Below are 72,089 nucleotides of genomic sequence, written 5' to 3' on the forward strand. Positions count from 1 at the left end.
GCATCTAATATGCAAGCCACACCGGGGTGGGTGCAAGTGCATTAGACAAGAATCAACACTCAGTGCAAACTTGTCACTGCTTTTGAGTAGTGTCCATATTTCTTATATTATTAACTTATATATGCTATTTATTTGGCTTTTTAGACAAATGAATTCATGCGCTAAGTGAGATGTTGATGCATCTAATATGCAAGTCCCACCGGGGTGGGGTGGGTGCAAGTGCATTAGACAAGAATCAACACTCAGTGCAAGCTGCATGCACTAAGTGAGATGTTGATGCGTCTAATATGCAAGCCACACCGGGGTGGGTGCAAGTGCATTAGACAAGAATCAACACTCAGTGCAAACTTTTCACTGCTTTTGAGTAGTGTCCATATTTGTGACCATCCAGCACAACTGAGCCCTGAAGTCGCCAATCATCATTTTTTGAGATATTTAACCAAAATATTCTGCTTGAAATTAGCTTTAAAATTATGTATATCATGTCTATAGTACTTGACATTTAAGTAGTGAAAAATCAATAAAACAGTCAATAAATCCTTTGTTTCCTATTATTTATTGTTAAGTTCAATGGAGCATATCTCAATAGTGGCACTGGAGACATCTGGGGTCAGTTGTTGTGAATGGTCACATTTTTTAAACTTGTATATGCCATTTATTTGGCTGAATTAAGAGGTGTAGTTTCAATGATATGGTGGAAGGGTGAACGAATGGAGCAACATGGACAACCTGGCAGTAGATGACCTCACTGTCAACTGTGCTGTCTCATTTGATGGCACTTGGAAAAATAGAGGGCTGACCTCACATCACTGTATTGTGTCAGCAATAAGTGTTGATACAGGCAAGGTCCTAGATACAGAATACATCTGTAATCTAGAGGCAGGAAGTTGGCTGAATTGAGGTGCAGTTTCAATGATATGGTGGAAGGGTGAGCGAAGGGAGCAACATGGACAACCTGGCAGTAGATGACCTCACTGTCAACTGTGCTGTCTCATTTGATGGCACTTGGAAAAACAGAGGGCTGACCTCACATCACTGTATTGTGTCAGCAATAAGTGTTGATACAGGCAAGGTCCTAGATACAGAATACATCTGTCAGCTGAAGAGGTACAGTTGGTGGTGGAAGGGTGAGCGAAAGTAGCAACATAGACAACCAGGTAGTAGCCGACCTTGGTAAAATAGAGGTCTGACCTCGAGCCATACAATGTACAAATAATACTGAAATTGTTGACTTCTTTTCCCTCAACAGGAAGTTCCAGAATTTCTCGAGGGAAGATAACCCCCCAAATCAGGACAGGATTTTGCTGGTTCAATAGAATTTGTGATACAAGGTGTAATACCTTTGAAAATATACTGATCGGTCAAATGTTCTCTTTAATGTTTGTTGTTTTTAAGGTGCTAGCAGCTGACGACAGACGACACAATACCGCACACTTTTCAGAATGGATCTCTCTGCCAGATCCAGAGTTTCAGAGAAATGATCAGAAGGAACCCTTATTCCAAGCAAGGCCCTCTGGTCCGGTTTCAATTTATGCCGCGTAACTCAAACAGCCATACAGCAATGATTTTCTCATACCGTTTTCTGATTTGAGTATAAGATACTGGTTTGTTATCAAAAAACATAGGTATCATAGGAGTTTGGCAAGGTGGAAAGAAAAGAAGAACACCAGGGATATATGAATGATTTGATGGAATAAAGCCTCCTTGACAGAATATTGTGATGCTGGAGAGAAAGCTGGTGAATGGCTAAAAGTGCAGATTCATAGCTCACCAGGTAAGCCTAACACATGAACAAGTAACATGCTAAGCTAAGACTTTTTATTTAATCCAATGATGTATCAGTGTTCCCAGCCACTCAGGGTAATCAGGAAAATGAAAATTCAAGGAATTTGAGAAAACCAGCCTAAATCATGGAAAAATTTTAGTGTTCAAGAGCGCAATTATTTTTTTACCGATTCACTGGCATGGTTCCCGTCAACTCTAAATGCAGGCATGAGAATGGCTTTTTTTGAAAACTGCCTGAAAAAGCATGTGAATTCGGCCTTAAAGGTCCAAAACAGGCTGAACAAAAATGCATAAATTTGGACAACAAAACTGCCTGAATTCAGGCAATAGCCTGAAAATTCTCATGCCTGTAAATGGTGAAAGTCCAATTTTTAGCATCGATAGAGTACAAATATTTATGAAATTTTGGAATTTGTCAAGGAAAAATGTGACCCCTCGGCACAACTGAGCCCTGAAGTCGCCAATCATCATTTTTGAGATATTCAAGCAAAATATTCTGCTTGAAATTAGCTTTAAAATGATGTATATCATGTCTATAGTACTTGACATTTAAGTAGTGAAAAATCAATAAAACAGTCAATAAATCCTTTGTTTCCTATTGTTTATTATTAAGTTCGATGGAGCATATCTCAATAGTGGCACTGGCGACATCCGGGCTCAGTTGTGCCGAGGGGTCACAAATAATGATAAAACATGAATTTTTGAACAAAATAAAGCTTGATCGATGGAATAAGATGTTTGTACAGCTAAAAACATGTTTAACCCTGATACGAAAGTTTAATTTGATAAATTAGTAATTCTAACCTTATATAGAGAGGGTGAGATCGCCCTTCAAACCTTGCTAAAGCAAAATTCATACTCCTTTTTCAAGGTAAGCATACTGTTAAGTTCCAGCAGGTACAGGTCTTCAAATTGTGAGTGTAATAGAAAGAGATGCAACCAATACAGATAAGAAATCAAACAAGATCCTTGATAGGATGTAGCAGTGCTGCCATTCCTGCTGGTAATCTTTTAATTCTAGCTGCAATTTTATACAGTGTGTTTAACTACAGCAAGGTCGGTGACTTTGCTAGCCTTCTGAAAATGGGTTTCCCTTCATGCACCACATTCAACAAACACCAGTGAGACTATCTTTTCCCCATAGTACATGACACTTGGGCCGCTGAATAGTCACAAATCTGGCATGAAATCAAGTTAAAGGGGAAGTTAGTCTAGCTGGTGATGGCAGGTATGACTCGCCAGTTGTTTACATCACTTATTTTTTCATTTCAAAGACTGACAGATACTGGCTGGCAGGAGAGTGACAAACCCAAAGCCATTGAGCAGTACACCAAGTTCATGCATGGCATTGATTTGGCCGATCAAGCCATGTGGTATTCTCTGCTCAGCCACAGGTTGTGTACGTGGTGGAAGAAGATCCTGTTTGGATTGTTGGAGGTGACATTCCCCAATACACTTGTCATCCTATAGAGCCTGCAGCTGTGTTATTTCCTTGGGCTTGAGAAAGGGTTTATATTAAGGGATTTATAAGCACTTTCAATAACCGAACCAAAACTATTGGTATTGACTCTCGTCACGTATTATTATCACAGCAATGTAAACACGGTGTTGCCGGCCTAACATACATTATTATGACGCTAGCGCTAACATAGCTGAAATCGCATATCAACACATCTTCCCCCTTTTGACCGAAAAGATAAAGTTAGACGAAGAAAGTTCTAAGTTGTGTACATTCATCATACCGTTTGCCAGATATCGGTTTCTGAGGCTCCCATTTGGAATCTCAATGGCTCCAGAAGCATTCCATCGCAAGATCCACTGTCTGTTTGAAGACCTGGATGGAGTTGACACCATGATGGATGATCTCATCGTGTGGGGTGCTACAAGAGAGGAGCATGATGAACGTCTACGGAAAGTGTTGGAGAAATATTGAGAAAGGGGTTTATAAGGGATTTATAACCACTTTAAATAACCGAACCAAAACTATCGGTATTGACTCTCGTCACATATTTTTATCACAGCAATGTAAACATGGTGTTGCCGGCCTAACATACATTATGACGCTAGCGCTAACATAGCTGAAATCGCATATCAACACAGCAGCCACAGAAGAAGCATGACAGGTGAAACTTGATTATAGGGATAAAATTTCATATGGAAAAAGCTGCATCAAGTTGAACATGCTACAGCTGAACAAGTTTCCAAAATAGTGGGTGTAGCACATGATGTGTTTTCAAATCAGGATCATGTAAAAAGTTGTTCAAAATCTTCCGACTTGGATGTGTTGGTGCAACTTATGAAAGACAAAAGTTTCTTTAAGAAAAGAATGAATAAAGATATTGACAATTGCATCAACCAGTTGGAGCATTCCAAAAACCCAGGATGAGTTTGTCCTGACTTAACCAAAGTATATTACTTCAGTGACGGGGCTGCATCACAATACAAAAACTTCATGAATTTTAGCAATTTGTTTAATCATTAACTTCGGAGTACAAGGTGTTGTTTACATCCTGGATGGACAGGAACTTAGTACACAATGATGAGACATTTGTCAAGAGAACAAGAAGCAGACAGACAGCTCCTGGCTGGCAGGAGAGGGACAAGTTCAAAGCGATTGAGCATTACACTAAGTTCATGCATGGCATTGGCCAATCAAGCCATGTGGTACTCGCTGCTCAGACACAGGTCGTGCATGTGGTGGAAAAAGATCCTGTTCGGATTGTTGGAGGTGACTTTCACCAATACACTTGTTATCTTGAGGAGCTTACAGCCACAGAAGAAGCATGACAGGAATAAAGTTCGGATGCAGATTATCAATCAACTGTGTACCGGATATCGCCATGGGCAGGGTAGACCCATGATTGGCCCACAGCCAGAGCAGCGTTTGACATTCGCGGTTGGTGGCCACCAACTGGAGTTTGTAAACATGAGATTGGAGAGTGGCAACCTGTTGAAACTTGATGTTGTTTGTTCATCCACAGAGCAGGAAAAGAAGAGGTGTCTAACCACCAACCAATGTGGTGGTTAGACACCTCTTCTGACTGTAAGGTAGTACTCTGCCCAGTCCCTTGTGCATGGCGCTACCATAACATACCAGGAACCTCCTATAAAATAGATTGTTACATAGATTCTGCCACAAGCTCAAAACCATTACATGTCCCAAAGACAACAGACACAAACACCAAGTCTAAAGCCAAGCATACCAACCCAAAATTGTTCTTCTTGGAGACTCATCATGAAGAGAATTAAATGTGATCAGCTCTCACACAGTGCTCATGTTGTGAATGCCGCTGTTGGTGGAAGGAGGATAGAGCAAGTTCATAGTGACATTGCTAGTAGTAAATGTATGGATGCCGATTCAGTGATTATTCATGTTGGTACCAATAACTTGAAGTAGGACGACATCGGCACTATGAATAGCTATGAAATGCTAGAAGTCGGCCAACCTTGAGCAGAGCCTTGATATCTTCATGCACGATCTCTGGTCAGGTGTCAATTGTGACAATTAATGAAAAGAACACCCAAGTTACAACCTCGAAGATACCAAACAAGCAGATGGATGAAGAGTCAGAATGTCGCAGTAAGACACAAAGCTGTTCTACAAATATTATGCATTACTTGGCATTATGCTTACAAATTTAACAAAATAACCACCACCACAAAATCCAAGAACTTCTGCTAATTTTTTTTACTTATTTACTTTCATATATCATTTCGAATATAGAAAGTGAAGCAATGCACAGCAAAACAAATTTAAGAAAATGGATCTTGGTGTGTAGCAGTTTGGAGTGAAAAAGAAGGACGTAACAGATGAATTCATCAGAAAGTGGATATGCAAGAAATGTACAAAGAGAGGGTAAAGCCAGTAAACAGTCAAGATTGGTGGTCCTATATCACCTTGCTAATGTGAAAGTTTAAACGGACACTAAGTGTATCTAAGAAACACCCCAATACCAATTAATAGGTCATCTTCTGAAACTGATGTAGCTGCTTTAACAGAAAAACAGAACTTGCATGCACATTGAATAATGACTATAACACTTGGGCTGCTGAACAGTCACAAATCTGGCATGAAATCAAGGAAAAGGGAGAAGTTAGTCTGGTGATGACAGGTGTATTGGAAATGATGACAATGAGTATGTGGCTCAGTTTAGTTACAGGGGCAAGGTATATAGAATGTAATTGTGAAGCAGCTTACAGTGCAACAATTTAAGCTGATTCTTGTTCCTTACCGACTCTAGGTGTAAGATGTTCAGCTTGCAGTGAATATTGTAGGGCTCTCCGAGCAAAAGATTTACGACATAAAAGAAAGACTTCAAGTAGTGATGATATTTTGTCTTCATCAAAGCCAAATAGTGTAATGTTGCAGCCAGAACTCAACACTACACTAAAGTTAATGAAGGCAAAGAATAAGACTTGGAAGTACAGAATAGAAGACTTACAATTCAACAAGCACTCAACAACGAACGGTTCAAAGCATTTTTACTGAGTGAGGAAGAGGCTGGCAAAATCTATGACTTAGTCTTACATACAAGGTACTTCTCAAGTGAAGGACATGTTTCCAGATCCTTTCCAGTAGACTTTTTGGGAAGAGCAGGTCAAATTTAATGAACTCAAAAAATAAATCATCTTTGAGGTGGCATCCACTAAAAGTGAAATGGGCTCTTCTGCTGAAATCAAAGTCATCAAAAGCATACCAGGCATTGAAAGAATCTGGCTTTATTCATTTACCAAGTGAACAGACTCTATACGACTATAGTCACGGTATCGCGAGCGAGATGGGACTTACGGTATCCAGAATTTTGCATGAGGAACAAAACTATCAAAGTCAGTGAAGCAACCTTTTGCAGATGAAAACCATTTTATGTGAAACCTGCAACCGCCCGGGATTTGCAACAGTAAATTGTTGTCAGAAGTGCATTTCTGACAAAAAACCTTTTGTGCACTAATGAATTTCAGGCAACATGCAAAGACCAGCAAGCCAATATACCAGAATGTTTATGAAATGGTTAATGCTTGGTTAACCTTATGCCACAAACAAGATGATGATGATTTCATCATCTTCAATGAATGTTTACATCAAAGTTGTCCTTCAAACTGAGGATCATGGCAAACAAAGCAAATTTGCTATTCTTTTTGTATTTTTTTCTGATTTGTATTATCATTAAATACTTGTTTGTTGTGAATTATTGTACTAGTGGGTGCCATCACCCTCACGCCTAGCGTTTTTGATGGCATCCACATCTCCCAATTGTTCATACGTATTCTATTTTTATTATATCATGTGTTGAGAGATGAAAACAAATAAAATTTAATTGATTGATGTGTGATTTGATATTACTCCTTGCTACAATGATATGTTCACTTATTTTGTCCTAGATAATTTGGTTTTCAATAGTAGAGCTTAGTAATTCAAATGTCCACAATTTGCAATACCAAATTTATGCAAGAGACCAATGAGCTCAAATTCAAGTGACTCAGATGTACCGGATAATATATGTACACCCAAAGCCAAAGCCAAAAGACCAAGAATTAAATGGACAGGACAACCGAAGGAAATACACTAATCAACAACCATTTCAATGTATACATTTATGGGGTGACCTCAACAAGACTGGAAACAGGGGCCAAAATCCAGGTAAAATAAAGCAACATGTATTCAACAATGAGGACAAAAAAAGGTTGGCGGTTCAGTTCAGTTTGTTAACATTTACTACAGGTACAGCCAAATACAGAGAAACGGTTAATACAATAAGCCATAATATTAATTATGATTTTGTTCAAATTTTTATTTTTTTATTCTTTGTCAAAAATAATATATAATTATATCAGTAACAACTGTCAATGAGGTTTTCTGATCATTAAGCTAAAACTTTTTTCTGCCTCATTTTTTTTCTTCTAAATCGACCCTTTTGAATTTCTTAAATTTAGGGGTGGCTAAAGGGCATGGACTATGTTCCAGTGATTACAGTATTTATTTATATCTAATGCAACTTTTTGAAGTCTAAAGTCATTATACAGTAACACTTTGATGTGCAGGAATGGAGGAAATAAACAACTTTCTCAATAAACTGTGTACCCTGTACCAAGGAAGGATAAAAGAACAGCAGTGTTCAGAAAGGTATTTAATACATGACGTCTGGCCAGGGACAAATTCAGACAAAAAAAAAGTAAGACATGGTAAGTTTAATAGAATATATTATGTACATTTTGTACACTCAAAGAATGTCAAATACATCTATGAACATCCTCCACGTTATGTCCACTCGCAATAAGAGAAGACATCAAGAAGGAACTCTATGAAATGATAGAGCTGGGAGTCGTCAAACATGTTCAGGAGCCAATAGATCGGGTGTCAAGTTTGACATTCTGCCAGAAAACAAATGGAAGGTGGCATGTTGTAGACACAACACCAATATGCACCTGATGACTAGACGTATTTACCGCCAGTTCTCAGAATGAACTTGGTGATGAGCTTTATTGAAGCCATTCTAAACTGTGCAGTTATGTGTACACACAAGCATGCAACTAGACTATATTCTGTTCATATTACCGGATAACGTAATAAACAAAACACATTGTGAAATTAGCTAATTATTCAAACATCTTAATATGCCAAATTTAAAAGGTCCTTCTAGGGTTCTTCAAGGGAAATGATGATCCTTGAATTTTAATTATGCTTGTTGTATCTTAAAGCATTTTGAAAACAGTAATAATTCCCTTACATAATAGAGTTAACATAATGTGTCAAAAGCAATACAACATTGATGAAATGTAAGTATATACTAAGTCGTACCGCCACCTTGCTATCTTTGTCTCCTCCTGCAGCGAAGCGAAAGCAGGGTTATTGTTTCAAACCCAGGGGGCGGACAGCCCTGACGTCACCGCAAGGAGAATCGAGAAAATCAGATGGAAGGGGAGGGTTGGAGAAAGAGAGAGCTTGGGTCTATAAGCTTGATCCCGGGATCTTAATCAAGAAGACCATTTGTTTACCTTTTCCATAATTCTCATATTAAACTGAAATGGGTACATTGTATATCCTCTGAATTTCTTCTGATGGGCCGGTTGAGGATCAAGACGGCCATGCCATGGCCATGTCTAGTCTAGATGAGCTTCATATCGGGCAGACATGTGGACCACTATTTTGGGCCTCGTGTTTGAAAAGGTTTAATGTTTCAGATGACAACAACTCCATCATGTCCATTTACATGTACATGATATTTTCCAAACATCAGCATATACCAATCATGATGATTAACTTAGGCGCTTCAAACAATTTTTGAAGAACATGTCATGATGTGGTATTGTATTTTGCAGTTTGATTTTTACAGTCATTTCAGACAGTGACACAAACATGTATTATTTCATTTTCAGGAATGTGAAAGAAATCTGTTGATAACACTCAACTGCAGGTGCTGCTAATTACGCCCCATGAAGTTGTTGAGCATGTTCTCGTCAAACTGCCCCTAAAGGATGCCGTGGATATTGGCTTCATGAAGAATCTGCACAACAGCTGCGCAACAGGTCAGTAGATATGATGCAAAGTAAATATAAAATTGTATTTATTGTCATAACATTTTCAAAAAATAATATGGTAAAAGGATGATGAAGGCCGGTGAACATCGGGCTGCAAGCAGAATGGCATTTGTTTGCCACTTCACACAGCAAAATGCTTGCGATGGTACAATCAAACGAGAAGCAGCGAAGGCAAGTCTGCAAGCGACAACTTCAGGTCATATCCTCACACCAAGGCAGCTGTATCAGTGGGCAGTTTAGCACATTAAAAGTGTCCATTTTATTCTTTGCATGTATAGAAGATATCTCATTCTGGAGTTTGTAAACATGAGAATGAGAGTGGCAACCTGTTGAAACCTGATGTTGTTTTTCATAGAGACAACAAGGTGTTGTTTACATCCTGGATGGACAGGAACTTAGTACACAATGATGAGACATTTGTCAAGAGAACAAGAAGCAGACAGACAGATACTGGCTGGCAGGAGAGGGACAAGCCCAAAGCAATTGAGCGTTACACTAAGTTCATGCATGGCATTGGCCGATCAATCCATGTGGTACTCGCTGCTCAGCCACAGGTCGTGCATGTGGTGGAAAAAGATCCTATTCGGATTGTTGGAGGTGACTTTCACCAATACACTTAATTGTATCTTGAGGAGTTTACAGCCACAGATTATTAAATATTAAACTGAAATGGGTACATTGTATATCCTCTGAATTTCTTCTGATGGGCCGGTTGAGGATCAAGACGGCCATGCCATGGCCATGTCTAGTCTAGATGAGCTTCATATCGGGCAGACATGTGGACCACTATTTTGGGCCTCGTGTTTGAAAAGGTTTAATGTTTCAGATGACAACAACTCCATCATGTCCATTTACATGTACATGATATTTTCCAAACATCAGCATATACCAATCATGATGATTAACTAAGGCGCTTCAAACAATTTTTGAAGAACATGTCATGATGTGGTATTGTATTTTGCAGTTTGATTTTTACAGTACACGTCGGTCCATGCTTACATTGGTAATAAGCTAAGATTTTAACAATAGGTGTAAAAGGCACACTTTATATACTATAGTTCGTAAAAAATGAAAATGAAACAAAAAATCCCAATTTTACAGGATTGTCATTTCAGACAGTGACACAAACATGTATTATTTCATTTTCAGGAATGTGAAAGAAATCTGTTGATAACACTCAACTGGCAGGTGCTGCTAATTACGCCCCATGAAATTGTTGAGCATGTTCTCGTCAAACTGCCCCTAAAGGATGCCGTGGATATTGGCTTCATGAAGAATCTGCACAACAGCTGCACAACAGGTCAGTAGATATGATGCAAAGTAAATATAAAATTGTATTTATTGTCATAACATTTTCAAAAAATAATATGGTAAAAGGATGATGAAGGCCGGTGAACATCGGGCTGCAAGCAGAATGGCATTTGTTTGCCACTTCACACAGCAAAATGCTTGCGATGGTACAATCAATCGAGAAGCAGCGAAGGCAAGTCTGCAAGCGACAACTTCAGGTCATATCCTCACACCAAGGCAGCTGTATCAGTGGGCAGTTTCGCACATTAAAAGTGTCCATTTTATTCTTTGCATGTATAGAAGATATCTCATTCTGGAGTTTGTAAACATGAGAATGAGAGTGGCAACCTGTTGAAACCTGATGTTGTTTTTCATAGAGACAACAAGGTGTTGTTTACATCCTGGATGGACAGGAACTTAGTACACAATGATGAGACATTTGTCAAGAGAACAAGAAGCAGACAGACAGATACTGGCTGGCAGGAGAGGGACAAGCCCAAAGCAATTGAGCGTTACACTAAGTTCATGCATGGCATTGGCCGATCAATCCATGTGGTACTCGCTGCTCAGCCACAGGTCGTGCATGTGGTGGAAAAAGATCCTATTCGGATTGTTGGAGGTGACTTTCACCAATACACTTGTTATCTTGAGGAGTTTACAGCCACAGATTATTAAATATTAAACTGAAATGGGTACATTGTATATCCTCTGAATTTCTTCTGATGGGCGGTTGAGGATCAAGACGGCCATGCCATGGCCATGTCTAGTCTAGATGAGCTTCATATCGGGCAGACATGTGGACCACTATTTTGGGCCTCGTGTTTGAAAAGGTTTAATGTTTCAGATGACAACAACTCCGTCATGTCCATTTACATGTACATGATATTTTCCAAACATCAGCATATACCAATCATGATGATTAACTTAGGCGCTTCAAACAATTTTTGAAGAACATGTCATGATGTGGTATTGTATTTTGCAGTTTGATTTTTACAGTACACGTCGGTCCATGCTTACATTGGTAATAAGCTAAGATTTTAACAATAGGTGTAAGGCACACTTTATATACTATAGTTCGTAAAAAATGAAAATGAAACAAAAAATCCCAATTTTACAGGATTGTCATTTCAGACAGTGACACAAACATGTATTATTTCATTTTCAGGAATGTGAAAGAAATCTGTTAATAAAACTCAACTGGCAGGTGCTGCTAATTACGCCCCATGAAGTTGTTGAGCATGTTCTCGTCAAACTGCCCCTAAAGGATGCCGTGGATATTGGCTTCATGAAGAATCTGCACAACAGGTCAGTAGATATGATGCAAAGTAAATATAAAATTGTATTTATTGTCATAACATTTTCAAAAAATAATATGGTAAAAGGATGATGAAGGCCGGTGAACATGGTCTTGATGGTGAAGGTAGCCCTACTGGTATAGGGCCTTTTGACTGTGGTGATCCAAAATCATAAAACCTGGCTATCCAGAGAACTGCTAAACCCAGTGAGTGGTGCTCGGGTATAGTGTGTTTAAAAGGCCCTATATAGTATTTTTTTTATTGACAAAGTTATCCATACCCTACACTTGATATTTTGTCATTGAATGCAAAAGAATTGAACGGGCTGATAGACGTCTTAGAAATGTCCAATTATTTGGCCGACCGGGGTGCACCGCTCAGTCCGACCACCAGGATCTGTGGTCCGACACACCGCACCGCTAGTCCGACTACACAAATTCCCTATACTTAGAGGTGCATCAGTCCAAAAATGAAAAATACTGCGCTATAGTCCGAAGAAAAAAACATGCGCTAGTCCGAAAATGAAAACCACTGAAACAGTCCGACACGCCGCTAGTCCGAATCTGAAAACACTCTTTCAGTCCGACACGCCGCTAGTCCGAATCCGAAATACACTGCGCTAGTCGAAATCTGGAAAACACTTCTTCAGTCCGACACTGCGCTAGTCCAAAACTGAAAACCATAGTGCCAGTCCGAAACTAAAAATAACAGCTCTAGTCCCAATCTGTTTTTCAAATTCGGACTAGCGCAGTGTTTTTCAAATTCGGACTAGCGCAATGGTTTTCAGTTTCGGACTAGCGCAGTGTTTTTTAGATTCGGACTAGTGCAGTGTCGGATTCGGACTAGCGCAGTGTATTTCCATCTCGATTTGTAAGAGCTCTTGTAGCAAATTAACAGTTCATCGTGTTCATTGAATTTACAACCGTATGACAAAACAAAATGTGCAATTTAAAGAGAATTGGCCATTGCTCATTCTAGTGACATTAGTACATGTATTATGTACAATAGAAGCGTGCTTTTTCATTTAATGACATAAAATTTGAAAAATATTGTAAGGAACACTTGAGATTTTGACTTTAAAAACTACATTTTGGTCAAAAAATGTGCTTGCATGGGAAGTTTGCAACAGATTTACCATATTCGCCTTGCTATAACCATAATATAGTAAGCGGAGAATAGAGGAAATGGAGAGGCGGTTGGAGCAACAGAAGGACTTGAGGCGAAGGTACGAGGAACGGAGGAGAGACAGGGTACGGGAGGATCAGCAGAGGATAGCAGCAGAGTATAAGAGGCGGGAGGTAGAGCTAAAAGAGGAGGTATATTCCTCTTTACCAGTTGATGCAGATTACCCCATGGTCAAGCAGGCCATTTTGAATGCGTATGAATTTGTACCAGAAACCTTATTGGCACACACATGGAAGACTTGAGGTACAATCACACCAGACAGCAAAGGGAAGGGGATTGCATCATACCACTCATGAAGTATATGATGTTTAATTAGCGTTCTGTAGGTAAACCCAAATATGCGTATCAAGTGCTGCAACATCTAGCCCAAGTCTCCTGCTCTCTTAGTCCTAGCAGAGAAGATGAGTATAGCAACCTTGTGTTCAATACATACTGTCAGCGCTTACATGGACAGGTGAAGCAGGAGACAGTAGACAGAATAAGTAGATCCTGTCAACATATACCCAATGTACTCTCTCTGCAAATTGACAAGGAGAAAGTCTGGGTCAAATTGGATGGTTGAAGTTGACGAGAAGGAAGATGTAAAGACGCTGGTGAGGCATATGTCACAGGAACGTGTTTCATGGTTGATGGCAAGGACAATATCACAAGGCTCTATCATTGGACCCAGTGCTTTCTCAATCTACACATTACCACTTGGTGACATTATACATAGCTATGACCATGATTACCATTGCTATGCGGATGATACCCAGATGTACATTTCTGTAGACCCTGATGATCAATGTAGCATTGATGCTGCTATCAATCGCTTGCGATGTAAAATCGTGGATCTCACATAACTATTTGAAACTAAATAATGACAAAACAGAGCTCATGGTTTTTGGCTCAAAATAATATCAAACTGCAAAAGTACATGTGTCACACATCAGGATAGGAAATGCTAATGTCATCCCATCATCAGAGATTTGAAACCTGAGCGTCATATTTGACTCTTTGCTTTCTATGGGAAAACCATAAAACAACAGTGGGTAGAGCAGCATATGCATCCATTAGAAATATAGGTTGTATTCAGGGAGACGGCTGAAATGATGGTACATGCCTAATTTATAGGCGTTACTCTAAATTTGGACTTTTCATATTGATGAAGTAAGTCTTAAGGAGGACTTGCATTACAATGAGAAGAAGGACGTATAGATGGCTCAGAGGACTATGGTTCATTTGGAAGAACTAATAAAGTAGCCAATCAAGGGCTAGTCTTCATGGTTCGAGGCCTTTCAACCAAATGGAAGCAACCTTTGGCTTATCTTTTTGCACGGAATTGTACACCAGATTACTGCTTGTCCAAATTAATAAAATGATGTATTCAAAAATTGTACAGTATCGGATTGGCTGTCGAAGTTTGCATTGGTGATCAGGGAGTTGGTAAAAAGGGGGCATTCACTAAGATGCGCCTTCACGCTGTGACGGTTTTAAGTCATGCTTTTCACGCTTATAATATTTTTGTGTGTTACACATTAATTTACTTTAGATTTTTAGATTATTTTTCGAATTATTTTTCTTGCGTCATTTTGTAATTAAGTCTGAAAAAGGTATATGCTTTGTACCGAAAATTTGCTAAGTATACGGTTTCCCGTTTCTTTGACTTTGATTTTACTTCACAGGAGTGTATCTACATAGATCCAGTATAAGTATGTGTGTTTTGTCAACCATCTGTTTACAAACTGTAGACAAACCATATGCCGACATAGATAAGCACAAAGTTTACTTCATTTATGACCCACCCCACTTACTAATAAGCATAAGAAACACTCTTCAAAGCCACAACATCAACGTAAATGGGAAAACTGCGAGACCTCAAAGTACAATATTTTGATAATGGAGAGTCGCAGGGGAAATGTAGGTCTGAGGGCTTCACACAAATTAACAGAAAAGCACATTAAACTTCCACCTTTTTCAAAGACTAGCTTGAGTGGAATTGAACCTGCAACCATTTCCATTTCATCTCTGAAGAATTATACTTCACAATCGATTTTTCATATTTAATTACAGCGACTGACGGTTGTGTGCTAAACATGATAAAGACCAAACAGAAGAGAAACCCCAAATGATGGATAACGGTAAGAAAAGATAATGTTTTTAAACTATAATTTTATTTTTTGGTGTGCTAAATTATAGCTGTACCAAGGTGTATCGGCAAGCAAATTTCTTGAACCTAGTCTGAAAACATGCCAAATAATGACCTATCATGACGATGGTCTGTGGCCACTGACATCACTACAAATGTTTCTTGTAATGAGATGCCACGAGAAACTGCATTCACGGCCGACTTCTGTTTCAAGATGGACGAGCTATTTGACATTATTAAGAGTAGGCTTCTAACAAACGAAAGAAAAATGCACAAAGCCAATGAAGTTTGCAGTGAGTGCAGATGCAAGTCATATTGAGTTCTGGAGAGAAAAAATCAGTGTTAATTACCCACATTTGCCCTATAATAGTACAGGGTGCTATGTGGATATATTTGAGTTATCATTTTGTCTTGCTACGTTAGTGGAACCAATGATTTTTGGCATCCTTACACCTCAAACTAGAATTGGTTCCATTTTTTTCTATGCCCCTATGTTTCCCACAAGGGGTTGTGCCTTCACGCTGCGACGGTTTTAAGTCATGCTTTTTGAACGCTTATAATTTTTTTGTGCGTTACACATTCATTTACTTTAGATTTTTAGATTATTTTTTAGATTATTTTTCTTGTGTCATTTTGTAATTAAGTCTGAAGAAGGTACGCTTTGTACTGAAAATTTGCTATAGTATACTGTTTCCCATCTCCATTTATTTTATTTTGATTTTACTTTACAGGAGTGTATCTACATAGATCCAGTATAAGTATGTGTGTTTTGTCAACCATCTGTTTACAAACTGAAGATAAACCATATGCAGACAATATATGAGCACAAAGTTTACTTCATGTATGACCCACCCCACTTACTAATAAGCATAAGAAACACTCTTCAAAGCCACAACATCATCGTAAATGGGAAAACTGCGAAGTGACACCTCAAAGTACAATATTTTGATAATGGAGAGTCGCAGGGGAAATGTAGGTCTGAGGGCTTCACACAAATTAACAGAAAAGCACATTAAACTTCCACCTTTTTCAAAGACTAGCTTGAATGGAATTGAACCTGCAACCATTTCCATTTCATCTCTGAAGAATTATACTTCACAATCGATTTTTCATATTTAATTACAGCGACTGACGGTTGTGCTAAACATGATAAAGACCAAACAGAAGAGCAACCCCAAATGATGGATAACGGTAAGAAAAGATAATGTTTTTAAACTATAATTTTATTTTTTGGTGCGCTAAATTAGCTGTACCAAGGTGTATTGGCTGCCTCTCATGTCAAGCAAATTTCTTGAACCTAGTCTGAAAACATGCCAAATAATGACCTATCATGACTATGGTCTGTGGCCACCGGCATCACTACAAATATTTCTTGTAATGAGATGCCACGAGAAGCTGCATTCACGGCCGACTTCTGTTTCAAGATGGACAAGCTATTTGACATTATTAAGAGTAGGCTTCTAACAAACGAAAGAAAAATGCACAAAGCCAATGAAGTTTGCAGTGAGTGCAGATGCAAGTCATATTGAGTTCTGGAGAGAAAAAATCAGTGTTAATTACCCACATTTGCCCTATAATAGTACAGGGTGCTATGTGGATATATTTGAGTTATCATTTTGTCTTGCTACATTAGTGGAACCAATGAATTTTGGCATCCTTACACCTTAAACTAGAATTGGTTCCATTTTTTTTTCTATGCCCCTATGTTTCCCACAAGGGGTTGTAGGTCAGTTGATCAACTGCTGTATCCCTTGGCTTTGGTAGTCAGCCAGTCATGCTCTGTGTAGTCTGGGAGGGGAATATCAGGAAAGTCTTGTATAGCTATTCATGGCTTTTAGCAATGTGTCTAGTGACATTAGTGCCTCGTTTGTAACTTGTGGAGGAGTAAGATGGGGGTGCCTGATGAGGTCACCACTCATGTGCTCTTTGTAAGTATTCCACAAATAAGCAGGATTGTGTGGCGCACACTCTATCCCGAATTTTGCAAGGCATATCTTGCAGGATGCTTTCATTCAGACATTGTTTCAAATATGATCTTATTAGCAGTCATCAAAATAACATTCATGGCCAACTTCAGCCACCAGTCATACAACAAGAATTATACAATACACCTGTGCATGGAGATTTTGTAACTCAACAATTTCTACAACTAAACAAGCAGCAACAAAGTTTATTTATGTTATTCTTCTTTCCTTTTTTGTATAGCAATTTTGCATAAATAAGAACATCTTATCTAAAATGGGACAATGTTGGCAAATGTGTAGGCAACAGATCTGGAATGGCAATCCCCATTTTTGAGCCATGAATATTATACTGGGTGGTTCAGCAAATTTGTTTCCATGATACTCAGCGGCAAACATTGGAGAACACTACAAGGGATCAGATGAGCGTAATAAGAATGGGGTTTTCGACATCGACTTCTGCATGCACATACCATACATTTTAATTGGTTAATATTGTGTGTCGTATTCCATTCAGCCTTCGGCTTCATGGAAGCACCATTTTCCCGTATTTTGTGAACAAACAGTGCCTACCTGTTGATCAGTCCTCAGCTAATTGCCTATCCCAAGCAGCAGTTGATGAGAGGATTTAAGAAAGCTTTTGGATCTAGACCTAGTATGGGATCTACAAGTAAATAATAATGTTAGACCTGAACAGTATGATGACTTTCTCAAAAGATGCCTTCATTCAAGGAAAAGTTGAAACAGCTGTTGAAGACAGACGTTATGATGCAGCAGATGAAATGGAAAGACTGTAGTCCATCTTGCAATGGCCTTGAGCGCCCGGGATCTGCATGAACAAGTCAGCAAGGAATGTCCAGAGGGCACACCTATACCCAATATGCAATAGTTGCGTTTGCAATTCTGGCCGACACAGAACTCCAAAGCTACCCACAAGAATACATGCCACTTAAAAGTAAAGATGATGATAGCAGCATGGCAATTTCGTAAGACCCATATCGATGTGCACTATGCATCAGCTATGTTTAGATACGAGAAGGAGTTCTGTGTGCAGTTCTGTGACTACACAACCCTAATTTGTGAGGATAACAAACACACCATCAAAGTTGGTGGGCCAGGGTATCCGGGGTAACTAATAGTATCTACTCTGTGACTTGTAATTTACTATTGTATTGAATTTGCTGTCGTAGTGTGACATCAAAATCAATCGTTGCCAGGTTAACTGGTTCACGCTATATGGGTTCGGTATCACGATCAAAATGATCATAATGGGTTATGGATCAAAATTAGTCAATGGGTTGCTGACCAGAGGCGTGAACCAGGAACTAGGATGTGATGTATCCACTACGACGGCGAATTCTCATTAGTGATGCCAAGTCTGATTTTATGTAGGTCTATTTTACTAATTGTTTTGTATTTTTTATGTTAAATTTGCAGCTCATCAGCATCGTGAAGAATCAACCAAGACAGCAGACATGGATACTACACCACCAGCACACATACCAATAAGCAATCAAGAGGAATTGAAGGAGATGCCTGCCATCATTGATGCAGCTCTTAGTGACATCACAAATGACAAATTCATGGCATGGGGTTTTCAAAATATGGTGCATCAATTATCAGAATTGCCGATGACTTATCATTGTTAATATGGCTTGTTTGTGTGCAATCCTAGTGAATTATGGTTTCGATAAGCTGTCTCCCTGTCAATTTCACGACCCAGATGAGAAGTGATGCGAACTTTAATGAGGAGTGTTTGGATTTTGTTATGGGGAATATGGATTTTGAACTGGACTTGAGATGTGCCAGATTATTTATCCAGCGAATCATTACTTCATTTGATAAGGAATTCTTCAAATGACAAAACAACATGATGGATAAATATGCTACAGGCGACAATGAAACTGTAACTGATAATGACAAAGAAGTGTTGTATTACATTTGTGGCTTACATTGTTCATGGTATGCAAAAGCGATATATCAAGTCAAAGAGCAAACCATGTAACTGCAGCTGCCTATTGTTTTACATGACATTGTATAGGTTGTCAAATTGTGCATGGTTTGGCATACTGTCGATGAATTGCACCCTTGTGCAAACTTTCAGCATTTATAACCAATTTGGTGTTTGCTTTCTTTTCAGACTCAACATTGACAGAGTTAGGCTATTTATTAAAAAGCTTATGGATGTAGTTACGAAGCTGCAAAGAAAGAGAAAGCCACAGATCAGGATTAGATTCCTGATGTACTGCAGATGGGCAAATGGACTGAAGGTAATTCAGGCACCTCAATAGTTAATGAAAATTCTTTTCACCAGGTTTAAGCCAAATCTGTCATACTCACAGAATTAGAGAAGGAGAACCGGGACTCCCTATACCGCCACATACAATCGCGCCGTCAGCTATGGGGAGAACATTGGGGGTATTCGGTTCCTTGCCGACGGTGCGCGGAGACGAACGAAAACAATTCTGCGTCTCATCTGATGCGTCTTGGTACTCGCGTGCATGTCGCATTATGTGCGACTCTCAAATGCGCCCTTCATCCATGTCGCACTTGCATGACAACGAATGCCTCGAGTGCATTCCGAGGGAAACCGAATACCCCCAATTTGTGCTCCATGCCTGTATCAAGATGGCGGCCGAGTCCTGGTTCTCTGGTTTTAATTCTGTGGTCATACTTTAACATAGGACCCCGTATCAAACCTTTGATCAGTGGCGGTACCAGGAATTTTTTTTTGAGGGTGGCATTGGGAGAGGCAAAGAAAGTCATATAGTGATGCAACTTGGTGGAGGGTGGCAATTGGCGGTCTTGGTGGTATTCTAGGTCAGTTTTGGACAGGGGATGTACACTTTCTGATCTATTTGCCGCATTTTCTAGTGGAGAGTTTGACCAGACCTCATTGGTGAGTAGATGGATGATATACAATAGCGTTCATAATCTATATTCTGCCATTTCCTTATTCTGTACTGAATTGTATATTGTACACATTGCTATACCATGTACTGTATCCATTTCGAATTGGTCCAAATGGATACAGATGTACTCGCTGCAGTAAAACCTGCAAATAGTACACTTGATATATGCTTTAATGTTCCGATAGAAGAAATTGAGGCACATATGATTGTCAACTACATTCATGGCATCGCAACACCCTCCTCCTGATATGGAAGAATGGAGTGCATTCACCGAAAGAAAGAGGAACGAAGTGAAAATCAATAATGGAGAAAGTTGACGGCTTTTGATCATTTCCGTCCTCTACGCCAATAAAATCTGGCCTACTTTGAACATTATATTACAGAAAACTGAAGAATGAATTACATTTCAACGGTTTCATATCAACAATGAAACATTTGCTAAAAAGCATGGGATATAAGTATGGATCCAGACACAGTCGGGTTTCACAAGTGAAGGAAAGGCCATACATCATTGGGAAAAGACATGGCTATATTTGCAAAATGAAAAAAACTGAGACTTGCCAATCGCCCAAAAAGTGGTTTCTCGATGAAACCTGGATTAATGCACAATTACCTGTGCTATCAGGGAAAGGTACCATGAAGGTCTGCTTTGGCAGGGATGTAGTGGCACCCAACTTTCTAATTGAGGAGAACACTGTCTAAGTGTCAATATAATGCAGAGTCTTCCAAGCGATAGGATATGTAATCCAGTGGCAACCCAGCAACCAATTGTGTGGAGGGCAGTTTTAGGAGCCCACTGAATTGCTGAGAGCAGCAGCAGCATTGTGCTATAGCACAAATATATCAGGAGTATAGCAATTTTTGCAAGTTTTCAAATTTATACAGTTATAATTATACTTCAACATGTCTCTGATAAACCATAACAAGAGTATTGCAGAGTGAATGAAATTTTATTTTGAGTTCGATCCTTTTTTATAATTTTATTATTATATCTTTTTTTTTTAAAGTGAGGGCATATGCCACTTGCAACCCCGCTGCATGCCACAAAACAGTGGTGCACACATCACTATACTTGATAATGTCTGGTCTATGTATTGTTTCCAAACCAAGTGGTGGAGGAGGAAGTTGAAATCCTAGAAAAAGACATTGATGATAGATTGGCACAGCTCATGAAAATACCAGTATTCAACTACAGCACTTTGATTGAGATGAAGAGATTGATAGTAACAAGGTAAATTCACATTTATGCAATCTAGACCCTCGCTATATTAATTATTCTATAGTGTAAAGGGACGATTGTCACAGGGAACCACTTTGACAGTGGAATTTGTGACGATCATTTCTGATTTTATTGTGGCAGTGCCTTTGATAAAAGGAAATCTGTTCCATCATATGCAAGAAAATATATTTTATCCTCTTCCACTAAGGATGAGTATGATGCTTTGCGGTGGCTATTGCCAATATGGGATCAGCATTTTTACCTGGCAAAATTGCAATATGCCTAAAGTGTCTGCAGGCTGTCAAAGCCATGGCCAAGAAGAAAAAGGAGATGGTTGCTAGAAGTCAATGTGATCTCATCGTTACCGTCAACAGTGCAGATGAACAAGAGGCAAAAGGAGGAAATGTAAAGTTGAAATCAATGTCAACCTCAACTGCGCAGAAACAAACCAGGTAAAATTTATCACATGGTGTTGCATGTATCAAATTTCCCACAGCTGCCAGCTGTGTTTTATTTATGTATTAAGATTGGGTGAAATTAGGAAGTGTTTCAATCCAATGGTTCGAGGGATATTATAAATGGTAATAAAGAAGTATTAATGCTGGAATTATGTAAACCGGAGGCAAGATGATAGCTCCATCCCTTAATCCACCAACCAAATGTTTGTAAACAAATGCTGACCAAATATATCAAACGTTTCATTAGTTGTACATTGTAGGACTAAATATTGATAGATTGTCGGGCATATTATTACTAATACTAGATGAAAAGTCAAGGCCTAGTATTTGTACCCGACTCTGTAGTTAATTGCGTATGGCGTTCAGTGTTTAATTGTTGTTTATGATTTGGTCCGATACTAGTTGAATATTTTCAGTTAACACCCTATGTATGGAAAATTCAACTTGGTTTTTATGAATTAAGGCCAGAACTATCACCAATATTTTAACAATCAAATGACACAGACAACTAAACTATCAACAGGGCAAGTTTGAGTGTGGAAAGTTGTACTTTCCTCCTAGCCCTGTGCTTTGATTCAAAAGAAAAGTAACTGATCCCATTTATATAAGCTTCACTCACTCATATAATAAAATATTGCACTTAATAGAATCGTGTCACAAGGATTTGGCACACTGCTAAATCACATATCATGACATGTGTCACATGACAAAATTCTAGGTCTTCTTACTGTTACCATTTGGTAACAGATTGAAGTATATGTGACCAGCTCCAACAAAACCCGGAACAAGTCGCCAGACATGTTTTTGCCTTTAAATATGACATTACCATTAAAAACAATCAAATGTTGGAATTCTTAATTTCATGGTATTTGACCTTGGGACTGAGTGGACTTTCAAATCCTTGAAAGTACTTATTTAAAAGAGGTTTATTTAATCAATAATTGACAGTTGAACTATGATAATCCCTATTCAATCCTGTGTAAAGCAGGAAACTAATTAGCGCATTACTTAGATTAGCAGTTCAGCAAAAATATCAAGGTATCATTTTGAAGCTTATTGTCCCATGCTTACATTTTTATTTAAATCCAAGAAATGTTAAAAATGCGACTTGTTCCTGGTTTTGTCAGAACGGGTCACAAATGCTATTATAATAGCCGTCTTTTTCGACTGATGTACTTACTTAAACAAGTAAAGTAAGCTTACTTCAGCAAATACCTGAAAAAGCAATTTGCCAAATATACTCTGTGCCTAAAAATCTGGACACAGACAAGACCAGATCCTTAATTAAAAAGTGTATGAAGCAAAAATTTCCTTAAACATAAATCTACACTCTATACAAAGTTTAATTGGAAATTTGGAAGAGGAGGTGAGCTGAGCTGCACAATTGATCTCTAAAAAGTAAAGAATTCTGCACATAATATGACAGGCTTGCACTTGTCCAGAATTTTTTGGCGAGGAGTATATAATTAACAAGACATCATCTTCTTCCTATATATATGTGCTGTACATCGGTAATAACGTACAGGCTTAATGTGTACAATTGAGTTTACCTATACTCAATCCTGGAATCTAGGATTGATTCAAACATGCACAGGGATGACTCTTCCTGTACACATGACTAACTTAATCAAGCAAAATGAAGACAGTTAAGTGCCCTTATAGTTTTATTATAAGCTTGTAGTTCACCACCTGTACCGGTATATAAGCCATTCACAATAGCACTGCATCACATCACTGAGACAATAGGGCCTGCCTTCATAATGCTTGATCAAATTTAAATATTATAATTAAACAAAAGCAATAACTGCTTTGCTATCAAACCATGCCAAAGTGTATAACTTTGACAGTTTTTTGTTGTGCCACGTCTATTCTCTCCTTGCCTTTCACCTGGCTCTTGAGGGTGCTGTGCTGACGGACCTGGCTCGTTCTGTTCCCTGGGTGGCTGTTGCCTTTGTCTATTTTGCTGAGAAGAATCTGAAGAAATAAAAAGATGAAATTATAGAAACCTTTTATTTGTTTTTCTTAGGTGCTATTACAAAATTATAACAAACAGTCCATGACGAGAAATTCATAGCACAGTATTTTATACTTTGTGGGAGCTATTACTCTATATAAAATTCAGTTATGCTCTATGCTCCATGGCAAAGATGCATGTTATTAATTTGCTTTTGTGGCATTGAAGTATTTTGCAATAAATTGCATGGGAGAGGCAAACTTTTGTTTGACCACCCAGATTCCATACGGGGTCTAAACCAAAACTTGCATCCATGGCACTTTTGTTTCATAACCACTAAGTTATGTGAGATTGGTCTATAACCCCTCTGCAGTAATTGTATTTGTACTTGCTCAAATAGCATTTGATGCAAAAGTTGTTTCATAATCAAGTTTCAAATGAGTCAAAATTGAATGATTTAAAAAAAATCCATCTTACCAGTTTGATCCCATCCAAATGGGTTATCACTAAGTACTTGTATGTAGACATCACCAGGTATACCAGCAAGACCGCGAGAATCATCCAAATGCAATTCTTCAATGTCAGCACTGAAATCATATGAACAAGAATATAACATTATACAGACGAGTTAAACAATTGTAATTAGAACATATCGGTAAATTATAGGGCAACTTTCTATGCAAAATGTCTCCAAAGGTATGTGGTCTTGATTTTTTTGTTCATACTGTCTACAGGAAACATATCCCAAGCTTAATATTTTACCGGGTTAAGAGAAAAATATGAGCTTTGGTGGGGTAAAGTGGGGATGTGAATTGGGTTATTCTCACCTTTTCCTTTATGGTGGGTTGGAGGGAAGCATGGCCTAAATATTGAGACAAATAAAGCAGAGGTACAAGTAGACTATGCCATAGTCGAATTTTATTAAAAATATGTTATTATTAGTCATGATGAACCCATTTCGTTGAACTCAAAATTATACTGATGTTTATTAAAATTAAAAGTATTCAATAGTAAAATGGGGATGGTCATAAAGAGTTAAAAATATCAGACGATTAGTGACAATAAAAGTAATTGAATGCAACATTTCTTGCATAATTATAACGGCTCACTTTAATACTGAACAATTCTGATTTTGGAATCTACCAGTTTATTGATAGCGAACCCCGAAAATCCGACTATGGACTTTGAATTTTAAGCAGAACTTTACCCCCTGGACTTTGCTCTCTAAAAACACACCGTCAAGCATACTTGTTTATCAGTCCATTAACCACAAGTACTAAGCATGATCTAGCATGGTATAGTACAAGACGCGCTAGATGTTTGATGAGAGATTAACACAAAAGCGCCGCAAATACCACAGACAGTTGTTTACGGTGTAGTTAATGGTAATGGCGCGGGCCCAGACGATTTAAACCATATCGAGATATGGGCGACCAATCACAAGGCAGATCCATTTAAAGATGCATTACATCATGGCCAATTTAGTTAGGCCAGAAATTGGCTTAACTCTCCATAGAGTCCTGTGTTAAAAATCTTAACCGCAAGGCAAAGTCAGTAGTCCACTTGGGAAGCTAACAAACAGAGGGAGTAGGGTGACTGATCAGATGTGAAAATCTATCAATTGTGCACACATTAATTAAATCAGAGTTTTAAGCTTAAATACAATATCCAGAGTATGCACAATGGGCAAGTGGACTACGGGGTAGTCTAACGTACAAGAGGGATGGTATGAGTTCTATAAGGAGCTCCCAAGGCTTGAAGGATATTTCTGCCCCATGTGCATCATTTTTTTTCGGGAATGGGAAAATGCCAAAAACATTTGTATTGACATATTGAACTGAACCGCAAGACCTATGGAAATGTTAATGCAATTATTGGCTTGACTCATTTCCTACAAGGTCAATATATTAATATTAAGTAGTACACTGCTATTCTTTAGTTAATGGCTAAAACTATGGCTCCTCGCCGTAAAACGTAAATCAGCACTAATATTTTCTTTATGAGGTTAGTATTTTGATAGTCCTATTTTTAAAACTAACAATGTCTGCATCTTTTTTATATCTATGTTATTTCATGGAATGGTATAATTAAATAATCTTTTATGAATTATAAACTTATATCTTACCCAAGGGCAAAGGCCTGATCTATTTCATCTTCGGCTTGATACCATGGTTCCTTGTCTACTTGTCTGGTAGATCTACTTGCTTGTGGCAAAGGTCTGGGCTTTAAGGCACTTTTGCCTTTTGCTCCTTGCCCTGAGGAATTATGTCCACCTGCAGCCCTGAAAACACATAAGAAAAAAAAGGTTTACTATTTCAATTTCATTATACAATAAGATGACCCTAAAAAGCACAATGTAAGTATTATTCATCAACTGTAAATGAAATTTTGTCCACTCTGATGGAATCTGTTACACCCAGTAAGATTTCATTTAATAAGCAAATTTTACCTGTAGTCAACTGAATTTAATGACTTTTGAATAGAATGGCTTTTGCATTACCTACATACAATGTAAGAGTACACCAAAACTAACAGCCACTCCGAAATATAGCACCATACCACATGATATGCATGCTGTCATTTTTATTAGCAAATATATCAAGAGGGGGCAATAAATGCCAAAATTCCTGTTACCTTTAATGTGACATGACCCGTCTTTGGCCTCCATGGACCACATGGGTCACAAATGGGTGTGCTTTATTCATATAGCATGTAATTACTTGATTGGCTGGGCTGTGGTTGGTGGACAGTTCCCAACAACATTTGAATTCACCTATTCCCCATTCCAGAAAAATACAGAACTAATTTTTTTGGATTAAAAAAATATGATCCTGTTTTGCCAAATGAAACATAGCTAAATCCTAATCCTTTAGTTAGTCCTAACTGGCAATGAAAGTAATATTTGGTCAATTTTTTGGAAATAAGGGCCAAAAGCGTTTTTTGACCTTTTTCATATTCTGTGACAATCAAGCCCGAAGACTTGAAGTCTTGAACAAAGACTAATTTCAAGTTATGCATTCTAATTTTTGGAAAACACATTTTCCAATCTTTTTCATAACCAATAAGCATAAATAACATAATTATAATATTAAAAAAATGATGAGCTAACTCTTACCCTATACTCAAGATTTTGAATGCTTAGACTTGTGCCAAATCCTACAATTTTGTGACTACATTTGTAAGAAAACACACAAAATTGCATGTTTTGGGACCATTTTCCCTCAAATTGCAAAAATATTAAAATTTGACTTTTATTGCCAGTTAGGACTAACTAAAGGATTAGGATAATTTAGCTATGTTTCATTTGGCAAAACAGGATAATATTTTTTAATCCAAAAAAATTAGTTCTGTATTTTTCTGGAATGGGGAGTAGTTCACAAGCAATGGGATATTTTTTTTTTATTATAAAAGCATTTTGCTCATTGAGTTATTGCCATGCTAATATGCCATGACCACCATACTTGTCCTTTACAAATCACAAAGGTGTTGTTAATTGAATACCTGAGTAGAAGAAGGGCCCAACTCCAATGTTTTACAAAAATGAGTTAGACCCAGCATTTTATTGCCAGCAGACTGTTCTTCCTTGTGTATGAAAGATGAGCCAAAATCCACTCTCTAAATAGTCTTCCACATACACTTAATCATTGTTTTCATGGAAGAAAGGCCCAACTCCATGGAGTTGGGCCTTCTTCCACAAATATTGGGTTAAAGGGGAATTTTGTTCATCCATGAAATCTGCTTTTCACTACAATAAACTTTCTTGCTAACATATTACATGCTTCCACTTGTGCCATTAATGGATAATTATCAAGTTTCTGTAGCTATTTATAACACATCTGCTTACGTAACTGGCAATTGCAGTATATTAGTGAAAGAAGGGCCCAACTCCAGCTTGTATTAAGGCCTGTACCGTTGCCATGGAAACATCATATATAATTTCGAATGTATGTACTATTGTATGTTCATGTATTAAAGGTCCCCTGAAGTTGAAAACATTCTGTCTATAAAACATTTCCAAATATTAGGTTTTTTTTAATATCTCATAAACAGTTTTGATGGAGTTGGGCCCTTCTTCCACTCAGGTATTCAATTTAGAAATGAGAAATTTTGCCATACCTCTCAGGACCCTCTTGCACCCTGTGTCTTGTCGGTGTGACATCTGCTCTTCTCTGATCCCTTTCATCTTCCTCACTGTAGTATGAATCTGAACTGTAATCATCTTCTTCTCCTGACGACTCGGTGTACGAATCCACATTGTCTGTTGGAAGATTAATCACAAACAATATAACACTCACATAAGTATTGATATATCTAAGGAATGACAGGATTGGACTATGAAAAGGTATTAGGAATGACAGGATAAGACTATGAAAGTGTTGACAAGCAACATATGCATGGTGGCGCAGTGGTATGTGCCCTGTCTTGCAATCAGTGGATTGCAAGTTTGAGCTCCGGCCATGCCTTTGTGTTGTGCTCTTGGGCATGGCGCTTTACCTTACTTGCTCTTTCTACCCAGGGTGAAATGGGGAGTGTGTTTATTTGTTGTTAAGGAAATCAATTTCTACCTTCTCAGTATAAATTAATATTCAGCTTCACATATGTGACACGATCAAGGGAAATGAGTCGAATGTCGCTAATCTTGATTTTGAGATATTGGCAAAGAAAGTGTTAAAATTCTTTTGTTTTATATTGTTTTCAGCGATTGGTCAAATGACGTAACTTCGCACAGAAAAGTTTATCAGTTTCAGTTTCTGAAAGCTCTAAATGACCTCTTTACAAACATGTGTATATACTATGATTTGATGAATGGTATCATGGTATCTACCTGTATCTGATGCAGATGGCATTTCCTGCTCAATTTCATCAGCCTTTTGCTTGGCTACAGCCGCTAGAGCTCTTTCACCTTTATCCAAGGCAAGATAATGTATATCCTGGGATCAAACAAAATAACAAAAATGTCTGGTTACACATAGGACATGAAAGAGTTCTACTAATTTCACACTTAGTAGAATAAGCGTCACTAATTGTTACCATACAAAATAGGGGAGTATTTGGATAATAAATTTCAAAAGTTACAATCATCGTCAAAATGTGTTGGGACACTTATGGAAAACTTACACTATATTATGGCCTTATTTCAGTTATTTTTATGTGATAAAACTTTGGTGTCAAGCCTAAACCTTTTCCTAACACACCAATACCCCTTCCCCAACAATAAATGCTGTTTTGAACCATTCTGTATTTTATATTTTATTTGTTCAAATATGTACACAATCATGTAATGCAGTTAACTTACCATGAATAGATCCCTGGAATGAAGGTCCACAGCAAGCAGAAATGCTTTCTCAAATCTTTGGTACCTAAACAATAAAAAATTAGATCAACTTAACTATCACTTGTAATCTGCACTATTACTTGCAATTTGACCTTGGATGATCCCAAAATGACCTTGCCATTTTTTGTCTTGCTTTGGTGGTCATTCTCACCATATATCATGAGCCTGTGATAATCTATGGCAAATTGACCTTGGGTGACCCTGAATGACCCCAAAATGACCTTGAGTCTTTGCCTCACTCAGGTGGTCATTCCGACCCATTAATAAACACATAGATTGGAATTTTTCATGCCTTTGCCCTCTATGCGTACTTGAATTCAGCTGACGTTGGTACAGCGTTCAGACAGGGTGACATCGCTAACGCGCAAAGTTTCTTTTGTGTATGCTCGCCCTATTTGTGAGTACGCTCACACAAAACTGGCTTAGCGTCGACCCCACAGGCAACATGCCCACATTCCACAGTATGTTCCCACCAAATATCATAAGCCTGTGACAATCTATGGCGACTTGACCCTGGATGGCCCCAAAATGACCTCAAATTTATGCTTTTACTTAAAAGATAGTAAATATTTGTACTTAGACTCTTGGAAGTTTTACCATTTAAGCATATGGGCAGTTATAGTCTGTGTGAATAATATGGCACGGTCCACATGCATTGAGGTATGACATCATTCTCTAAAAATGGTTAATACTTATTTTATTATTTTAGAGATGCTTGGTAACCAAATCCCTTATGGATTTTCTGCATTTCCTCTTAGACTGAAACTTTGCAGTATTTTATCATTGTATAGTGCTGTATTCTCAGGGGTTCTCAGGAAGCACTTCATAAATGGGTAGAATAGAATAGAATAGAGCAGAGTAGAATAGAATAGAATGATCAAAACTACGTTTGCTACTACCTTCCTGTAGCATTATATGCATTTGCTTGTAAACATTCTGGCAACCTTATAATGATCTGAAACTAACGCATAATAAAAGCTCAGCCATAACCAGCGCTAACTGGTATAGATGCATACGTGGTAGGATAGACGCAACAATTTTTGGTCATCTTATTCGTGTGTATGAAGCACAGCAATTTTGAACTACACAATGGCTTCTATACTAATACTACAAGTTATGTGTAGTTTGCTCATGCTCTTGATACTGCAGTCCTCGCACCAACGTCCAACAGAACAGAACTCATGCTATCCAAAAGGAAGTATCGCTTGTAAAATGTGGAATTATACCAATATGGATTGTGGCACCAGAGAACTTATCTGTATTCCACCATTACGGCATGCTGCTTCAATAAAGTCACTTGATCTAGGTTATAATAAACTAACTGCTATTCCTGATGGTGCATTTCGAAGCCTTAAAGAGTTGCAACATTTAGTTCTTCAGAGTAATGAAATATCAACATTACCTGATGGGGCATTCATTGGACTGAATAAGCTATTAACTCTGCAACTATCTTATAACTCCATTTCTCATATCCAGGCTAATGTATTTAGCAGTCTTCACAGGTTACAATATACGGATCTTTCTCACAACCATATATCAGCTTTGCATGATGGTGCATTTACTGGACTTTATCATCTTTTAAGTTTGTACTTGGATGAAAACCCAATATCCTTCATAAGTGACAAAGCTTTCAGTACACTTGGTAAACTTACCAGCTTGTATTTAGCTGGAAACCATTTGGGTCCTTTAACTGGTTTTCCATTTCAAGATCTCATCTCACTGAAGAAACTTGTCAGCCTTCATTGGCAAAATATATCAAGTCTCGCTACTTCATCCCTTGTAGGGTTGGAAAACTTACAAATTCTATCCTTGTCATTTAATGATTGGTCCGATAATATTACTGGTGCCCCTCTAACTCAACTTTCATCTTTACATGAACTGCACATTGCTATTAAGGACTGTGATACTATTGGCAAACTGTTTACTGGATTACACAACCTACAACGCCTTTATATCTCAGTTGTTGGATCCTGTCCTAAAATCAAGTTTTGCTCATCATACAAAGAATATCCTCATCGCATCAATGCAGGTCATGAATGTAGCCGAGTAATTCCTTTGACATCTCTTGAATTTAACCAGATGTACTTAAAAACTACCAGTTTTCCAGAATTTGAAGTACTCAACAATCTTACTAGTCTCTACCTTGTTCTTTCTGTCGACATCCATACAGCCATAGATGCTTTGAACTCACTAGATTCACCTCTTCAATACCTAACCTTGCATAAATACAACGAGGCTATGAACTTAAATTCAACAACATTTGCATCATGGGGAAGTTGGAAGGCATCATTGCAGGAATTAGAATTACGCGTTAAGAGGTATAGTGCATTTCAAGGCGCACCTTTTCAATGGTTTAAGGAATTGAAAGTGTTATCTTTATATTCTACATCCTTTGGCCCACAAGTAAACCTGTCTGAGAATGTCTTCAAAGATTTAAAACATTTAAATAAATTAAAATTCAGAAATGTACACATTGATTTGCTTTCATATGGTGCTTTGAATATATTTAGTAGCTATGACTCTCTAACATACTTGGATCTACCCCACAATAAATTGAGTGGTGCCTTTGAATTTATATGGGAACAGTTATGCAACATAGCATCACTTGAAAAAATAGATTTATCATCCAATGCCCTTTATGGAAATCAACTTTGGTCATGCTCTCCGCCAAATTTAAAGAACTTAAGCATAGGGTACCAAAATCTAGATTATCCAATGTTTGATGACTGGTATAGTGCACACATATGTCAGGTTGCACCACATTTGGAATCTTTTGATGCTAGAGTAATCCACATCGACTTCCATAAAACTAATTCTACCTGCCCATTTCTTGCGACTTTAAATTTAGATGGGGGCTACTTGTTTAATTATGATTACAATACTGAAATGCAATTACCAGTTTTAAAAGAACTGTACTTACGGCAACTTGAATACTATTGTGATTCTGACCTTGCTGGTCTACTGAATGTCTTCAAAGCACCCAGATTGCAAAGCCTTTATTTGAATTTGAATGGGATTGACCACATTGATAATACACTAGCTATTTATTACAGTAGCTTAACATTGCTGGATTTAAGTAACAACAAACTGGTATCAGTGAGTAGTTTTCAACACTTAAGTAATTTAAGACACTTAACTAATTTGGACCTCAGTAACAATAGAATCCTAATAATCCCAAAAGAAATTCTACATGTAACCCAATCAGCACAGTCAATGAATTTCGGTAACAATCCATTTCAATGTGATTGCAATGTGGAGGCATTTAGGAACTGGGTACTAACAGATACCGCGGTCAAGCTTCCCGTGTTTGGTAAAACATATACTTGTTTTTCCCCAGATTCAGAAAAAGATTTAAGTATTACACAGGTAAATTTAGATTGTACATTACACCTGTGGAAGTACATTTTAATTGGCATTACTTGCGCTTTAGTTCTAGTAGTTTCAGTAATTCTGATAGTGCGTTATTGGTGGCATATTAAGTACAGATTGTTCCTGGTGTTCAACAGAAGAAGAAACCAACAGCATCATCTAATTGTAAATGCTGAACGTATCGATGATGATGAGGATGGTATCCCTCTATACGATGCCTATGTCCCCTACCATGTAGAAAGTGCTGATGATTGGGTACATGGAGAGCTTCTACCCAATATTGAGCAAGGAGAAGAACCTTTCAGGGTTTTCCTAAGGTGTCGTGACATGCGCATTGGGAGAAACAAGTTAGTTGAAATATCTCTTCACATGCAGAGAAGCCGCAAGGTTCTTGTTATACTCTCCCCACAATTTTTTGAAGACAATTGGTGTAATAAGGAACTAGACATGGCAAATTATAGAGTCCTGGAAGAGAATCGTAATGTAATGATTCTTATCATCCTGGAAGAGATTCCAAATAATAGAAAGACTCTGTTATTTAGACAATTACTCTGTCAAGTGCAGTGCCTAAAATGGCCAGGTGATGGATATGGACAGTATTTGTTTTGGAGACGCCTTCGAGAGGAACTTAAGAGGCCTGTGCCGATAGATCGCCGGTTTAATTAACTCATTTCCTGACTATCTCTTTCTCCGTATAAAGTATTACACAGTTGTGTGCAAATCATTTTTATTACAACTATAATGACCAGAATTCAGATGCTTGTTATTATTTCCTGGTCAAGTATCAATATATTATAGAATATTTCTGATGTCTGAATTGTATCTAGCAATATTTTTTCCCAAAAATAAATATTATGTTTTGCCATGTAAGTTCAATCATATAGTCCGTAAGTTTCATGTAACTTGGAATTAAGTTCAAATTCCATATATCCAATAATGTTTTTGTTTTGTGAAAAAATTATTTTGCAAAAATGTTTGCCAATCATATTTTACAATATGGATTCAATCATGTTTCACCATTGTTCATCAGCGATTAACAAAGATGCATCCTCATCGTCTGCATGGTTTACTTCATTAAATTCACTTAAGCTGCCCGAGCGAAGTTAACCATGCAAACGTGCAGGATGCGAGTTGTTGATCGGTGATGAACAACGTGAAACATGACTAAGCAACCAGTATCATCAGCGGTAAACAGAAGATCATCACAACAACATCAGTGTTGAGAAAGAAGTCTGCTAGACTTTGAAACATCCACAGTGATGAGTACTGTTTTATTGGACTAGAAATATGAAATCTCTTTGTGACTGAATCCCTTTCAACAACAAAAAAGCTAAAGATTATGCAATTAAGAGGATTATTTTATGAGGAATGTCCAGTTTAGCCATTGTCACTACCCAGGTACTCAACATTATAAGAAGATTCATGATTTTTCTGTTGATAGCAGCAAAAGAACTACAGAATAAAATAATACAAAATAATGAAAACAACATGTAACACGTGCACAAGTTCCAGGCGTGGCATATTTTAAATGCTAACGCATATGCACTTCCATTAACTTGCATTTGCATTTACGCTACTGGCTACGTGTGGATTCATTTCACGGATTAACAACGGTTTGCTCCTGTACAAAGGTATAGGAAGAGTTGCTGAATAACATTTCTAAAACATTTTTACAATGTTGTTGTAGTGTTTGTTCTTATAAACTTTCATAAACTTCATAAACTGTCTTATTTGCATAAAAGGAACAAACTTAATAAGAGCCAACACCCTTTATATCAATTTAGTTGATACCTGGTGTCTCATGTATTGTTTTTCAATTTAGTTTCATTCCCAGAGTTTTGTGTTTTGCCAGGTAAAATGCAACTGTCCTTAACACAAAAGAAGCTTCCTGTTATGAGAATGAGAAGATATCTTACCCTTCCCAGAATCCTTTGCAATATGATACATCACCTCATTTCATCAAATGACTTTGTACAGATTCACTTTGTTTTCATTTTGAGAATAGACTGGCTAGAACATGGATCAAGAAATAAACATATTTTGCAAGATCTACATGTGTTCTGTTTATTGTGTTTATTGAGGTACATTTTGTCATTATTACGAGTCAAGTTGATGATGATACATTTTGTTGATTTAAAAAATTTAAAAAACTTGTGAATAGAGGAATCTTTTTCTACCCACCCAAATGTCTCCCTTCTCAAAATTGTTTTTCTTTGGTTAAAAACTTATCACATTTTCTAAAAATGAAGCAATTTTTAACATCCTATACACGTAATGTACAAATATTTCTCGATATCAATGTGATCTATGTTTTGATTGATTAATAACTGGTTTTTGTATTTTGTTTGTTTTTTATTTCATGTGTCTGATAACTCAGTCACCCATGCAATAATCTTTCAGTATAAAACAATGATTCACTACTGTTTCCATTGACTTCTCAGATACGAAGTCTGAGCCAGGAGCAATTAAAGAAATAAGGAGATTCTCGAATCACAAGCCTGCTTTTGCGACTGCCTGCTTTTGGTAGCTGAACCAAATGACCCCAAAATGACTTTGACATTTTTTGTCTTGCAACAGTAGTTGTTCCAAACAACTTTCATGAACCTGCAAGGCAAGCGGGAAGGAAAGAAGGACGGAAGAAAGAAGAAGAGAAATCTTTTTTTTCTTCTCGGGTGTGGTTTTTGAACCACCGACCCCTCGGGTACCAGAGACGTGCATGGGCCTACCTTGCCACAGGGGTGTAGTTTGCCCGGCCAAGCTTTTTCCGTCGCCATATGGCTGTTTGCATGATAATGCAATTACATCACATGGTATACCTGCCCATGCATATGCTTTTTGAATTGAGGTTTTTGGATGTTTGGTATGATTAGGGTTAATAACACAAAACTTACCTAAGTAATTGGTGAAAGAACCTGCGAGCAAGTCTACTAATAGGGTCCCTGTAGTCTACTACTATTACTTCCGATAACGGCCTGACTGGTGCATAGAAACTACCTAGACTAGTCTCCAGGGCAGCTGAAAGTAATATATAGAACAATTGTGCAAAATATACATGTAGTACATGCAGATGCATAAGTGATATTTTCTTCTTCTATTTGGTTACATATCTCGTATTTTATTTGCATGTGCAAAACTTGTAGCATGCACTATTATTACAATAAATACATTGCACCATTCAATAGTGGAATAGGCTCTGCTTCAGTAGTGGTAATTGTATCAGTGGGAGGGCACAGTACGTGTAGTTCTATTATAATGGCATGTAGAGATGTATATCGAGGCCTCAGCGCAACAAAGGCTCATCTCCACTCCCACCCCTTGGTAACGTTATGTATAAATGCAATCATGCTTCTGAATAACATAACCCAGTGGAGCTAATGGAGATGAAAGTTTGTTGCACCGAGAGCCTTTGATATTAATGCCATGTAGATCAGTGCAACAAAGTCTCAGCTCCACTCCCTCCCCTGGGTAATGTTGTATATAAATACAATCATGCTTATGAATAACAGAACCCAGAGGAGCTAATGCAGATGAGTCTTTTTTGCACCGAGCCCTCTCGATATTAATTTCAATTATTTTTACCTACAACTCTCCAACTACAACTCCAGAACCCAAGTGCTATTGAGAGTTCAGAATTTAGTATTGAGCCTCACTTTAACACCCCCTTTCATATAAGCATCTTGCATTTCTACACTTGCCACCTGATGCAGGCCATATGAAGGAGGCCTACTACATCAGGAGAGACTAAGGTGATCAAGACCAAGGGTGGCACAAACTTTCTGGATCATACAACTTGTCTTCCCTCACTCTTCTGCAGTTCTGACCAAAGTGGGCATTTTTCATATCATTTAAAAGGGCTGTGTTGGAGATATCACAAAAGAAAATACTGTAAAACTTTATGCCTCTAAATCAAGGGTTTTTTGAATAAAGGCAGACACCCTCCAAAAAAGTTTGAGCAAAGTTACAGGCTGCTGAACAAATATGTACTATTGTACAGGCTGTATCAAAATGTTTGGTACCTATCGTTTTTGGTGTTTATTGATAAGCCTGCTTCTTTAATATGCAACATTGTATCCGCTTGAAATGCCCAGGATTTAGAGTTTTATGGCCTTTCATAACAGTTATCAATAAATAAGGTAGCTCCTTTGTTGCATTTGGTGTGGTAGTTTTGTCAGTGATAACTGGAAACTGATGGGTACCAATTATTTTGATACACCCTGTAAGACCAATCTATTGTGATGTTTTTGTGGAGGGTGTCTGCCTTTTGTCTCTTTCATAAAAAAAACACCCAAAAACAAACCCACAATACAACCATTTCTATCACTTCACTCCTGGAAGTGTTAATAAGCTTTTCAAATTTCACCTTTATAATCAGACATAACCATCATGAAATTTGTAGCCTATATAACAGTCACTTACCTTCTCTCTCTGGAGTGAGTGGTAGTCTCAATAGATGATTCATAACAAATGATAGACAGGTAAAACAGCTGCTACTCTCTGTGTTCCAATTCATGCAGGTTAGTAGACTCACAGCCTGTATGCAAACAAGGGCATCAGGGTATTATATTTAACTTGCAGGCAATCATTCTTTTTCATATTATTTATTTGTTTGTTTATTTATTTATAAGGCCCAAAACGGGCTGAAAAAAACCCCCCGTAAATCTGGATAACAAAATAGCCTGAATTGAAATTCTCATGTCTGTTATATACTGTTATCAGTGATAGCTACTTTAGACAGGGCGGCCATCTTGGAAAAACATAACGCAATAAAAATAATAAGGGCCTCCCTCACCAACTTTTGAAAAAGTCGGGATGATATATATGTTATTTTTTTACTTGGCCTAAGCACTGTCTTTTACAAAAAAAAGACCAATGTGTAGAAAAGACATGCTATTATATACTTACCTCACTTATTTGTTGATGTTTCAGGTACTGTTGCATTAATTCTTGTGACCCAAGCTGACCTCTGCTTAGAATACCAAGATGTAATGTCAGGATACCTAATGGACCACTGAAAAGAAACCAAGGTGGGTTTGAACAATATGTATTACCTAATATTTTAGGTCAGGACTCAGCGGGGATTGAACCCCAGTCACTGGATTACCGATTTTCTCTCTCAATATTTTCATATGTCAGTTTGCTCGAGCCCCCAAAACGCCATTTAAATTATAATTTCTCTGGCTTGCATCGTTTATTTCCGATCCTCGCATATATTAATTTATGTCTCGCATAGTCTTACGCCCTGCTAGGGTGAAGCATATAGGCCACCTTATTCTTCATTACCTCATATTTTTGATTCAAAGGAATGATTTATCAAGTGAAACATACTTTCAAACACACAAGCTATGCTGTTAGGGCCTTGTCATTTGAAGATGATATGTGACGTGGTATATCGAAAGGAGAAACTTTTGAACGTAAATGGAGAAATAGCAAAAAATCTGCCCAGGGGTGATTTTCTAACAATTTGAGTGTGTTGCAAATTTGTGATGTTAATAATGTTTAAAATATTGTATTTTTTTCAGACATTTTCATGGTCATCCCTACTCTCAACATTGTCAATAATATATTTAAAAGCCAATATCTCAATTTTATTTTATAACACCATAACTTACAAACTCAATATCTTCACTTAGGAATGTCCGATTTCATTGGGGAAAACAGTGGTGTGGAGCAAAATATCTTTATATTTTAAGATATCCAAAACATTCAAAATTGATAACCTGCCCAAAAGTGTCTTTTTGATATACCACGTCACATATATATTATGATTTTTAATCACTATTTAGAATATAGCACTTTCATGGACACTACACAAAGATGTAATTTTGTAATGTTTCTGCTCAATATAAACATATTCATGTTTCCTCAAACACACACATCATTTCAGGGGTTCATAGAATGATCCTATTCAAGCTATCATACATCTGAGCTGTACACTTTTATTCACTTTAAAAAGAAAATGACAGACAAAACCTACATGTACATATCACCATGCATTTTCGGACAATACTTTCGTAAATGTAATTTAAGCCATACGTATTAATATTGACTTACTTTTCAAAATTCATAAAGAGTGAGTCTATTGCATCAGCTAGGACATCTGTTGGAGTTGACGGTCTAGCCCATATTAATCTTAGAAGGTTTGACGATGATGCCGATCTGAATAAAGAGAAAATAAAGGTGTGTTACAGCATGGAAATAGTTACAGCTTCTTATGAGATGACAGTTCAAACAAAAAAATACCTTAAAAAACAAGAGAAACGATAATGCATTAGCCTTGCCTGAATTGAGCATTCACAGTAATGTATTATTTGCATTGAACAAGTGATTGCACATCCCATTAAGTCAGAGATACATCTGACGAAACCTTGACCACTCACACAGGGACCGGCTAAACTGGCACTGTGATAAATGATGGCGTAAAGGTTGCCAAACATTTTAAACCTGAATTGCGGTTCAAATAATCAAAAAGTCACCAATTTTTCTCTTAACCATAGGTTTCTATGGGACAGGAAAGAACCGAAAGTCACGACAGCCAATGTAGAAAAAGTCGCCCAATTTCTTTTCTTAACCATTTGTTTCTATAGGACAGGAAATTGTCAAAAGTCGCTGGGAAAATCTTCAAAAGTCTTCCAATTGGGCTACCAAATTGTGGATTTGGCAACCCTGTGGCATACTTGAAAAAATACTATAACTTATCAGAAAGGTGATTTTTAGCATTGTGTTCTCCTTGCGGTTATTTCCACCAAGTTTCAATCCAATCTGACCTCTAAGTGATCTTTGACCTTGGGAGGTACCTCTGGGTGTTTTTGACATACTTCCCTCCCATACCTTCAAATTTATTTCCAGCAAGTTTTGCCCACTCTATTGCATACATATTCAGAAAATTAAATAAGTAATGGCAATTCAAGTGAGGAAATGATGTAACATTCAACTGTCTATATCCTTACATTATTATTAAGCTTACCTAAAATACGCAGCTAAATGAAGTACTGGAGATGGTTTGGCTTCCTCACCCACAAGTACCAGATTAATTTGGTTCAACGCCATGTCAAAACACTGCAACAAAAATAATTTACATGGTTGCTTTTCACTGAAATCATACTACCAACAGGTACACTACCAACAGCAACAAGCCGGGGAGAAAGGCCTGGATCTTGTGTGAGATACAATTATATAATGAGTTCCAACAAGGTTTAACAGGCCACAGGTTTAAAGTTATGCACAAAGCTTTCGATATAAAATCATCTTCTTCAGTGTGTTATTACTACAGTCTACACTCTACAACAGCAATCACAGAAATGACTGCAATATTGAATCTTACACTACTACTACAGGTACTACAAAATGATGAAAGAAAAAAGCAAATCAATAAATCAATAAATATTGATCAGACAGAAGAAAGGTGAGGAGAAAGAAAAATATATCCCCAATGTTTAGCCCAAGGGGTGTAAGACAGCGGAGCTGTTGGATCCAGAAATTTTCTTTGGTGAGGCGAGAGGAACGGTCTAAAAGTTTGTGAGCTGCATCTATGCCAGTAACGGAGAGATCATTGATGATATGATTGGGAGAGTTGAAGTGATTGGCAACAGCTTTGTCTTTTTTAGTTCTGATACCAGACAAGTGACCAAAAAGTCTTGTTTTGAGGGCATTTTTTGTTTCACCCACACATTATATACCACAGCGGGTACATGAGATGTATTTGTATTTGAGACTACGTTCATACTACCAATGTAAGAATATAACACATGAGACAGAGGTTCAATCAAAAAAGAGGAAAAGCACCAAAAAGAAGGAAAATTAATGAGACTCCTACACTTTTGTACAGGGAAGAAAAAGTCCAAATGGAAGAATTCCTCAAATCCAAGCAAGAATTTCATCCCTGATAGTTGTAGTTTGCTCAATCATTATTATTGGGGGTTGACAATTGCAATCAACAGGGCTGCTGCAACTGTTACAAATATTCTTGCTGCCCTAGGCAGGCTCCCATCTGCCACCCCCACTCATAGGCATGAAAGGGCTGATTTTTTGTAGTTGTTAACATTTTGCTGCCCCTTAAGGGGGTACTACACCCCTGGCCAATTTTGGTCCTATTTTTGCATTTTTCTCAAATATTATAGCGCATTGGTGGTAAGTAAGATATGTATATTATAGGGGCAAGGACTACAACTACTGCACTGAAAATTCAGCAACTCAAGGCAAGTAGTTATTGATTTATTTTCAAATATTGGTTTCCCTCATTTTTTACTGTAACTCCACAACTGTTGTCTGTGCTGAAATAAAATTTCCTTGCCCCTATAATATACATATCTTACTTGTTACCAATGCGCTATAATTTTTGAAAAAATGCAAAAATAGGCACAAAATTGGGCAGGGGTGTAGTACCCCGTTAAAGCTGGCCACCGTAGGTAACAGCCTGGCTGTAGTATCAACACCGGCAGAAATACATATAAACACAAAAGTGCAAAAATTGGTACAACTATTTATCAAGAGTCTGAAAATAAGACAAATGTACACTGAGTGACTTGGCTCACCTGTATTTCAGACTTAACACTTGCAACAAAGAGCAGACAACCTGCTGGATGCCACGCTATGTGCTTTGGTATTGAATCTGTTTGGATAAACCTTGTGGTTCTCTTGATTTGGTCATAGGAAACCTGAGAAGGGAAGATATATGACACAGTTAAAGCACAATTATTAGTTATTAGGTGTTTAATGAACTTAAATACAAGGTTTTAATTGCTATTTACCTAGCCGGGATCCGGCTAGGTCTTGTGATCCTATCGGATCTTTCTTCTTTCTTTCTTTCTTTCTTTCTTCTGGCAACAAATTTCAAAATGCTTCTTCTCCTACATGTTACATCCTACAATGACGTCACTTGCACATATGCATTGGCTATATCCAGTGTCTATAGGATATTCACAAATTTGGGGTCAAAGGTCATTAAGGGGTCATTTCCGGTATAAAACCAAATATCTTCAAAATGCTTCTTCTCCTACATGTTACATCCTACAATGACGTCACTTGCACATATGCATCGGCTATATCCAGTGCTTATAAATTATTCACAGAATTTGGGTCAAAGGTCATTAAGGGGGTCATTTTCGGTCTGAAAGCTAAAAATATTCAAAAAATCACTGTTTTTACAAATTACATAGCAGAGTATTGTCATTAGCACACATGCATTGCTACCAACCAGGGTCTTTGGGGTGTCTACAGTTTTGGGGTCAAAGGTCATTAAGGGGTCGCTTCCAAAAAAAAAACAAAAATCATCAAATATGTTCATTTTTTTTTATCTCAAAATGTAACCAGACCAGAGTTGCATAAACTTCATATATGCATTAGTGTTACCCGATGTGTGCACGGTATTTTTATTTTTTGGTCAAAGGTCATTTAGACGTCATTTCGGTTTTAAGCTAAATAACTTTAAGAATTTTTATCTCCATAACTAAGAATAGTAGATTTTTTAAATTTAAACTGTAACAATGCATTTTCGCGGTATGTATGAGGTTTTTTTTTATATTGGGGTCAAAGGTCATTAAGGAGGTCAAAACGAAAAAATTAAAAAAAAAATGTTTAAAATTACGGAAAAGTAGCGGTATCTCAGCCTATGGAAGACGGATAAAGCCCTTACATGCTACAGTGATGCACCATTAATGGTGTGAGATGACTGATCAAAGGTCAAAGATTAGCATTTCCGGCCCGGAACGCCCGGCTAGGTTCAGATCTGTTCCCAGATCTAGTTGAAAATTGTATTGTTCTTTAAACAGTAATAATAATAAATAAATAAATTTCAGATTTATATAGCGCCTTTTTCCAGGTAGATCTTGAAGGATTCAAAGCGCTGTAATTTCGCTGCCATGGTGAATCATCACAATCATCTAGGCCAGTTGCAGCTGAACCTGGCGCAGACCTATCCGTATTTGGATTGTAACATCCACCAATTTTCTGTGCAGCTTCCCAAATTCCATTGGGTGAGGGAAGATTTTGATAACCAAACAACTAATCACCGATTTTTTGAAAGCAGGAGGAAACCAAATGCACATACAGTCCTTGGGCACGACCGAGGCTTGAACAAATAAGACTCAGATATACCTGTTGCATAAGCAAATTCAATCTACCAATCAAGAGTTTGTTAAATGTACCACATTGTACTTCATATGATGTATCTCAAATCTCTACTGAAGCTTTGTGACTGAATTCAAAGAAATATTATTATTGTTTTTTTGGTATTCATTTATATTTGAATTTGTAAGCAGCAATAAACAAGACGTATATGAGACACAACCTTATGCTTTCAAGGTGAAGGTGACAACTTTGAACATTGAGATAACATCCTCAAGGTGCTCAGCAACCAACCATACTATTGCTAAAATATCTACATGCCTAGCTATGTAAAGATTTTTGTTCTTAAATACCTAGCAAATTAGGTTATAAATTTAAGATGCTTTACAATGTTTATTATTTTTACTCTCTACTTTTGCCTGTATCTCTATTCAAACTAATGTCACTGGCCTGATTGGATCACATATTTGCATTAAAAAATACAAACAAGGTCTATTGTATTTGTTCAGCTTATTATAGGCAAAAAAATTTGCATTTGTTCAGCTTATTATAGGCAAAAAAACCCATAAAGACTCATAACACCAAGTACTGATGTAGTAGAATGGTGTGCACGCAGTTAGGCGCAGTACTTACGCTAGTTGTGAATTGCGTAATGCTTGACTCGCGGGCGTCTATGTGAATTTACGATGTGATGACTTGGGACTTGATTTGGGACTTTATTGACATGCGCTGTAACAAAAACCAAATAATTTTTGCCTATTTTAACAAACTTTAATAACCTACCAATTTTCCATCTTGGCATCCTATTAATAACTTATCTTCAGTGTTATTTCTACCATGGCATACAACAGGAGCTGGAAATATAAAAAAGCAATGCTAATATCAACAATAGATATTTATAGCAGTTCAGTATGAATCATAGCATTTTTATGCTTCTATTATAAGAAACATCTTACATTATTAAATGATTAAAATGAATGAAGTGCTACTTACACAGCTAGGTGTGTCGCATTCCACAAATGGAATTTAGTATTAGAACAGACACTATCATAATGATCATGCTTGGCTCATGGATATTGTATATTAACTCATCTATAGAAGTAATTTGCCCTGGCACCTGCATATTTTTCAACTGTTCTGCTATTTGAAGACAATTTGATGTTGATTCAATAGTTCGAGCCAAAAACGTTGGTAGATGTTTACAACATATCATTATTTGCAGCTGTGCTGTTATCCCTGACACCGCATTCAGAGACTGAATTGGCCAATGTTGACTTGATATTGTGGAAAAGAGCACAATAAGTTAAATTTACACTACATTTCTTTTCTGCAGTACAAAATGCAAGGTCAAAGGCTAAATACTAACCTGTCAGTGGTATAGTTGTAACAGTAGCTCTTTGTATCTGTAAAAAAGCAACACACAAAATGTAGCTAGTTAATTCTTCAACATGCAAATGTAATGCATCTCATAGCTTGCCACAAACCATTTGTAATAACTGTTCGCAATCAATTTATCAGTGTACAACAAAAATGCAATTATGGTAGCCCAGGCCAGTGGTGAAATTAGCCTCTTTAGTTGAGGTGCTTCCTTTGAGCTTACAACGCTAGTGATGATATGTATGTATGTTGATTACGGTGTGCTAGCTACTGAAAAGAAGCTTGCTCCATTGGTAAGGAACTATGCACCGGTGCATGTGTGCAAGTTAATGCAACTAGGCGGTTACCCGTATTTGGCGGTTCTCGGCTGTCGCGATTACCTGGCTGATGGTGACTGTACTCACCAAGTTTTATGCCCATAGGACAGTTTTTACTAATTTGACCTCAGATGACCCCTTGTGACCTCGAAATGACCTTCCAAAATTTGGCTCTAAATGTTGACTGTACCCACCACGTTTCATGCCCATATGACAGTTTTTAGTAATTTGACCTTGGATGACCCCAAAATGACCTTCCAAAAATTTGACTCTAAAAGTTGACTGTACCCACCAAGTTTCAAGCGCATACAACATTTGTTACTAATTTGACCTCAGATGACCCTGGGTGACCCGGATGACCCCAAAATGACCTTCCAAAATTTGACTATAAAAGTTGACTGTACCCACCAAGTATCATGCCCATACGATAGTTTTTACTAATTTGACCTCAGATGACCCCTGGATGACCTTGGGTGATCTTGGCCCACTAACTGAAACAAACTTGTCCTGTCTGAAGTCCAGATGCACCCACCCACCAAGTTTGAGGAACGTGCGACCCCTAGTCTCCGAGAAAATAGGCGGAAAACAGTTTTTACTAATTTGACCTCAGATGACCCCTGGGTGACCTTGACCCAGTAATCAATACAAACTTGTTCTGTCCTAGGTCAAGATGCACCTATCCACCAAGTTTCATGCCCATATGACAGTTTTTACTAATTTGACCCCTAGATGACCTCTGGTGACCTTGACCCACTAACCAATACAAACTTGTTCTGTCCCGGGTCAAGACGCACCCACCCGTCAAGTTTGAGGAACGTCGACCCCAGTCTCCGAGAAAACGGTTTTACTAATTTGACCCCTGGATGACCTAGGGTGACCTTGACCCACTAACCAATATAAACTCGTTCTTCCTCATACCAAGCTGCACCCACCCACCAAGTTTGAGGAACGTGCACCCCGGTCTCCGAGAAAAGAGGCGGACAGACAAACAGACAGACAAACACACAAACACACAAACAGATTCTGGTGAATTATAGTAGGATGCCTTTTGCAGCATAATGTTGAAAAAATAGGTGAAAATTACACACAAAACTGGTGAAAATTATGCTTATTATACTTATCAGGAATTCAGGAAATCCTAATACTAAATACTTACTCTATTCTTTGAGCATTCATATATGCAAGTATCAATCTTGTACTCTTCTGAACTGAGAGTTACATTCTCTAAAGTATGGATATGCCTTGGTTGGCAAAAACTGTTTATAAAAAAACAAAATATGGATAAAAATCATTAATAGTCAAGCATTAAGATTGGTTATTTTCAACAAATTACGATGTATACAAAATAAGTACATTTGCATATACTGAAGTCAACAATTGTAGGAATCAAAAAACAATAAAATACATGAAAGGCAAATTATAAAAATGCAAAACTTTGCAGCCAAGCATTCTAGAGATGTAAGGAGTTCAGTATTAGCATGCTTGGTTACTACACAACTTGATGCTAAAACTATATTGTCAAACTTGCTTCCTTTGGCCTGATCAGATTGTGTCACATGGGAGTACATGACGGACAGAAATTGAAACACAGAAATGTTCAGTGTTATATCTCACATTCTGACTATATTGTTCAGTATTTAAGCCCCTATAAGCTGATTTGTCTGATTACCTAAGCCCACTTGTTATTTATTCAACTATAGTGCGTCTCGTCTCAAGTTGAGAGTAACGCCATATCTGATTTCACAACGACAGATTCGAATCAGTGTGTTTACGTGGTTGCGTCTACAGCGTACAGACAAATCTCGCTTCTACGTGTGTGTATATGCCCCGCGGGATTAGGTTAGTGTGTGTGATTCGAATCTACCACTGCGAAATCCAACATGGCGTTACTTTTAACTTGAGATGAGACAGACTATAGTAACAAATGATCACAATACAGGGGCAAACTGTATGTCATATTTCTAAAACAAATTCATATGTGCAAAACAGCTATTGGTGTATGGCTTACCTAAATGACACATCTATTGGTTGGTATTCTGTACTCACAAAACTGAGCTCTTCAAGTTTCCCCCTGCAAAGTAAAACAAAGTATTTGATATGATTAGTTAGATTAATGTGGACAGAGTTGTATGTTTTGTTGCCTCACAAGAGTTGAAATTTCTTGTCTCAGATACAGAAGGTACCTAGTGGGGCTCTATCATTCTGTCATTAATATGACACCTCCTAAAGAGATAAAGGCTAACAATTTGTAACAACAATTACAAAACATCACATTCTGTCTCACAGAAGTTGCATAACATGGTGGGCTTGACATTTCGTAAACTGGTCAATCAGGAATGCAGCTGTATACAAGCTACTATTTAAGCCTGAACACTCATCCCCCATGATCTTTTTTCAAATATGTTTTCTTCAAGAGCAGACTGTGAAAGCCTGAACACATATCGCTATGCACAAAGAACTGGGGTGCAGAGCCTAACAGATAAAGCTACTTGAGTGCAACACCTGACTCACCCATTGACAGCATAAACAATAACATTAGCCCTGTCTCTGTCACTTGTCATTGGTGTCCACGGCCAGGCCTCTTCTCCTGCAGATGACCACCATACTAAAACCTATAATATAATCCAGAACAGGAATGCAATTAACTACAATTACTTGACCATATTTGGTGGTTTGCATATGGCCATTCTAGAATCCAAAACTTGGATGTTCTTCTTGTAAAGTTTAAGTAGTATTTTGGGTTAGTAAAATAATTGGATGAAAAAAAAACCGGAATTCCGTAAAAATACGGAAAACTTACATCCTTGGGCTTATTAAGCTGTATTTAACATCCAGTAGCTGGACTTAATTGAGTTACAACAATCAAGCACTGGTAGTATATACATATGTGACCATCCACCACAACTGAGCCCGGATGTCTCCAGTGCCATTATTGAGATATGCTCCATTGAACTTAAAAATAAACAATAGGAAACAAAGGATTTATTGACTGTTTTATTGCTTTTTCACTACTTAAATGTCAAGTACTACAGACATGATATACATCATTTTAAAGCTAATTTCAAGCAGAATATTTTGGTTGAATATCTCAAAAATGATGATTGGCGACTTCAGGGCTCAGTTGTGCTGGATGGTCACATATATCCTGAATATTTCCTCATCAATTTCCTGATAACCCATGGTTTTCCTCACTGTACTTACCCATTCATGGTTCACATTGACAGATAATTTTCTTGTAAGTCTTCTTGATTTGTGGCCTGGTAGATCTATATGGCTAACCTAATAAGGAGGGCATAGAAAACAAATCACTGATAAACATGGCAGGCAAGAGTCGCTTGAAATAAAAAGGAAATAGTAGGGAGAACCCGTAGAAGTATAACAAAGTTGTCCATATACGCAATCAAATCATCAACATCACTTTTGACCTGTACAGTGTACACATATAGCTACAAATGAGTAATAATTGTGTACACTAAACACTATACAGTTAATTGCAGGATGTATGATTTTGAATCTTGTCTTCATAAAAGTTTCTTTGATAGTTCAACTGTCATGGGTCATGTGTACAAATTCTAGTCAAGGAAACCTACCTATTTTTAATTCCTTAGCAGACACAAGGCAGAATAACTGTATTGGCACACTTAACTTTCCCAGTTTTTTAGATGTGGCCATGTCTAATAGTGACTGATGAAGTCAAATTTGAGAATACTTGACAGCATAAATAACACACTGTAACAGAAACCCTGTTGTTTGTAGAAGTTACTAGCATTCTGCAAGCAGTCAGAACTGTTTTTATGGTAGAGGTGTAAGAGCTTAGATATGGTTCTGTCTTGTAGCGATTGATGAAAACAAGCTTGAGAACACTTGACAGCACAAATAAACTAGAATTTCGCGGTTCGCGACCTGCACGGTTCTCGACGCAAAGCGTCGGCTGCAATGCCTCCACCTTGACGCCCATCATTTTAACCAGTGCAATTTCACTTGACCCCAAAATGACCTTCACATTATTTGCCTCACCAAGGTGGCCGTTCCCACCAAATTTCATGAACCTGCAGCAGTCTATGGCGATTTGACCCCAGCTGACCCCGAATGACCTTGACATTTTTGCCTTGTTTCAGTGGTCGTCCCCACAAAATTTCATGAACCTGCGACAATCTATGGCGATTTGACCTCGGATGACCTTGGATGACCCCAAAATGACCTTGACATTTTTTTCTTCCTACAGTAGTCGTTCCCACCAAATTTCATGAGCCTGCAACAGTATATGGCGATTTGACCCCGGATGACCCCACATGACCTTGCGATTACGCAAATTTTGCGCTGAAAAGCAAATCAGGTCAAGAACCTCTGGCTGTGCTACTCTCCGCCAAGTTTCATCACTGTAACTCATACAGATCTCCAGATAATCTGTGCACAAGGTTATTTTGCTTGATATGCATAAATTATGCAAATTAGGTACTATAACCATATTTTGCAACAAAAACCTGCTAAAATTTGGAGACCACCAATTGCCACCCCTCCACCAAATTGCATTACTATACGCCTTACCAGTTCCGAGAAATTACACTAGCAAGCTCGGACGGACAGACGGACACCCGGACAACCAGGAAACATAACAACTGTATGCACTCTTACAGAAACCCTGTCATTTGTAGAAGTCACCAGTATTCAACAAGCAGTCAGAGCTGTTTCATTGATATACTACCCCAAACCATTCAAGGCAAATCAAAACACGCCAATATCAATATAGTGCAATATAGAATTATCTAACCTTTGGGTCGAAGTTTGAGAGTTTATCGATCTTCTTTCCATCTTGACCTGATCCTGATGAAGGCCTCTTGTTGAAATAAATCAAACCTAGCTTTGGTTTGTCAGGAAATGTGCATACCAGGAATGTATCGGTAAGGATTGCTGCAATAAAATGGAGCCAACATTGAAAATTAATGTGCTTGATAACAAAGACTTCATATCAAACTATTGTTTTACAGGGAACAGTGTTGTTTCAGGATATACAATTCTATTGTTTTTTGTTCTGAAATCATTAATATCATATACACTATCAGAATACGAGATGCTAAAACCTTGAGTTCATTTGCAGTACTGACTGATATCACTCATTCACACAGTACTTTTTGTATCTCCATTTCTTATTCCTGCAAAGCGTATACACAGGTACATAATTCGCTGGTTGCAGCATGAAATAGTGTGTCAAACTAATCCTGCAGAGCTTATACACTCACATGCATGGGCTGTTTGTCTGCATGCTTATGGTGCAACCACGTACGTCACAAGCAAACTTGACGTGAATATTTTTCACCCTCATGTTGCAATGACGTCAGTGCGCATTTCATAAGGCGCAGCTTCAAGTAGATAGCGGACGCTCAAAATGCTGGTGTATTTTAGCACGTGCTTAAAGACGCCGAATAGAAGCATGAACATAACAGCTGCCACAACGCGTTGACCTCACTGCCACATCAGGGTGAAAAATATTATAATACAAGTAAATTATACATTTTATTAGACTGCTGCATTGAAGAGGCTACACTCACCTGTGCTGATAACATCTGAGCACAGCTTGCCTTGTAGGGACCGGTCAATAAATATCTTCTCCACATCTCCAGAATGAGCACATATGACAAAAGAGACTATTACACAGTTACTTAGTACCACCTGCAGAAAAACAAAATAAATATTTTATTCAAGAAACTGTATATGTGATGCGATCAAACAAAATCAGTCGGAAGTTAGAAATGGCCAATTCCACCGTTACGGACGTTACAGATACATGCAACTTGCAACTTTTAAGTGAATAGCACACATGTTTGCTGTTAGAATAACACTTTATTTCTTTGTATGCTACTAGTACACACTCTAATGTTCAATATAATGAAGCAATTTTGTTTGGGCTTTCTTAGTTAATTAGCTACAGAAATTAGAAACGAGCGTTACGGACGTTACGCGAAAGTGCCTGCTATTTTGACAGATGGTACATATCCTTAAATCTCCATTCAGTTCTGTGTTTTATTTTTTCTGTTAACTATATTGAGCAAGCCCTGACTCCATTCTATGTAAACATGAAAAGCAAGTTTGAAATTAATACTCCTGTATCGTCCTACACTGTTAATTTAGTGTTACGGATGTTACATTTTATCTCAAATGTAACGTCCGTATTTTTTTTCATAATGAAAAAAAACTGTCAAGGTGCTTCCTCAGATTTTTTTCTTTACTATCTTGAAGTAGGTCTGACATCAATCTATGGAGGCATCATTAGCAAATTTGAAATGAATGCTCCTGTTTTGAGCAATAATGTTCCAAAATTTTGTTACGGACGTTACAAAAGGCACTTTTGGCATGGAATTGGCCAAATATTGATTTTGAGATATGACCAAACAAATGAAATACACCATTTTGTTTCCTGTTGTTTTAGAAACTCTTTGATTGCTCATATCTTTGGAACTGGATGCTCAATTTCAATGAGGTTTTCATCAAAATGCAGCTTTGTAAATGCTTTTTACTATCCTATAAGACACTGAAAAAGTTCCGTCTGATTTTGCTTGATCGCATCACAAATGTCATTTGAAGTAATACTCCACACAGAATATATAATATGCTTAATTTTGATCAAAGACTTGAGTGAATTTGTTGGATATCTTGACTAAATTATGGTTTAAAGTGGTGTGACCTGGTCAACAGCCTCATCCCCCATTTTTCTTCATTAAAACTGAGACTTTGGTAATAACATTATTGGATGAATATAGCTGTGTACCAACTGTGAACTAAGTATAAGTAGTCCAGTGTTATAAGTCTTCACCGCTAATTGTGAGGCCCTGGGTTCAAACCCCACTAAGTCTTGAGTTTTTTCTGCTCTCTCAATTTATTATCAGTTTGCCTCGGTTTCATAAAGACATTAAATTCAAGTCAATTTTTACCTGAAGATATCTTCTTGACCTCCACCTGCTGTACACTACATCATATATCATTAACACATCCTGAATTAATATAAAGAAAACACAAATTAATAATTGCAGCTACGACTTAACAAACAAATACTTTAGAATGTTATACAGCCACTTGACCTCCTCTTAATGGCAAATGCTCTGTAGTCTGTAACTTATATTGGTCATGCATCATGAATTGGGGACAAAACGTGTTACATGCTCAAAATAAACATGCTTTCATACAAAAATGATTGCAATTCATCTCAGGTTTGTCAGAAACACCCAGAAAGTGTAAGGAAGGTAATTGTACAACTTGTAAGTTGATACATGTATATAGGTTTTGCTTTCTACAATTTTAGCCAGATCAATCAGCAACAAAATAAGACCCTAAACCAGTTCAGTACTCCTATCCATTCTTGAGATCTGGGACAAAACGTTAAAATAAAAAAAAAATGTAACACCACCTATTCATGATCAATTCATAACACATTTATTAAAATTCCAATTTTCTTGCCTCTATAATAGCTACAGCTAAGTATTTAAACAAAAATGTACCCAACGTGTTAATATAAAGAGTGGCGATTGTTTTATTTTTTCTATCTTATTCAGACCAGAATATATTTCATTGTTTCTGAGTGACAATTGTTACTTAAATCCTTATTTGATCTTGCCTAGAGACTAAAGATTTGTTTTCTAAAGTCTAATTCCATTTTGTGAAATGCAATACCAGTTTCCAACAGTTTTCAAATTGCAAAATTGCACCTTCAACATAAACAGACTATTATTGTTAGCATGAATTTGGAGTGTTTTTAAGGCAAAGCAAAGCTGAATCTGACAGTCTTCTCCAACTTGTTTTCCGTTAACTAATTAAAACACTGAATTCCGTTTCTTTACCGGTAAAACAAAAAACTTTAGTCTCTAATTTTGTCACATGTAAACAACAGTCCTACCCACCTCAACTTCTTTGATCAGATCTCTTAGTTTGTCAGGTCTTCTGTTCTTTGGAGTCCAAACCAAATCACGCCCTGTTTGAATAAATAGAGAAAACTTTACATTAGTAATGGGAAATATAAACACCACTTATTCTGATACCAATAATTATTTCCTTAGAACAATAACCTAAATTTCTTAGTCAAAAATAAGGCTCATAAGGAAGCAGATATGTATTTGTAAAGCTGTATTCTTTAAAGTTCAATATCTTATCTAATTGCGCTATATAAAGCAATGACTTTTTTTTATTCAGTAAAACATTAATACATAAATAATAAAAATATGTTGCTCTGAATTTTCATATATTTTAAAAATCTATTTTCTTTGTTACCTTACAGCTAACATAAAAACCAATATTTTAATTTTTAAGACTCATTTGATGGGAAGAAGGGCATGAAAACATACAATTCTGTTTTATGTTAATGCAAACCTTTATTTTATTATTATTTTGTTCTTATTTTGCCTGGGGAAAACCAATCAGTGCAAGCACTGTTTTTCAGGAGTGCCCAGGGGTCAAAATAAACTACATCAAAATCCAAACAAGTACATTAAAATAAAAATATGAGGAATACAGATTAGGGTGCATCAGATGTCCCTCATGTCAATGGATTCATCTGTCCCTAGTCTTAAAATGTTCCTATTGTCACAAAACTAACATGTGCCAAGTTTGAATTAATTCGGAGGTCGTCCTGAGGGGCCACCGAGAGCCTAAAGTTACAATGTGTGTTCCTATGTAGTAAAGTTCGTTGACCCCTGTACAATTCCAATTAGAAGCCGATCGAACAATTTAAAGTAGCTGCCATATCAAAACCGTTTGGATTTAGAAGCTCAAATCTTGGGAGCTAAGCGTACTGATAATCATCTTTGAATCTGTGATGAAAATCCATCTCCAAAGAAATGACCGTGTGTGTTTTATTGTCAAAAGCGCCCCCACAGTCCATATTCTTGGGAAAATCTACAATTTCTGTCTTAACCAAGTGCTATAATACTTTATTTCACACTGAAAGTTGTTAATATGTATTATACATGTATATTGATCTAAAGTTCAGAAAATCTGCTTTGTAAAAGTGTAATGACAACCAGGACATCAACATTTGTAAAATTTGAGGTAAAAATTACCACAAAATGCCTATTTCACTGAAATTTTGTATCTAGGGCGCTTGTGCCCATTCCACACATGCTCATTTTGTTGGTGATTAATTTTTATCACCGATTCGAAGATGATTATCAGTACTATAAGCGCAAAAGATTTGAGCTTCTAAGTCCTAACGGTTTTGATATGGTCATTTTCACGGTAAAGGGTGTAACTTTGGATTTTTAACATTTTGATCCGTAGTTTTCTAATAAAGCCACAGAATTCCATGATTTTTGGCCACATAAGTCATCTAGTTAGCAGCTACCTTGGGTAGCATAATCATCTTCGGAGTTACTGCGTTCAGTTTTAGCAGGCTTAAATGTACCTAATATTGCCATTTTGAAAAACTGTAAAAAACAGTAACATTTTTGTAAAACCCTGTGTTTTCTTCAGTTAGTTCATGGATAATTTTTCTTATCCTGAAAGTACGGTCATATGTTCAGTAAACACTGCCACATTAGATTTAATTGTGAACAGCCCTGTATTTTTGAGAACCGGACTTGATATTTGTCGCTTCGAGGCTTCATTTTCCGTTAACAATTGTTAACAAACTTTGTGGGTATAGCTTTGGTTCATAATTCTTGGTTATTTCTTCACTTCTTCTTGATTCATAACAGTTGATATCTTAACTTGAAATGGGTAACAAAAATTAGTTGATTTGCAAGCTTTTAAAATTTTTATAAAATCTTGACTTCAAAGAGCCGATTTTCCGTTAACTTTTTGAAGCCTCCGAAACAAACTGTTCAGCAAGCTTGGGCAAATATAAATAAAAGAGCTCATCCAATCTATTTATCAAAATGTAGCAAAGTAGATCCTCAAGTCACTTGTTTTTAAATCATGGAGATATATATCACCGTTTGAAAATGGGACCCAATACAAACTTTCCGTTAACAATTGAAGCCTCCGAAACAAATGAAGCCTCCGAAACAACAGTAAACTTAATTATCATCTATGCATATCTAAATTGGTATGTTCCATATTGATATCTGCATTGTAATTGTTGCATGATATGTGCAGAATGTCATGAATTTAAAAAAAAAATGATATTATGGTTAATGCTTGAAAAATATACTGATATCCAAGAAAGCCCGTTTCGGAGGCTTCACATGCAAATAACACCATACTTAACAAATGGGTGAAAAAATTATCATGTTATAAATCTGCAATATCTGCCGCATAGAATCATTGATTCAATACACACAAGAAAATAACAGCTTAGATGATCCCAACAGTGTTGAATTAAAAAAAACTACTTCTGCCATGTTTAACCATTGTAAACATGAAGCCTCCGAAACAAAAAAAAAATGACTTGCTGTGATAATTTAATTTTTGTCACAACTGAAATTCAATACTTAGAAGCAAAGCATGAAAATTGGTAATTGTGATATTTTTACCTATTTTTTCATGTCAACTTGTAGTAGTTAGCCAAATATTTTACTTTTATGATCACCTGTGTTGTTAACTGAAGCCTCCGAAACACAAATCGCTTGAATTGCCAATTCTAAAAAATAACTCCAATTTCTGTGAAACTTGGCTGGGAGGTTCCTTTCATCAAGTAGTATTTGTACATGAAGTTAGACATTTAAATTATTTTAGGAACCCAATTAAAACTTAAAAAATATGTTTAAGGTTGGGAAATTTCCATTGCAAATGACCCTTGATGTTAAAAATTTTCAAAATTGCAATTACAAACATAGCAAAACATGGTATAAAATTTAACTTATATCTGTTGACTTACTTTGGAATGGGATTTCACATGTATTCCAGCTTTCATGTCATAATTTTCTGAGCTTATGTAAAATACATTTTTTCTTAGATTTTAACCAAAATGTTATGGAAATGTCAAATTTTTTATCAGAAATCAAAAGGTTTAAGCCTTGAAACACTATTTTACTGGAATTTAAGTTGCTTCTATGCATGATTACAGTAAACAGAAACATATTTAAGTGGTTTGAAATTTTGACCCTAAAAATCAAAAAGTTACACCCTTTACCGTGAAAATGACCATATGGCAGCTACTTTAAATTGCTCGATCGGCTTCTAATTGGAATTGTACAGGGGTCAACGAACTTTACTACATAGGAACACACATTGTAACTTAAGGCTCTCGGTGGCCCCCCAGGACAACCTCCGAATTAATTCAAACTTGGCACATGTTAGTTTTGTGACAATAGGAACATTTTAAGACTAGGGACAGATGAATCCATTGACATAATACAGATAATGGGCTATTCCATTTAAAATCCACACCTCCCCTGTGGAATATTTTGGAAATATCTTCTACAGGGGGAGTATGAATTTCAAATAGAATGAACACATTAGCAGCTCCATTTGAAACTCGCCCTCCCTCAGTAGGATTCAGGTTGAGTTTTTCTCAGAGGGTCTATGCAATTCAAATGGAACTGTCTAATGTGTTTATTCCATTTGAAATTCATACTCCCCCTATGGAAGATATTTCCAAAATCTTCCACAGGGGTAGCATGGATTTTGAATGGAATAGCCCAATTGATACTTACCCTCTGTATATAACTGCTTCTGTTCCAGGTATCCTGTCACAACTGGAAAGAGATACAAAGTTCAGTTTTGATATCAAAAATGTCACAGATTAAGCTTGCTCAATGGACAGGGTCATCTTAATTATGCCCAAGACATTTTTATTTGCCCCTGGCTATCGGAATGGGGATTTATCGGCGATGGAACCTGATCAGATTTTACTTGCTGATTTAAATTGACATCTTCAAGATGTTAGTGATTGTAATTTCTTTTGCATTAGAACATTCCAATTTACCAACTTACCAGAATCCCCTTTATCATGGTAGGCATGGCAACCAACATCATTATCTGAAATTCAAATCAAGTATCAGATTTGCTCAGTTTTATTACTTTTCCCTGTATATTGTTAAACATAACAGCACACCCACATGCACTCACCATCTTATCCAGTTAATATGAAATATTGTTATTAGGCACACACTACACAAAAACACTGCGGAAATTGTGTATTGCTATCCAACCGCGGATGTGAGTATGGCGTTTGTGATATGTAGCTACATGGCGGGTGGCAGAACCTGGCACTCAGATTTAGAGCCCACCACTGATAAACAATTTAAGCTCTAGCACCCAGCACTCAAGTGTCAAAAATTGCAAAATTACATTTTGGCCAAATCTAAGCAATTTTCAACAAAATTAACAATTTCACAAAAATTTCCCTCAAATACCACCCGGCACTAAAAATTCTCAAGCTACAACCTTCTCCATGGTGGAAAGTGAACACTGTATTGTGTGTGTCCGTGTTTTGAGGTTAACAAGCACATGAAATGAAACATGCGTACATGTATGTATAATATGCACAACATATATGTACACATAATTTAATCAGAATCAGATTACAAATATGAGGTACACCTATCTTCCCCCCTTTTTTTACATTTAAAACAAACAAGTAACCGCAAGAACTCAACACTTCAAAATTGAAGATGAATTTAGGAATATTTTTACCTTTGACAATTACACTATTTTTCAGTGTCCATAAATGTAGTTCAATCATACAGCTTGCCATTATTACTGCCCCATTAAGCCTGAAACAAATGAAAATAATTTTGAATGTGAATACATTTTTAAACAAACTGACATCAAATGTTTTAACCATGTTTATTGTTATTAAAGTGGACCCAGTTGCAGAATGAGTGCACCTATGGCTATCTATTTACATCAAGGGTGAAAATAAGATAGCTTGAACCAGGGGCCACTTCGGCAGAAAAAAAGTGGCCCCTGGTTCATCAAGATTTGAAGAAACTAGGGGCCAATTACCAATACTTCCAATTACCAAGGGGCCAATAAAAATAAAGATATATGCTAATAATGCTGGATGGGTTAAATAAGCCCAGTTTGCTTTAAAATTTGATATTTTTGGTTCACTATCCAGGGGGCAAGTTTTGTGAGAAAAGTGTCCCCTGGTGCCTGGTCAACTACAAATGAGATGGAACCAGGGGCTGTTGCAGAGTTTCTGGGTGCCAAACGGCTCCTGTTTCCCGTTTAATTTCATCTACATACTGGTCATTTTCAGAGTAAGGGTGTAACTTTTGATTTTTAGAGTCAAAATTTCCACTTAAATATATGTTTCTGTTTACTGACATCATGCTCAGAAGCAACTTAAATTCCAGTAAATTAATGTTTCAAGGCTTAAACCTTGATTCATAATAAAAAAATTGACATTTCCATAACATTTTGGTTAAAATCTAAGAAAAATGTATTTAACTAAAGCCGCAACCTGTAATATACACTGTATTTCTGTCCACAGAAACTCAAAGAAACAGCTTATTTCAGCCTTGTAAGACCACATGTTGAATTTGCATGCACAGACAGTCTGGGATCCATATCAGAAAAACCGTAAGATCAAAGTTGAAAGGGTCCAGCGCAACGCAGCCCTGTTCGTGAAATCCAACTACGAGACCCGGGCTACGAGCGCACCAAGGGAACAGTGAGAAACCTGCAAGATCTCGGGTGGCAATCACTAGAGGACCATAGACAGTAGAGAGAAGAAAAGCAGCCAGATTGACCCTCATGTACAAGATCACCAACATTCAGTTTCACAACGAGGTGGACATCCCCAGTGATCGCTACCTGACACCAGTAACCCGTCCCTCTCGTCGTAACAACACAAAAAGTTTCCTACAACATCAAAGCCGTCTTAGCAGTCACAACCAATCTTTTTTCCCAAGAAGTATAATTGATTGGAATTCCCTACAAGACATATGTGTACATCCATATCAGAAGGATGCACTTGTCGGCTGCTACATGTGCCTCATTTCAAATAATAGCTAGGAATAAATACCAGACTCATCTCAAGTGGAGGTCACTTCAAATCATCACCAAGTGACATGGTTATGGAATGTTCTCTGTATTAATTAATAAGCCATCTGACTTGGGGATGATTTGAAGTGACCTCCACTTGAAATGAGTCGGGTATTTATTCCCAGTTACTATATGAAATGAGATACATACATGTAGCAGCCGACAAGTGCATCCTTTTGATATGGATGTGCATCCTTTTGATATGGATGTACACATATTGTAAATGCACACATCCCAAGACTTCCGTAATGTATGGAAACACATTTTTGTGCACAACATTTTAGGCCTATAACAAAATGTATATTTTGTACAATTGTACAGCTATCGTTCCTACTAGTCCGAATATAAATCAGACCCAGAACAAAATATTAATTTCTGACATGATCGTGTACTGGGTCTGAACTGTTTCCATATGAAATCTTGATGGCAAATTGGACAATAGAAGCACATGGTTCTACGTGACAGCTTTTTAATCCCTATTCAGGTTACGTGAATCATGCTATTGTGGACCATCCTTCTGATACCCGAGTGTTTGGACAAGCGGAACGGTTTTTTGTCAACCTCTCTGTTTGTAAACACACCAGGAGGTCGAAATCGTCCTCCTCGCCGAATACGAAAGTCAGCGTAATAGTACGGCACTGCGTTCCTACCACCTATAAAAGTTACCCGTTATCAAAGTGTCCGCAAAAAACTGGTCATCGCAAGCATCTTTGACGCTGAAAACTAAGGATATTCACACAGGGACAGGCCGAAAACCTTACCTCGATCGTAAAATCCAGCCCATGCATGTCAAATAATTCATTAAGGGGTACTACACCCTGTGGTAAATTGTGACTATTATTGCATTTTTCTCAAAAAATAATAACACACTGGTAACAAAAGTTATGTTTATTATTGGGGCAAGGGATCCAATTACTACACTGAAATTTCAGTAACTCAAGACAAGCGGTTCAGCATATATGATAGGAAATGAGGTACATCCTAGCGGTACCTTATTTCTTATCATAAATAACGAACCGCTTGTCTTGGTTCACTGAAATTCCAGTGTAGTAATTGGATTCCTTGCCCCAATAATAATACATAACTTTTGTTACCAGTGTGTTATTAGTTTTGAGAAAATGCAAAAATAACACAAATTTATCGAGGGTGTAGTACCCCTTAAATTCATTGTGTAAATGTCAGTGATTGTGTCCATGTATTGTTATAAATTGTACCTGCAAGAGCAGTTGTCAAGCTGAATTTATACTCGATCGCTGGATCACCACGTGAATTCACCTCTCGAGAACCTAGAGCTACGAGGTTGTTAAAGGCCCGGTCACACTATGACGGACGATAAGCAACGAAAGGTGACGAACGTGAAAATCACAAAATGTTGACGGCAAAGCGACGACAAAAGAGGAAAAACTAGATTCGCTGACGAGTGGGAACGACCTTTAGCGACAACACAACGGCAAGGGACGAAAGGCTGCGGCAGGAAACAGAGACTAGCGACCAAAACCGGACGTTGTCTGGGCGGTGAGTGACGAAGTCTTGACGGAGCCCGACAACAAGCAACGAGGTCAGATGGCTGGCAGCGGATTTGCTTGCGGCAAGGAACGGCAGCTGACAGTGGATTGCGGTGATGATGACGTGACTCAGCAGCCGACATCAAAGCCTGTGTGTCAGGCATTGAGTTTTGCAAAGTGACAGGTGTGCTGTAAATCGCACGCCTGGATAACCCGAGGTGTGCTCTTAGGTGTGTTGCAAATCGCACACCTAAATAAATCAAGGTGTGCTTTTTTCAAAACTGGTGTATGACTATGATTTCATTTTCAGTTAAAACTTAGCAATATTGTGACTACATGTACTTTTTTTAATTGGCCCCGGTTAAGCTCTGGGGTAATGAACGGTGCATTCTGCAAAGATGTCTTTTAGCTGTAAATTTGCTTTGGTGATAACTTTGCTTGTATCATTCGTGGTTAATTGAAAAATACAATAACAAGAAAAAAATTATTTTACAAGTTGGTATGCACATAAAGGGCAAAGTTGTATATTGTGTTCATATCACAATCTACCGTAATTTTTTAATTTTGTTTTTTACATTTTATATTCCCCTGGATTTAGAATGTCCCTGGACCTTGGACTAATTGCTAGTGTCATTTGTAATTAATTTAATAAAAATACAAAAAAATTACAAAAGATTTAAAAATTATAAATTCTTGTTTAAAATAGGCAAATTAAGTAACTTATGTTCACATAATAATCTATGAATGATTTTCAAATGCATTTGTTTTGTATGCTTCTTTACATCATAAATAGGTTGCAATGTGAACATCAATTATAAATTTGCCTATTTTGAACATGAATTAATAATTTTTTAAAATCTTTTTGTAATTTTTTTTTTTATTTCTAAAAATTTTTTCAGGGACATTCTTAAGTTCCAGGGACATTCTAAATCCAAAAAAGAAAACTTTTTTTTTTTTTTTTTTAGGCGTATGAAAAATCGCACCCTCGGCGCATTTTCAGGCGTGCGGCGTGTGCGAATCGCACTCGCACGCCTTAAAACTCAATGCCTGGTGTGTGCGGGTCGTATATGTCCCCTTTGGCATTCCCACTCTTCACAACGTTCTGATCATCCACTCAAAAATATCAATATCAATAATAATCAAAAATATTAACATCAATATCAACAATAATCAAAAATGGTCAAATCGATATCAATAATAATCCAAACTATTAACATCTATATCAATAATAATCAGGATTATTAACATCAATATCAATAATAATCAAAAAATATTACACATATCAATAATAATCAAAAATAGTAAAAATTAATATCAAAATATTATCATCAATATCAATAATAATAAAAAATGTTAATATCAGTATCCCGGATCAGTATCAATAATAATCACAAATATTAACATCAATATCAATATCAATAATAATCAGAAATATTAATATTTTTGATTATTATTGATATTATTTTCTTTTTATATGAACTTTAAAATTGCATCGTGCCGGGTAGTCTATTGAAATCGAACTGACGTCAATAAAACGTCAAACATCGCACAAAAAGACTTGATTAGAATTTACAGTCACTCATCGTGAGTTGCCGTTAGTTGTCGCTGAGAATCCGTTAGCGATCGCAGAGCGGTCGAAATTATTCGTCGGGAAATTTTCAACATGTTGAAAATTTTGTGACGATTTAAAAAAAGTAGTTGTGATTCCGTTCAAATTTCGTTGGAGACCGCAACCCTCATTTCTTTGACGTTTCCATACCGTGCGAAGCCGTCTCTAGTCATTTTGAGGTCGTCACAATTTCGTTGGAAGTCGTTGTCAACGACCATAAAAAAGACTTGATTAATTTCTACAATCCTACAAATGCATATATCTATTTCATGAATCGCACAAAAAGTTTAAAATCGTTGACCATCGTTTAAAAATCGTAACCCATCGCAGACCACCGTTTCAATGCCGCAGGTACTCGCGAACGATACTCGCAAACAATATCCGTCACTCTCCGGACAAAAAGTCACTGTCGCACCAAGATCGTTACAATTTCGTTGCTTGCCGCAACGTGTCGTCAGGGTTCGAGATGTGACGTCGCTTGCCGTTGTTTTTCGTCAATGGTCGTTGACAGCGACTACCAAACGAAATTGTGACGACCTCAAAACGACTAGAGGCGGCTTCGCACGGTATGGAAACATCAAAGAAATGAGGGTTGCGGTCTCCAACGAAATTTGAACGGAATCACACCTACCTTTTTGTCGTCAAAAAATTTTCAACATGTTGAAAGATTCCCGACGAATAATTTCGGCAGTCTGCGGTCGCTGACGGATTAAGTCAGCGACATAACTAACGGCAACCCACGATGAGTGGCGGTAAATTCAAAATTGCAATTCGCAGCTTAACGTCGCTTGCCGTTCACCCCTATTCGTCACAGTGTGACCGGGCCTTAAGCATTGAGCATGCTGACTGGATTAGCAATTATGTTGAAGTAGTTTTGTAAACCAATCAGGTTAGACATACTTTACTGGCGGGTCACATTAATTAATACCGTAAAAGGCTGTTGCGTTCATTGATTGGCTTACGATTGCAATGAATGGTTTTTGCAAAACGGGTTATGGCGCCTGTCGCAAATTTTGCACACGTCCATGACGTCATGCCCCAGTGCCACAAGACTTTGCTTTTCTGCAAAAGCGAGCAAGTGGTATAAAGTCAGTTTCACACCTGCTGTGATTTATGAAGCGCATCCACAGAGCATTTGACAGTTCTTCGTAGATTTTGCAATTCTGAGCAACGGGATGCCATGAAATTAACGATTATGTAAGTTAATCTGCAGGATCGGTAATAATTAATATTTGTTTTATTTTCTGAGTAGTGCATGTTGAAGTTTGTGGTTTTGTATGTTATGTGCAAGCCAAGAGTGTTTTCAGAAAGCGTAAATTGACAAGCCGTTATGCTAACTTGTCCACCTTATATGTTCGTTTGCCGATTAGCTGGACACATCACACATGAAGTGTGATGTGTCCAGACTGGATATAACGCTACCCTGAACTGAAGCTGAAGCTGATACCTCTTCCAAATACATGTAGAATCCATGCATGGTGCATGTGCATGATGAACATGAAATTGAAAGACATGATGTTCAAATTTCTACAAACTACAAGTAATACAAGTTCCACTCTCATTTGAACTGAAATTATAGGCTAGCGATGAAATAAATCTATCTGTTAAAAACACATATTTACATAGAATTTCTTTTATAATCATGACTCATGTGGTTAAAAAGTAAATTGCACCTGCTCACCGTCTGCCTGCTAAAAATGAATTTGTTGCTGTCACGATGCTGTCAATAACTGTAAATAACAGGTTGCCAAAAGGATATGTGTTGGCAATGTTTATGGGTTCATTTGTTTTGATCAGCGCATAGGACTCTATTTACGGCCTAATTGATTGGTTCATTTACTGCACGGGCAAAGGTCAATAATTATAGATAGCTTGTCGCCCATTTTCCAGTCCAATGGAATTTCGATCAGTAAGCTTATAAAATGAAATTTGTGTTAGTAGATTTGTACGATTTCGATAAAGGCAGAAGAAATTGTCATCTAGATATACATAATTAAAGGTGAGAAAAAAACTGTACAGCATTCATAACCTCATTAATATACGCAGCTAAAGTGCGATCCAATCACAGATAATAACTTTTAAATACACGGACGCAAATGCAGGTCATTGAAAAAGTACTATAATGACCGCGTCTCGTGATGTAACTAAAAGTACGCTCTACAATGACCGCGTTACGTGACGTGTTACGCGTTCGAACAATTTACGCGGACGCTGGCCGCCATATTTGGACATGACCAATCGCATGATTGCGTGCTAGTGTGATTGGTCGCTAGCGGTAGGCCTATTTCCTTAATGGGCTATTCGATTTTTTACAGGGAAAACGACAGAAAAAGTTAAAATTGTGCTCTGTTTTCAAATTAAAAGAAGAAAATGTGACGTAAATTGAATTTAAAAAAGTGAAAAGTGACGGTTATGAATAGCCCTAGAACTCTGGCCATAGTATCCGTGTTTACTTGCACTAGGGCTAGAGGCACTTACATTGAAAAATTTGTTGGAGATGCTTGGACGATCAAAATCAATGCTTGATCGAACCAATACAAATGTGTGTCAGGTCACTAATTAACATGATAAAACTCACTTGAGAACACACAATCGCCGGTCATTTCTAAAGATGCATTTATACTCAATCGCTTTTGCAGAAATCTGAATAGCACGCATGATCAGTGTACTAAATCGCCGTCGTATTTGCCTGGTGAGCATGCGCATGAATCGCTGTTTTTCAAAAGCGACACGTAGGCCTATATTGACACCCTCTGTCGGTCAACATTCTCTAGAATTGCACACATAACTTGTGCAGTTAACGACAATGATTCAGTCTGATGATGAGTAACCCATGGGCCATGGGTATAAACACAGCTTTACACAATGACTAATTTACATAGGCACAAAAGACCGTGTTCATGTACCGTTACTCAGCCAAACACGGAGAGAAGAATCCGCGGAGATCTAATTGAGACATTCAAAATCCTCACAGGTCTAGAAAATACAGACAAGGATAGATTCTTTCAAGTTGTTGATGAGAGCAACACAAGAGGGCACAGTATGAAAAATATTCAAGCCAAGATTAACCAAATCACTCAAGTGTAGACAGGACTTTTTCTCCCAGAGAACTGTAAATGGATGGAACAATCTCCCACAGCAAGTCATAAGTGCAGAAAATGTGAACTCCTTCAAAAATGCACTTGATAGTCATTGGAAGAGATATGGGGTTATAAAGGCACTTTAGCCTATCCACCTCCCATTAAACCGTAAGTGTAAGTGTAAGTGTAAGTAGGTCCCGGATGTTAGGTACATGTTCCTATCTCGTCAACGTTATACCTTTCCAACAAGGAAAGAGATACGAAAAGCGAATGTCTAGTTATGAATGAGGTTAATGACTTTGCATCAGTTATTTTTCGGTACCTTATTGTGAAATATCTAAACATTGTGCTTTGGAACCGAGGAATATCAAGACACAATGTTTCACAATACCCTCAAAACAACTGATGCGCAGTCATTAACCTCTAATTGGCCCACCCTAGGCCATGGACAATCCTCGGTTTGAGCCTTTACTTAAACCGTGTTTGTAGGGATTGTTAGTTGCACGTATAATGTACATGGTGACCACAGTCTGAGGCAGCACATGCAATGCCATGATCATGGTCACTGATTATGTACATTGTATCCTTATTGTGTGTTTTGCAGGGGACAACTTTATATCTAGAACATACCTCATAATCCTTGTTGATTTTACTTAGCATCACTTTTCATGAAATAAAACAGCAGGTTATTCCATTTAAAATCCACACTACCCCTGTGGAAGATTTAGGAAATATCTTCCATGGGGGAGTATGAATTTCAAATGGAATGAATGTATTAATACATTAGCAGCTAAAGCCATGATTTTTCCGTGTTACAAAATTTAAATTCCGTGTTACAAATTGGATGATTCTGTGATTTTCCGTTTTACATTATAAAGCACTGAAAAGTGCATACATTCCCATACAAGCATGTTTTTAAAAGTGCAATTTGTCTTATATAATTATATGTACCTTTTTACTGTAGTCTCCCCTCAACATCCCCATTAAAATTAAGCATCATCAATTGTCTTGTGTGTACTTCCGATAGCTGTATCGGACAGAATCTTGCATCGTAGGCCTAGAATAAATGCTAGAATGGATTGTTTAATGGTTGATTACTGCTAAATTATCACTGTTTTTTTTTTTTTTGCAAATCGACACAAAAGTTAGACATTTTACACAGATTTTTACTACTTGTGGCATTTTCAAATTTCTGTGAGCAAACCCTGAATTCGTGAATTTTGCAGTTTTTCCAGTATCACAGAGAAATCATGGCTTTAATTAGCAGCTCCATTTGAAACTCACCTTCCCTTAGTGGAAGATTCAGATTGAATCTTTCTCAGAGGGTGTATGAAATTCAAATGGAGCTGCCTAATGTGTTCATTCCATTTGAAATTCATATTCCCACTTTGAAAGATATTTCCTAAGTTTTCCACAGGGGTAGTGTGGATTTTAATGGAATAGCCCAAAAGGCTACTTTATGTTTGTTAGCAAGGCCTACAATTTGTTTTAATTATAATGTTCGTTTAATTGAAGTTTATTATTTATTTTAAACAGGTGCCACGATTATCTTGAACAACAATGTAAATGTGACCATGGCAACTGCACCAGAATCATCTCAAGATCCTCCAGAAGCAGTCACTAGGATGCTGTCTCATATAGCTAGCAGTGGAGCAATTATTAAAAGCCAACAGAGAGATGAAGAAGATATCGGTAGTGACGAAAAATTCACACTCTTAGTGGACATGTGGCATAACAATCCTGTTGTATTTTTGGAACGATTTCACAAATATTTACAGGAAGACGATTTAGATTGTTTCGATGATCTATCCCATCAATATGAAGTCAATTTTTATCTGAGAGAAGTCAGGAAAAGGTTGGACAAATTAAAATCGGCGGTTAGCGTGCGTAATCGGAGGTACGAAGCTCTGAAGAAATTGCAAGAGCAAGGAAAATTTTTCAGCGATGATGAGATGAAGGCGCGGGATCCTTTGATGTTTGAGCAGCTGATTGGACAGTATCAAACTGATGAAGAGAGGAAAACAACAATAGATCCTGCAGATATGAGGTTTTCCAATATTCTGTCAACATTTATAGTGGAGCAGGAGCTAAAAGAGAGGTATGGAAGGGAAAAGAACTGGAGGATGATATGATGGAGGAAGAAGATTCAGATGAGGACGAGGAGGAGGATGATGATGATGAGGAGGAGGACGATGAAGAAGAAAGTAGTGACAAAGGTAACGACCATAAAAAAGACTTGATTAATTTCTACAATCCTACAAATGCATATATCTATTTCATGAATCGCACAAAAAGTTTAAAATCGTTGACCATCGTTTAAAAATCGTAACCCATCGCAGACCACCGTTTCAATGCCGCAGGTACTCGCAAACGATACTGCAAACAATATCCGCTCTCCGGACAAAAAGTCACTGTCGCACCAAGATCGTTATAATTTCGTTTGCTTGCCGCAAGCGGTCGTCAGGGTTCGAGATGTGACGCCGCTTACCGTTGTTTTTCGTCAATGGTCGTTGACAGCGACTACCAAACTAAATTGTGACGACCTCAAAACGACTAGAGACGGCTTCGCACGGTATGGAAACATCAAAGAAATGAGGGTTGCGGTCTCCAACGAAATTTGAACGGAATCACAACTACCTTTTTTGTCGTCACAAAATTTTCAACATGTTGAAAATTTCCCGACGTAATAATTTCGGCAGTCTCGCGGTCGCTGACGGATTCGTCAGCGACAACTAACGGCAACCACGATGAGTGGCGGTAAATTCAAAATTGCAATTCGCAGCTTAACGTCGCTTGCCGTTCACCCCTATTCGTCACAGTGTGACCGGGCCTTAAGCATTGAGCATGCTGACTGGATTAGCAATTATGTTGAAGTAGTTTTGTAAACCAATCAGGTTAGACATACTTTACTGGCGGGTCACATTAATTAATACCGTGTGAGGCTGGTGCGTTCATTGATTGGCTTACGATTGCAATGAATGGTTTTTGCAAAACGGGTTATGGCGCCTGTCGCAAATTTTGCACACGTCCATGACGTCATGCCCCAGTGCCACAAGACTTTGCTTTTCTGCAAAAGCGAGCAAGTGGTATAAAGTCAGTTTCACACCTGCTGTGATTTATGAAGCGCATCCACAGAGCATTTGACAGTTCTTCGTAGATTTTGCAATTCTGAGCAACGGGATGCCATGAAATTAACGATTATGTAAGTTAATCTGCAGGATCGGTAATAATTAATATTTGTTTTATTTTCTGAGTAGTGCATGTTGAAGTTTGTGGTTTTGTATGTTATGTGCAAGCCAAGAGTGTTTTCAGAAAGCGTAAATTGACAAGCCGTTATGCTAACTTGTCCACCTTATATGTTCGTTTGCCGATTAGCTGGACACATCACACATGAAGTGTGATGTGTCCAGACTGGATATAACGCTACCCCTGAACTGAAGCTGAAGCTGATACCTCTTCCAAATACATGTAGAATCCATGCATGGTGCATGTGCATGATGAACATGAAATTGAAAGACATGATGTTCAAATTTCTACAAACTACAAGTAATACAAGTTCCACTCTCATTTGAACTGAAATTATAGGCTAGCGATGAAATAAATCTATCTGTTAAAAACACATATTTACATAGAATTTCTTTTATAATCATGACTCATGTGGTTAAAAAGTAAATTGCACCTGCTCACCGTCTGCCTGCTAAAAATGAATTTGTTGCTGTCACGATGCTGTCAATAACTGTAAATAACAGGTTGCCAAAAGGATATGTGTTGGCAATTTTTATTGGTTCATTTGTTTTGATCAGCGCATAGGACTCTATTTACGGCCTAATTGATTGGTTCATTTACTGCACGGGCAAAGGTCAATAATTATAGATAGCTTGTCGCCCATTTTCCAGTCCAATGGAATTTCGATCAGTAAGCTTATAAAATGAAATTTGTGTTAGTAGATTTGTACGATTTCGATAAAGGCAGAAGAAATTGTCATCTAGATATACATAATTAAAGGTGAGAAAAAACTGTACAGCATTCATAACCTCATTAATATACGCAGCTAAAGTGCGATCCAATCACAGATAATAACTTTTAAATACACGGACGCAAATGCAGGTCATTGAAAAAGTACTATAATGACCGCGTCTCGTGATGTAACTAAAAGTACGCTCTACAATGACCGCGTTACGTGACGTGTTACGCGTTCGAACAATTTACGCGGACGCTGGCCGCCATATTTGGACATGACCAATCGCATGATTGCGTGCTAGTGTGATTGGTCGCTAGCGGTAGGCCTATTTCCTTAATGGGCTATTCGATTTTTTACAGGGAAAACGACAGAAAAAGTTAAAATTGTGCTCTGTTTTCAAATTAAAAGAAGAAAATGTGACGTAAATTGAATTTAAAAAAGTGAAAAGTGACGGTTATGAATAGCCCTAGAACTCTGGCCATAGTATCCGTGTTTACTTGCACTAGGGCTAGAGGCACTTACATTGAAAAATTTGTTGGAGATGCTTGGACGATCAAAATCAATGCTTGATCGAACCAATACAAATGTGTGTCAGGTCACTAATTAACATGATAAAACTCACTTGAGAACACACAATCGCCGGTCATTTCTAAAGATGCATTTATACTCAATCGCTTTTGCAGAAATCTGAATAGCACGCATGATCAGTGTACTAAATCGCCGTCGTATTTGCCTGGTGAGCATGCGCATGAATCGCTGTTTTTCAAAAGCGACACGTCGGCCTATATTGACACCCTCTGTCGGGTCAACATTCTCTAGAATTGCACACATAACTTGTGCAGTTAACGACAATGATTCAGTCTGATGATGAGTAACCCATGGGCCATGGGTATAAACACAGCTTTACACAATGACTAATTTACATAGGCACAAAAGACCGTGTTCATGTACCGTTACTCAGCCAAACACGGAGAGAAGAATCCGCGGAGATCTAATTGAGACATTCAAAATCCTCACAGGTCTAGAAAATACAGACAAGGATAGATTCTTTCAAGTTGTTGATGAGAGCAACACAAGAGGGCACAGTATGAAAATATTCAAGCCAAGATTAACCAAATCACTCAAGTGTAGACAGGACTTTTTCTCCCAGAGAACTGTAAATGGATGGAACAATCTCCCACAGCAAGTCATAAGTGCAGAAAATGTGAACTCCTTCAAAAATGCACTTGATAGTCATTGGAAGAGATATGGGGTTATAAAGGCACTTTAGCCTATCCACCTCCCATTAAACCGTAAGTGTAAGTGTAAGTGTAAGTAGGTCCCGGATGTTAGGTACATGTTCCTATCTCGTCAACGTTATACCTTTCCAACAAGGAAAGAGATACGAAAAGCGAATGTCTAGTTATGAATGAGGTTAATGACTTTGCATCAGTTATTTTTCAGGTACCTTATTGTGAAATATCTAAACATTGTGCTTTGGAACCGAGGAATATCAAGACACAATGTTTCACAATACCCTCAAAACAACTGATGCGCAGTCATTAACCTCTAATTGGCCCACCCTAGGCCATGGACAATCCTCGGTTTGAGCCTTTACTTAAACCGTGTTTGTAGGGATTGTTAGTTGCACGTATAATGTACATGGTGACCACAGTCTGAGGCAGCACATGCAATGCCATGATCATGGTCACTGATTATGTACATTGTATCCTTATTGTGTGTTTTGCAGGGGACAACTTTATATCTAGAACATACCTCATAATCCTTGTTGATTTTACTTAGCATCACTTTTCATGAAATAAAGCAACGGGCTATTCCATTTAAAATCCACACTACCCCTGTGGAAGATTTAGGAAATATCTTCCATGGGGGAGTATGAATTTCAAATGGAATGAATGTATTAATACATTAGCAGCTAAAGCCATGATTTTTCCGTGTTACAAAATTTAAATTCCGTGTTACAAATTGGATGATTCTGTGATTTTCCGTTTTACATTATAAAGCACTGAAAAGTGCATACATTCCCATACAAGCATGTTTTTAAAAGTGCAATTTGTCTTATATAATTATATGTACCTTTTTACTGTAGTCTCCCCTCAACATCCCCATTAAAATTAAGCATCATCAATTGTCTTGTGTGTACTTCCGATAGCTGTATCGGACAGAATCTTGCATCGTGAGGCCTAGAATAAATGCTAGAATGGATTGTTTAATGGTTGATTACTGCTAAATTATCACTGTTTTTTTTTTTTTTGCAAATCGACACAAAAGTTAGACATTTTACACAGATTTTTACTACTTCGTGGCATTTTCAAATTTCTGTGAGCAAACCCTGAATTCCGTGAATTTTGCAGTTTTTTCCGTATCACAGAGAAATCATGGCTTTAATTAGCAGCTCCATTTGAAACTCACCTTCCCTTAGTGGAAGATTCAGATTGAATCTTTCTCAGAGGGTGTATGAAATTCAAATGGAGCTGCCTAATGTGTTCATTCCATTTGAAATTCATATTCCCACTTTGAAAGATATTTCCTAAGTTTTCCACAGGGGTAGTGTGGATTTTAATGGAATAGCCCAAAAGGCTACTTTATGTTTGTTAGCAAGGCCTACAATTTGTTTTAATTATAATGTTCGTTTAATTGAAGTTTATTATTTATTTTAAACAGGTGCCACGATTATCTTGAACAACAATGTAAATGTGACCATGGCAACTGCACCAGAATCATCTCAAGATCCTCCAGAAGCAGTCACTAGGATGCTGTCTCATATAGCTAGCAGTGGAGCAATTATTAAAAGCCAACAGAGAGATGAAGAAGATATCGGTAGTGACGAAAAATTCACACTCTTAGTGGACATGTGGCATAACAATCCTGTTGTATTTTTGGAACGATTTCACAAATATTTACAGGAAGACGATTTAGATTGTTTCGATGATCTATCCCATCAATATGAAGTCAATTTTATCTGAGAGAAGTCAGGAAAAGGTTGGACAAATTAAAATCGGCGTTAGCGTATGAATCGGAGGTAACTGAAGCTCTGAAGAAATTGCAAGAGCAAGGAAAATTTTTCAGCGATGATGAGATGAAGGCGCGGGATCCTTTGATGTTTGAGCAGCTGATTGGACAGTATCAAACTGATGAAGAGAGGAAAACAACAATAGATCCTGCAGATATGAGGTTTTCCAATATTCTGTCAACATTTATAGTGGAGCAGGAGCTAAAAGAGAGGTATGGAAGGGAAAAAGAACTGGAGGATGATATGATGGAGGAAGAAGATTCAGATGAGGACGAGGAGGAGGATGATGATGATGAGGAGGAGGACGATGAAGAAGAAAGTAGTGACAAAGGTAAATATATACTTGTAATTTTCTAGACAATTCTGATTTAACTCAATAGATAAGGTTCTTAGTATCTGATCCAGAAAGTTCACTTACTTGTGTACGTTTCAACAACACCTGTTGTGTTTATCAACACTTGATGGGTAGTGACTGCTACATGTATTGGCACCCGACGCTAGAAGTAGTTCCAGCGTTGATCTTGGAGTTGCCAGTTGGTTTGCCTCCAAGGGATCCCTGTTTCAGAAACTCATCATATGTGAGATTTTTGGTACTGTCCTTCATCTCTATTCATGGTGGTGCCCTCCTCTTTCTTATTTCTATAGCAACTCCAAGATCAATGCTGGAACTACTTCTAGCGTCGGTCGCCAATAGCAGTCACTACCCATCAAGTGTTGATAAACACAACAGGTGTTGTTGAAACGTACACAAGTAAGTGAACTTTCTGGATCAGATACTAAGAAGTAAGAACCATATCTACTGAGTTACTCTACCGATCCTG

At 37.5% G+C, this 72,089-nt stretch overlaps 3 protein-coding genes across 3 annotated transcripts in view; 2 read left to right on the forward strand and 1 right to left on the reverse strand.

The window, feature by feature from the left end:
* Positions 1-23,505: 23,505 nt before the first annotated feature.
* On the reverse strand, positions 23,506-56,821 carry LOC140153127 (WD repeat-containing and planar cell polarity effector protein fritz homolog). The gene is given in 26 exon segments (XM_072175769.1): positions 23,506-23,620; positions 23,622-23,743; positions 24,201-24,310; positions 25,849-26,004; positions 27,840-27,981; positions 28,549-28,654; positions 29,020-29,083; positions 35,319-35,442; positions 36,844-36,958; positions 37,330-37,435; positions 38,479-38,583; positions 39,392-39,483; positions 40,959-41,081; positions 43,273-43,343; positions 43,856-43,892; positions 45,340-45,439; positions 46,192-46,254; positions 46,695-46,795; positions 47,385-47,462; positions 48,955-49,094; positions 49,733-49,853; positions 51,113-51,172; positions 52,076-52,146; positions 55,763-55,804; positions 56,043-56,087; positions 56,745-56,821. Coding segments are annotated over 26 exon segments (2,391 nt in total). The 5' UTR covers positions 56,806-56,821; the 3' UTR covers positions 23,506-23,584.
* Positions 56,822-63,081: 6,260 nt separating this feature from the next.
* On the forward strand, positions 63,082-70,037 carry LOC140152199 (coiled-coil domain-containing protein 97-like). The gene is given in 4 exon segments (XM_072174498.1): positions 63,082-63,213; positions 65,831-66,400; positions 66,403-66,510; positions 69,985-70,037. Coding segments are annotated over 3 exon segments (693 nt in total). The 5' UTR covers positions 63,082-63,213; positions 65,831-65,868.
* LOC140153128 (coiled-coil domain-containing protein 97-like) overlaps positions 68,136-72,089 on the forward strand; it is a 5,571-nt gene continuing 1,617 nt past the window's right edge. The window contains 3 exon segments of the mRNA XM_072175770.1: positions 68,136-68,299; positions 70,920-71,207; positions 71,210-71,599. Coding sequence (XP_072031871.1) covers positions 70,958-71,207; positions 71,210-71,599 — 640 coding nt within the window. The 5' untranslated portion in view covers positions 68,136-68,299; positions 70,920-70,957.

This window comes from Amphiura filiformis, chromosome 5, assembly GCF_039555335.1.
Source record: "Amphiura filiformis chromosome 5, Afil_fr2py, whole genome shotgun sequence".
Taxonomy (NCBI): Eukaryota; Metazoa; Echinodermata; class Ophiuroidea; order Amphilepidida; family Amphiuridae; genus Amphiura; species Amphiura filiformis.